Raw genomic sequence first — 68610 nt, forward strand, 5'->3', positions numbered from 1 at the left:
GCACGGCACAGCCAGCATGACACGGGCTGGCACAGCCAGCACGGCACAGCCCTGCATGGCACGGCCCATGTGCAATGGCCAGCACGGCACAGCCCTGCACGGCACAGCCGGGCATGGCCAGCACCGCATGGTCCTGCATGGCACAGCCAGCACGGCACAGTCCTGCACGGCATGGCCAGGGTGACATGGCCAGCACGGCACAGCCCTGCATGGCACGGCCCATGTGACATGGCCAGCACGGCACAGCCCTGCACGGCACAGCCGGGCATGGCCAGCACCGCATGGTCCTGCATGGCACAGCCAGCACGGCACAGTCCTGCACGGCATGGCCAGGGTGACATGGCCAGCACGGCACAGCCCTGCATGGCACCGTCCCGCTCCCCATGGCACAGCCGGGCACTGGGCCACCAGGGCCGGCCCTGGGCACCGGCCGCGAGGAGCGGGCGCAGGGACGGGGTGAGGAGCGGGCGCGGGGACAGGGGGGTCCCCAGGCCCTGTCGTGCGGTGCCCCTGCCCCCTCCACTCATGCACTTTTCCAGCCCCACGCGTGGGGGACCCCGGGCAGAGGGCGAGGGGCACCCGTCACCATGTCCCCCCTGTCCCGTGCGTCCCCGTGAGGCTGGTCGAACTGTGACGTGTTTTATATGAGTGAGAATAAAGGTTATTTTTTCAGAGCTGCCGGTTCGCGCTGTCCGGAGAGAAGCCGGGGACCCGTCCCCATCTCCATCGCTGTCCCCAGCCAGGAAGCCCCAATGGGGCCAGCGCCCGGACGCCTGGGCCCCCTGGCATCGCTCGCAGCCTCCGTTCCCCTTTGGGGCCCCCCATGCCTGTCCCGGCCAAGCCGGGGGCACGTGGCCGTGTCCCCGCTGTGTCCCTGCACAAAGGCCCCTCTGTGCGCGGAGCGGCACCACGTGCGGCTCGGCCCCGCGGCGGGCGGCAAATCCCTGCGGATTAGCGGGAGGCGGATTAAGGAGCACGGCCGGGGGGTACTAAAGCAGCGGGGCCGGGGGGCGCGTGGGGACGCGGTGGCCATGGCTCCCAGGACGGTGCTGATCACGGGCTGCTCCTCCGGCATCGGCCTCGCGCTGGCCGTGAAGCTGGCGCAGGACAAGAAGCGGCGCTTCAAGGGTGAGCGGGGCTGGGGCGAGGAGCAGCGGGGCAGCCCCGCACGTTGCAGCATGGGGCACTGCAGCCCGGCATGGTGCAGCCCAGCATGGTGCAGCCCTGTAAGTTGCAGCATGGGGCACTGCAGCCCTGCATGGTGCAGCCCTGCATGGTGCAGCCCTGTAAGTTGCAGCATGGAGCACTGCAGCCCTGCATGGTGCAGCCCGGCATGGTGCAGCCCTGCACGTTGCTGGAGGACTGCAGCCCAGCATGGTGCAGCCCTGCATGGTGCAGCCCAGCATGGTGCAGCCCTGTAAGTTGCAGCATGGGGCACTGCAGCCCTGCATGGTACAGCCCTGCATGGTGCAGCCCTGTAAGTTGCAGCATGGAGCACTGCAGCCCTGCATGGTGCAGCCCGGCACGGTGCACCCCTGCAAGTTGCAGCATGGAGCACTGCAGCCCTGCACGGTGCAGCAGGCCATGATGTGGTGCGGTGCAGCGTGTCACAGTGCAATACATCGTGGTGTCGTGCAGTGCCAGATGGTGCAGCACGGCAAGGTGCAGCAAGTCATGGTACAGCCTAGCACGGTGCAGCACAGCGTGGTGCAGTGCAGGATGGGGTGCAGTGCATGGTGCAGTGCAGGGTGCAGCCTGGCACAGCAGTGTGCAGTGCAGGGTGCAGTGCAGCCCAGCACGGTGCATCCTGGCAGTGTGGTTCGCTGCAGGATGCAGTGCATGGTGCATCCTGGCACAGCGGGGTGCAGCCCAGGGTGCAGCACAGCCCGGCACGGTGCATCCTGGCACAGCATGTTGCAGTGTAGGGTGCAGTGCACGGTGCATGGTGCATCCTGGCACAGCAGGGTACAGTGCAAGGCGCGGTGCAGTGCAGGCTGCATCCTGGCACAGCGTGGTTCACTGCAGGGTGCAGTGCAGGGTGCAGTACATGGTGCATTGTGCATCCTGGCACAGTGTGGTTCACTGCAGGGTGCAGTGCATGGTGCATCCTAGCACAGCAGGCTGCAGTGCAGGGTGCAGTGCAGCCCGGCATGGTGCATCCTGGCAGAGCAGGGTGCAGTGCAGGGCGCGGTGCAGTGCAGGGTACATTGTGGCACAGTGTGGTTCACTGCAGGATGCAGTGCATGGTGCATCCTGGCACAGCAGGGTGCAGCGCAGGGTGCAGTGCAGCCCGGTATGGTGCATCCTGGCACAGCAGGGCGGAGTGCAAGGCATGGTGCAGTGCAGGGTGCATCCTGGCACAGTGTGGTTCACTGCAGGGTGCGGTGCATGGTGCATGGTGCATCCTGGCACAGCGTGGTTCACTGCAGGGTGCGGTGCATGGTGCATCCTGGCACAGCAGGCTGCAGTGCAGGGTGCATCCTGGCACACCATGGTGCAGCGCAGCCCGGCACGCTGCAGCGCAGCTCGCCCCGGCGCTGAGCCGAGCCGCCCTCTCCGCAGTCGTCGCCACCATGCGGGATGTGGGCAAGCGCGGGGCGCTGGAGGCGGCGGCGGGGCCGGCGCTGGGCCGCACGCTGGACGTGAAGCAGCTGGACGTGGGCGACGAGGGCTCCATCCGCGCCTGCGTCGACAGCCTCCCCGGGCGCCGCGTGGACGTGCTGGGTGAGCGGCCGCGGCCCCGCGCGCGGCCCCGGCGCCACCACCGTCCGCGCCACGGCCCCGCGTCCCCCCGCAGTGAGCAACGCCGGCGTGGGCATGATCGGCCCCCTCGAGTGCCAGAGCCTGCCCGACATGCAGCGCCTCATGGACACCAACTTCTTCGGCCTCGTGTGCCTCGTCAAGGAGGTGCTGCCCGACATGAAGCGGCGCCGCAGCGGCCACATCGTGGTCATCAGCAGCGTCATGGGGCTGCAGGGTACGCGGGGACCCCCTGCCCGGGCACGGGGTGCCCCCGGGCGCCGCCGACCGCCCTCCTACGCAGGGATCGTCTTCAACGACATCTACGCGGCCTCCAAGTTCGCGGTGGAGGGTTTCTGCGAGAGCCTCGTGGTGCAGACCCTGCACTTCAACATCGCGTGAGTTGGGGACGGGGGGCCCACGGGGCCGGACGCCGGGGCCCACCGGTGCCCACCGCTCCCCGCAGGATCAGCCTGGTGGAGCCGGGGCCGGTGACGACGGAGTTCGAGGCCAAGGTGTACGAGGAGGCCGAGCGCGCCGACTACTCGCGCACGGACGCCGAGACGGCCGACATCTTCAGGCGCCTCTACCTGCGCAACTCGCGCGATGTCTTCGCCAGCCTGGGCCAGAGCGCCGAGGACGTGGCCGAGGTGCTGGGGGCAACGGGGGGTTAATGAGCACTAACGAGGAGCACGGGAGGGGCTGGGGGGGCAGGGGGATAGGGGAGAAGGGGACGGGGGAGAAGGGGACGGGGGAGAAGGGGACGGGGGAGAAGGATAAGTTCAGGGCTGGGGATGAAGGTGACAGGGATAAGGATGGGGAGGGATGGGGAAGGGGTTAGGGATGAGACTGGGGTTGGGGATGGGGGAAAGGGGGATGAGGGAAAAGGCGATGGGGGAAAAGGCGATGGGGGAAAAGGCGATGGGGGAAAAGGCGATGGGGGAAAAGGCGATGGGGGAAAAGGCGATGGGGGAAAAGGGGATGGGGGAAAAGGGGATGGGGGAAAAGGGGATGGGGGAAAAGGGGATGGCCAGGGTTGGGGATGAAGGTGACAGGGATGAGGATGGGGATGGGGTTAGGGATGAGGATGGGCATGAGACCAGGGAAGGGGATGGGGAGAAGGGGATGGGGAGAAGGGGATGGGGAGAAGGGGATGGGGAGAAGGGGATGGGGAGAAGGGGATGGGGAGAAGGGGATGGGGAGAAGGGGATGGGGAGAAGGCCGGGGTTGGGGATGAAGGTGACAGGGATGAGGATGGGGAAGGGGTTAGGGATGAGGATGGGGATGGGACGAGGGTAGGGGATGGAGAAGGGGTAGGGGACGGAGAAGGGGTAGGGGACGGAGAAGGGGTAGGGGACGGAGAAGGGATCAGGGCTGGGAACGTGGACCGGGCTGGAGAAGGGGACGGCAGGACGGGCCCGGGGCTGGGGGTCACGACGGGCCGGGCCGCGGTGCTGACGGCCCCGCGCGCAGCACACGCTGCGGGTGCTGGAGGCGCGCGAGCCGCCCTTCCGGCACCGCACCAACGCGGCCTACGCGCCGCTGGCCGCGCTCAAGCACGCCGACCCCAGCGGCGCCCTGGCCACCGCCGCCTTCTCCAAGCTGCTCTTCGAGCACCCGCGGCTGCTGCGCCTGGGCCTGCGCGCCCTGCGCCTGCTGCGCTGGAAGGCGGCCAAGGTGCGCGCGGGCGCCCGCCTGCTCGGCCTGCGCTAGAGCCTCCCGCCCGCCCGGACGCCGGGGCCCCTCGCGGGGCCGGGCCCCCCCCCCCATCCCGGTCACCGGGACGGGAGCCGCGCGGGTTTCGCTTCCTGCTCCCGGCCCGAAATAGCGGCGGCCGCGGCCGTAGTAAAATCGGGCGGGTATTTTTGAGCGGCGCCGGGCGCCAAAGCGGAGCCGCTTCCTCCGAGAGCGCAGCGGGCGTGACGGGGATGGGAAGGGCCGGCGGCCGCCCCCGAGCGCGTCCCTGGGGACGCCCGTGGGGCCCCACGTGCGCCCACGTGTCCCTGTCCTGCCTGTGGGTGCAGAGGGGGCAGAGGGTGAAGGGGGGGGCAAAGGGGTGCAGGGAGGGGGCGGGATGGGCGCAGGGTGCAAGAGGCAGGTGATGGGTGCAGGGCACAGGGATGCACGCAGGGTGCAGGACGCAGGGTGCAATGTTCGGGGATGGGTGCAGGGATGCAGAGATGCATGCAGGATGCAGGGTGTGGGATGGGGGCACGATGCAGAGGTCCGTGCAGGGTGCCGGATGTGTGCAGGATGCAGGGTGCAGAATGAAGAGATGGGTGCGGGATGCAGGGTGCGGGATGTAGAGATACGCGCTGGGATGCAGGGTGTGCGATGCAGGGATGGGTACGGGATGCAGGGATGGGTGCGGGATGCACGGTGCCGGATGCAGGGTGCAGGATGCAGGGATGGGTGCAGAATGCAGAGATGGGTGCAGAATGCGGGATACAGGGATGGGTGCGGGATGCAGGGCGCAGAGATGTGTGCGGGATGCAGGGTGTGGGATGCAGAGATGCGCGCGGGATGCAGGGTGCCGGATGCAAGATGTAGGGATGGATGCAGGATGCAGGGATGGGTGCGGGATGCAGGATGCGGGATGCAGGAATGGGTGCAGGGTGCAGGGATGCAAGATGTAGGGATGGGTGCAGGATGCACGGTGCCGGATGCATGGTGCTGGATGCAGGGATGGGTGCAGGATGCAGGGTGCAGGATGCAGGGTGCATCGTGTGCCCCGGGGGTCGGGGGTCCCGCTCCTGCCGTGACCGGGCGCGGGTGGCACCACTGGGTCCCCCCCCCTGATTCAGCCCCGGCCCCGCTCCCCAAAACCCTCCCAGGCTCCCGGGCCCCTTCCCAGGTGGCTACGAGGGACCGGGGGAGCCCCAGGAGGTGCCAGCGGCTCCGGCCCCCCCGCTGCACCCGTCGGTGACAGTGGGGACGTGGCGCCGGTGGCCATGGCAACGCGCGGCACCTGCGGGGTGACGCGTCCCCGTCCCCGTCCCCTCCCCGCTGCGGTTTGTGCCGCTTTGAGCGACTTTCTCCGCGCCGGGGGGGCCGGCCCGGGAAGGGGGCCCGAGGAAGCGTCACCCCCCCGGGCAGGAGGCGGCCACCTCGGCTTGGGGCTGCATTGGGGGGCACGGGGGGGCCTCACGCCCCACAGCAGCATCGCAGGACGGGGGGCAGCGTCCCCGGCCCCCGAGCAGTGTCCCCAGCCCCGGGGGTCAATGTCCCCAGAGCCGTGGGGCAGTGTCCCCAGAGGCAACAGCCCCAGCCTGGGGGCAACATCCCCAGCCCCAAGGGATCAATGTCCCCAGCACCGCGGGGCAGCGTCCCCAGCCCCGGGGATCAATGTCTCCAGCCCCAGGGGTCAATGTCCCCAGAGGTAACGACCCCAGCCCAGGGATCAATGTCCCCAGCCCTGGGGATCAACGTCCCCAGTGCCCCCCTGGCTCCTCACAGGCGCCGGGGACTTTTCCCCACTCCGGGGACTTTGGGCGCCCAGCTGCGCCGCCGGCCCCTATGCAAATGGGTGCCCGATATAACCCGCCGAGGGAGGGTGACACCAGGCGTGACACGAACCCGCTGTCCCCGTGGGGGCCGCCGCGGCACCGGGTCACGGCAGCGCCCAACTTACCGCGCTCCGGGCCGCGGATGCCACCGAGCAGCTCCCAAAGCCGGGGCGCGGGGACGGCGCTGAGCTCCCTTTATGAACAACAAGGGGATATTAATAATGAGCCATTAATAAGAAGCAGAACTTGCCCTTCACCTCCGTGGTTGCAGCCTGGGCCGTGCAACGAGACGCACAGGAGAGGATTTACTGAAACTCAGAGAATTTCAGTAAAAATTTCCAAGAAATGTCAGAGGAAATTGGAATTTCCTAAGCTTTTTAAGCACAGGATACTTGTTGCTTAATGCTAAGCCCATCTCCTGAGTGTCACCTGTGCTGCTCACTGCCTGGATCCAACTTGCCAATAAATAAAGTGGGACAAGATAGAGGTGGCTAGAGCGCATTTAGGAGAAAGATCCAATCAGGGATTTGTTCCATACCAAAAAAATCAACCAAACTGGAGCAGAACCACCGCGGCCGACCATCGGCAACGGGGCTATCGCCCTTGTCCGGCCCAGGCGCTCGGCAAAGCCCTCGGGCCGGGCACAGACCCGCTGGAAAAGCCCAGCTCTGCCCAGGGAAAGCGGAGCCTCCAGGGAATGGCAGCTCCGGCCCCCGCGGAGCCCGGCCCTCGCGCTCACCTTCTCCGGGAACGGCGGGAAGCGGGAGAGCAGGAGCCGGGCGATTCCAAGGATGCGGCCGGGCGCGCCGAGGAGCCTCCTGTGCAAACGACAAAGGCACCGTTTACCATCCACGGTCTTGCTCGTTCCTCTGCAAGCCCAGGGGGGTTTTCACCATTTAACACAACTCGGTGGCTCTTCCCACAAAAACGCATCCCGCTCTGGTGCAGGGGATTATTTAACCGTTCACACCGGGAAAGCGGGAAGCGGCTCCACGCGCTCCGGTCCAGGCTGCCACCCGGGGCCGTCCCCGGATGATCGGGTGACACTGCGGCCTCCCGACTCACTCGGAAGGACTTTGTGTCGTGTTGTGGCAATGGGTGTTTATTAGGGAGAACAACAAACAGCCACCCGGCAGGATCGGGCCTTAGCATGAGAAACTGGCCACTGGAAAGGATCTTACCACTATTTTACACATACACACACAGCAGGAACAGGTTTGCAAGGTAGTTTTTCCTTATTTGCACCCCAGAGACAAGCAGAATTTCGCACTTCTATGGTACTTTAGATAGCAAACCCCTTTTGCAAATGAATTTATCCTTCTTCAGATATATTCCTATCAGAAAAATAATGAAATCAGTCTCCTTTTTTCCACCCTAAAAATGATGGAGGGGAAGTGTCTGGCCTAGAGCAAAGGCGCGAGCCCAGATGTGGGGCAGAGCGGGGGTCCCGATGCCCTTGGTGCTTCATTGAGACCCCGGGGTGGCACCGGGGCCCCCAAGAGCAGGGAAAAGGCACGAGAGGAACCTCCATATCCCAACACGGAGCAGGGGGAAGGTCCGTCGGGATGCGTCTAACGCCACACCGTAAAAAAACTCACAAAGAATAAACATACACTCAGCAAAACGGTTATCAAATTCGTATCTTCAGCACAGTGACTAATAATACAGCGGCAGCACAATGATTAGAATAAAAGAACTATTTTTAAAACCAGCTTCAAAGTAATCGTAAATGCTCATTTTGCAGAACAGCACATTTCACAGCGAGGGGTATCCCCGGGTAAAACCAGAGCGAGCCGAGGGCTCCCACACACGGACGCGGAGCTGCTCACGGCGCCTCCCGCTCCGCACGGAGCCTTCGGATCCGTGGAGCCGCTTCCGAGCTGCAAACGGATGGGATGGGGCTCGGGACGCGGCCGGAGCGAGGAGGGGACACGAGGGACAGCACAGACCCGTTCTCCGACCCTGCACCCGCTGGGAAGAGGCGCTTCCCACCAAAAGGCAGGATTTTCCGCAGAGCGCCGGGCAATGAGCTCACCGGGCATTCCGTTTGCGCGCAATTTAGAAATCCCAGCCCCAAAATGAGCCGTTATTTCTTATTTTTGCTGCTACTAAAGGGTATGTGGGGAGTGATTTTTAAGAAAGTGAACAGAGAGGTAAGAAAAATGAAAGTGTGGTGGGACCACATGCTCCTCCGGCTCGGGGGAAACCCATTAAAATGAATTAACACTCCCTCCCCAAATACACGTTCTCTGTGTTTCAGTAATTAGCCATTTTAAGACCATAGGAAGCGAAACAGCGAGAAAACACTCTTCTTATGCACTCCGGACTACACATCTGCCCAGCCAGACAAAATGGCAGAAGAGAAGAAAACACCTCTGTGCTGAGTTAAAGCAAACGCTATAAAAACAAATACATGTTAAAAGTATATAAAAAAAATCCACACACCTTAAATTGCTCTTAACTTTCACAAAAATAAAGTTTGTATAAAATTTCTGTCTACTTCTGATATTTTTTTTTTTACAGTACCACTCAGCAGTGCAGCTGGGCACAGATGCTACAGAACAAGGAATTGCTTGTGAAAAAGCCCAAAAAACGAACCAAAAACCCAACAAAACCGTCCCTCCGACCTTGATCGCTTTAAAACTGGCATAGAAAAATATTGGAGGGGTTTCTTTAGGGTAGTTGGAATGAAGGAGCAGGGAATTTCTCCGGGAATGGTTGTTGTTGGTGAATGGCCGCGTTACTTGAGCGCGAGGCGGTGCTCGCCGCGGGCGATGTGCGAGGAGAACTCGTAGCGGTCGTGGCTGCGGTAGCCGCACACGTTGCACTCGAAGGGGTCGCGGAAGCCGTGGCAGCCCATGTGGATGGTGAACATGACGTAATCCAGGAAGAGCACGCGGCAGTGCTCGCAGCGGAAGGCGCCCACCGCCTCGCCGTCGCGGTTGAGCACCCGGAAGGCGTCGCGGGGACACGCGGCCGGCGGCTTCGTCCCCTCCAAGGGCCGCGGGAGGTCCTTGAGGCAGGGGAGGCCGTTGCGGGGCGGCGGGAAGGGGAGGCCGTGGCGCTCCTCGTGGTTGCTGTCCGTGTCCGTGGAGTCGTGGCCGCTGTTGTTGGGGGACGGGCCGCGCTCCGAGGACACCCGCGGGTGGCTCTTGTCCGCGTCCGGCGCGGCGCCGTTGGGCACCTCGGCGCGGGTCAGCGCCACGGGGTACAGGCCGCCCAGCACCGGGAGCAGCTCGGCGGCCGGCGCCGGCGGCGTCTGCACGAGCGGCCGCAGCGCCTCGGCGCCCAGGTAGCTGATGGCGTTGTTGATGGCCTGGTCCATCATGCGGCCCTGCAGCAGCTCGCTCTCCTTCTCGTACAGGAACGCGGAGCCGTAGCCCACGTCGAAACCGTGGCGCTTCTCACCTGCGAGAGAGCAAAGGGCTGCGGTTATCCCTGCGCATCAAGGATCCCAAATCCGCCACACAATTCTGCTGGGCTCAGCGGTTCCCTGCAGAAAAGACGACGTTTATATAATAGAAGTTAATTGTTTTATCCCTGCGTGTCAAGGAGGATCCCAGATCCGCCACACAATTCTGCTGGACTCAACGGTTCCCTGCAGAAAAGACAACATTTATATAATAGAAATAAATTGTTTTATCCCCGCATGCCAAGGAGGATTCCGGCTCTGCCACGCTCTTCTGCTGGGCTCAAAGGTTCCCTGTGGAAAAGACAACATTTATACAATAGAAGTCAATTGTTTTAAAGTCCAAGACTGCTGGAAGCAAAAAGCTAATTGATCAGGTTGTAACAAAACTTATAAGCCAAGCCATTGATATTTTTTAATTATTATTCTAGGATACAATGGAGAGAACATCAAGAAGACTTCCATATATTAATATCTCCCATCTTTTTTTCTAAAACACAAATGATCATTTGTGAAAGAAAAAAAAAAAGAGCCTGTAAAAGAGCTAATCGATTACTAACCAAAGGCCATTCCAAAGGCCATTCCAGACCTTTGGTTAGTCCAGGGCCCCCGGATTGCAGCTCACCCTTCCTGAACCGTCTCCTTGCTTTGTGGAGAATCTTCCTCCTAGTATTTCACCAATTAAAAGTAACAGAAACGGTGCAGATTCCCAGCCATGACATAATCAGCTTCCTCCGACCCGCGGCTGCTTTGCATTTGACACAGATTTTCAGATAATCAAACACGGGCAGCCACGTCCATATGTGCAGAACAACAGACTTGGGGTGACTTCATAGGAGGGTAATAGAAGAGGAACAAAATGTATTTCTCTGAATAATCTCGTTTAAACTGAGAGGGAGGAGAGCTAAGAAACTGCACGCCGGGAATTCCGCTCCCATCTCCTCAACAAGGGGCGGGATGCGGAAGGGCCGGGTAGGGAACACCCTGCCACTAGATTTCCACATGCCAGGTGCAGGATGGACAGAAAACGACCCCCCAAAAGGCATAAAGCCGCATTTTTGGAAATGTCCAGACATAAGTAACTGAATACTGTAGTTACACAAAACTTTAAATTGTTCACAGACTAAAAAAAAAAGTGGATTAGACCAAGCGTTTCACACGCAAGTGACTTGCAAACATCACATCCACTAATCTTTGAGTTACGGTAATTTGAGGAGATGTTTATCAGTCACCTGTCAACACCATGACTCAACGCACATGAAACTCATCGAGTTTCACTGCAAAGGCAGAAAACCCAGGAGCTCACGTTTCTTTTATAGCACACGCTCCAAAAGGTTAGCGAACCACAAGAGCGTAACTGCTTCCAGGCCTCGGCAAGGCCCGCGATCCGGCGGCGCACGGGAGGAAGCGCCGCGGCCGGGCGCGCTCGGGTGACTCATAACAGCAGCTCCAGCCAAAGTGCAAGCGCATTTGAAGCTTTAAACAAGGAAGAAAAAGCAAAAATCTCCAGGGTAAGTTTGGGATAACACTGTCCTCAGGAGGCACTAAGAGGAAACAGTGATTGCTGAGGCTCTCGCACTGCTTTTCTGCTCTTTTTTGGGCTTAAAATCCCAATTAAAGCTTATTTTGCCTCACTGAGGTGAGCGGTGATACGGAGTTAATGCAAACCCGTGTTTCCAGCCTCCTGGGATGTCTCCCCGCTGCATCCGCCGTTCCCAGAAGCGGCCTCGGCTCCGGGAAGGACAAGCACCGTCCTGCAAGGCAGACGGGGAGGAAATGGAAGGGTTAAACAGGGGGATCCCTCTGCTTTGGCTCAGCAGGAGCCCAGGGAAAACACAACTCCGAGCCTGGCCAAGCTGGAGCGGCCTCCGTCAAGGTAGGATGGACCTAAGCGTGACACTCGAACGCCAAGTTGTGCCACAATCGAGGGGACGGGGGGCACTTTTGATGCCCCCCGAGGCAAACACAGCCAAGTTCTCCATGGAAAACAGTTAAAAGTCCTATGGGTGTTTTCTATAACACAGGAAGCGGTGATTCAGAGAAAGGGAGAGGAGCCTGGGGACCTGGGGGACGAACAAGCTGGACTGTGCCCAAAGCACTCGAGGGTTTATCCCTGCCCGGCAGGACAGCGAGAGCGACAACCCAGAGCTCAGCAACGCTCTGCACTCCAGGAAGTGCCACAAAGTGATTGCAAAACACTCGATTGAGCACTTCATTTGCAGGGGCTGATGCTCATTTACCAAGCAGCCCCTGGCTTTGCTAAAACACCTTTTTTTTTTTTCTTTCTTCTCTCTGTTTTTTTGGTCTCGGTGCGATGCAGAGCCGTCCCCTCCGCAGTTCACGCCTGGGTGCCGGTGTCGGCCGCGCGCCGCTCGCTTACCCGAAGGCGGAGGCGGATTTCTGCAGGGCGCTCCCATGCCACGACCACCGTCCCGCTGCTCCAGGAAGCGGATTCCTAACCCTACCCTCAGGGAGAACCCTATGGAATCATTATTTAGGAGAGCAGCATCTGCACAGAGCAGCTACCGATGCAAGAAACAGCGGGCAAGAGTGCTCATGCACGTAGAAATCTCTGTAGAACCATGAAATAATAATGTTGTTTTCTTATCAGCAGACTCCCAGCAGGATGAGCCAAACCTGGCCTGGCAGACGCGTTCCCTATCCCTGTGTCCTGCCATCCCATTCCGGGAACTCCGTTTCCCAAGAAATCCCACAGCTCTCCTGGCAGATCTGCATTCCCACACATGCAGTTCAGAAAGAGTCAGACCCAGGTCGGACACGTCGCTGCTGCAAAGACGCTTCCCAGGGATAAAAGGGAAGGAGTGAGTCACTTTTTCACACATTACCTAACAAGAACACACCAATAACAGAGGTTTTAGAAAAACCGTAAGTTTCAGACATCAGTTATTTTATGCCTTTAAGTAAATGGCCACAGTTCCTCTAACTTTTCCCCAAAAACTTTTGCATGATGGTTTCAGTTCGCGCTGTCTGCAGACACTATTACTGAGCCCTATCACAGGGCTAAAACTGCATCTATTCCGCACAGCAAGGAGCATGTGGGTACAACCACCAAGCAACACACCAGTACTTACGTAGAGTTCAATGCACGTGCTAAATTAAGTAGTTTTGCCCTGCAGAAGTGTTTAATAAAGGCATAAGGACGGAATGGGGAGTCACTGCAAAACAAGACGCACGAAGCTGCTGTCGGCGCCAAAGGAAGCTAAAGATTTTCAAAAACACTTGCATTAGTCTTACATTTTGAATCACGGCATGACATGTACGGTCTAAGCCACCCTGTCAACAGTTTCAGTATTAGGTACCCCACGGCACCGAGATGGAGCGTACTGGTGTCACTTCTGTATAAAAGGGTGACATTTTAAAAACTATACTATAGCATCTAAATAAAAATGACCCATTTTCAGAGATTATGAACGTCTAGTATCACCCAAAGCCCCCAAATCAACGTTACCTTTAAAAAAGTCAGTCAAAAAGGCAGTCTTTCTTATGCATTTATGAATTTAGCAGCATACCTCGCCCTGGGTCTGAGCCTTAGCCCCAGGAGTTCGAGCAGGCTGCTGGGGACCCGCCTGTCCCCACGTGTCCCCTCCCCGCGCGTGGGAGCCACCGCAGAGGCGGCCGTGCCGAGCACGGGGTTTATATTCAATGTCCAGCACCACATTTATCCACCCAGAATATTGCACGTGAGACCTAATATCACAGAGCTGCTCAGGAAAAGTCTTTACTTAGACCAAGGGCAAAATTTCAGCTGCATTTTCCTTCCACAAAGGGCAGGATAATGAAACACAACCAGCCAACAGGATCAGGCAGCCGCTGAAATAAAGAAGCTGCCAATAAGCTTATGATTACATAAAAATTAAACTGATGAGCTCTTTTAATTAAAAGAAAGCCCCTTTATTTTCCTATTATGACGCACAGCAGATTTGGTTACATAAAACTACGGATTAATGCACCTATTTCAAATAGCTTCTTGGCAAAAAGAAAATAAGTTCAAAATTTTCTAGTTTTTATAGGAATATGTAAGCCTTAATCATATCAGCGGTCTTTTTTTTTTCTAGTAAATTAATAGATATAATTTTAAACATTCTGAAGTGAAATTACAAAAAAAAATATGTAAGTGAGTTATAGAAAGCAGTTAAATTTGCTAAATTAACAGGTGAGATCCAACACTGCTCAGCAACACTGAGTCAGCAGCGACTCACAACACTCCCAAATTCCGCTGTTCCCGGCCTCATTCCGCACGTGTCCTACGGGACCTGGGAAGGTGGTGACAGCCCAAGCCCTTCTGCTCTCGTCCTGCAAAGAACCTAGCGAACAATTCAACATAGAACTGCAGAAAGCCACTGCAAAACAGATCTACAGGCGGCTGTAAAAACAATTATTGCACCCAACTTACCTACAACAAGTCAGCAAAAACATCACAAAATTAAAATTACGTTAGTTACATTCTCTTGCACTCGACTGGATTATAAACTCAAAAAGGACATTTAAAATAAGCAGTGGCATTGTACTGTAGGTTACCACCGCTGCCGTATTGAACTGTTGCACAAGAAAAGGCTTTTTGTTCTTACCAATAAATTTCTGAGGCATTGAGCTTTTCCGCTTTGCCACGTTGCTCGCTAGCCTGTCTAGCACAAGGGCTCTTTCACTCCCCATCTCTGCCTTCATGTGCCTTGCCTCCACGTTTGCTAGTTTGGAAAATGTGAAAAGACAAAAAAAAAAAAAAAAAAAAAAAAAAAAGGAAAAAAAAAACACAAGTAGGTGAAAAGGAAAAAAATATAAAGAAAGAAAAAAGGAAGAAATGAATGGTTTAATCTCCGGAGTTTGCCACACTAACTGGGAGGAAGCAGTTTGGAGCTCTGATGTAAACTTGTTTTGTTGCTTTTTCTGTTGTTCTTGCTTTCTGCGCCTTGGGCACCCGTTGCGGTCAGTGGAGCCAGCGCAGGAGCTCACGCTGCTCTTGCAGTCCTGAGCTCACGCAGGGAGAGCACAGAGCAAAGCCAGCGCCTGCATTAGCAGGAGGAAGTGCAAAATAAACACGCTGGACGGGCTGCTGCAAAATGCAGATGGAGATACCAGCCGTGGTGCCTTGCTTTTTGATTTTGAGTAATGCTGCGTGACACCTGCAGCTGACACAGCTCCCCAAAACTGCAGTATGAGACACTCGCTCCCTTTGCTACCCTTAACATCAGTCATGCATAGATGTCTTAACTGAGTACTAAGAACACATACAAAAATACATCCATATTGCATTAAAATAAAGCCGTAACCTTTCGGGATTCACTAACTCTTTTCTTTTCAAATCCCATTATCTCTTCTTCGATCCTTTTCCAATTACTACAGGGGAAGCAAACGGAGACTGTTTTCCCTTGGTGCTCCTGCGAGCGTTCCCAAGCTTGCGGGAATACCTGGAATTTCTCCCTTGGGAATGGCTGGGGGACGCTGCGGAGGGGCTGCCACCTCATCCCGCAAGCTTGGGGGAATACCTGGAATTTCTCCCTTGGGAATGGCTGGGGGATGCTGCGGAGGGGCTGCCACCTCATCCCGCAAGCTTGGGGGAATACCTGGAATTTCTCCCTTGGGAATGGCTGGGGGACACTGCGGAGGGGCTGCCACCTCATCCCGCAAGCGCCGCCGCTTCCGAGCGGGGGCAGCGCGAGGGGGTCGGGATCCGGGAGCGCCGGGATGGAAACGGCCGGGAATTTCAGGGGGCTGCCCCAGGGTTTACACAAACATAGAGGTGTATGAGAAGCAGCAAGGGGAGGTCCCTTCCTGGAATAACACGTAAAAGGATGGATTTCTCGGGAAGAGAATCCTGGCTGCTCTGCTGACGTACCCACGTGCAGCAGCACCAAATCTACCCAAAACATAACAGAGAAGCAGCACGTAACAGAGGCAAGAGCAGGGGAAAATGTGACAGGCATGGGCATTGCTGCAGACCTAAGTGCACCTTTCTGAAGCATTAGACCTAAATTGAAGTTTGCTGAGCACAGCACGAGGGAAAAATGCAGCATCATCCTTCCAGAGCTTACGGTGCAGCATTTCCCTGCCATTTCTAAGTAAATTTCTCCTTGTTGTTCCTGTTGTCGATAGGAGTTTCAGTCGGTACAAACCATGACTCACCAAACCTCAGCCATAACTAGCTGTTAATGTTTGTACGGCCTTTTGAGAACGTGAGGTGCTTCATGAGGGCTCCACGCCACAAAAATCAGCTCTGGAGATGACTCAGGATGGATGGAGGGAGAACAGGGCTCAGCTCAGGACTGTGTTAAGCTGGTTTCATGGGGCTGCAACCCCAGCACATGCATAAGAACCAGCCAGGGAAAGCACGAACACTCAGGGCTTTGCAAACAGCAGGATCTTCCTTTTCTGCTATGATTTTGATTCCAGATTCCTCTCCCACATTTAAGAAATGTGCATATTTATCCAGAGAATTTCATCGGCTGCTGAAACGGAACTGCTTCCAGCCTGAGATGGCACCCAGGGACTACCTAGCAGTTTACCCACAGCGAGGCAAAATACCAAATCCAGTGGAAACTATAAGGGAAAGTTAGGCAAAACACTGGCTTTTGTCCAGAAACTCTTGTGACTAACTTAACTGCAATTTTAAACTATTTTGGTAATGTCATATCCCATACATCCTTGTGGAAATAGAAATACCATGATCCCTGCCATTTCTTTCCTTGCTTTTCTTATTTTTTTTTTCTAGTTCCTTTTCCCCCTCTCATTCCTCAACTTCAAGGGCTCTTGTGCTATTCAAACTTTGCTTTCCCTTCACATGCTCCACATTTTTTCCTTTATCTTCTGCCCAAACTCCAAGAGTGGAGCCTCTGTAAGGGGTCTTGGGCAGCCTCAGGAAGAGCCTGGAAGTGCCACGCAGCGTCTCAGTGCCCTACTTGTCTTGTCAAGGTTATTTATGTGCCACCAAGGGAACTTTATTACATTAGTGTCAAAAGGGCAGACAAGTGGCTTCCTGCAGAGGTAACAATAGTTACTGTCTCTTCAGCAATCTCTTCTGAGTGATGATTATTGACCTACATAGAGTGTTCTGGGACAGCTGTAAATATCAATCTCCTAGCTGGATGTCTGCCTGCCTCTTTATTTTAAAGCTAAAGGTCTTTTCTTTCACATTAAGATCTTCTACTCCTTGTCAAGGGCCATTTTTTCCTGAAGTCTTCTCTATTTATAGATCACAAAGGATCTTTGATGATGCTTCTAATAGCTCTAGGAAAACATAATCTACTTCCACCGAGACAGGGCTAGTTGAAAGGAAGCTAACTTTAAATGATCTCCACCTTTTAATTCTCAACCATTTATTAAACAATCTAAGAATAATGTTTAGTAATTAGGAAGCACTTTTTTATCACTCCAAATCCACTAAAGACAGACTGAAGTCCTAACTCCTCCTTCAATTACTTCTATCTGCTAGAAGATTTCACTATATATATGCCATTTAAGGAACTAGCTACCTAAATATATCATGCATTGACCATACAACAGCTCAGAAATCTTTGTGGATAGATTTTCTTCTGAAGATGTTCTATGGAGGTGATTTATCCCTTGGAAATGACTATGTGGGTTTTGTTCTGATCACTAGATGACAGATCCCCTCTTCATAAAACTATGTTCTCAACTAATGTCAGGCTGCAGAGACACAGAGAGCTCCTCTCCAGCCCCAACCATGAGCACACGACCATGTAGCCCCAACTCAGTAGTTTCCACAGTGTGGTTTGTGTCACACCGTAACCGTGAGGCGAGTTTTCAGCGCGGGCATCGGCAGCAAAACCCTCAAGTACAAAGCGGAGCTCAAATTAGAGGCATTGCTTCCTGTAGCATCTCTGTGTGGTCATTAAATAATGGAGAGTGGAACGCAGAGGTGGGTAATTGTGCAACAAGAACAATGTGGCCAGAGATTGTTATCGGGGATGCAGCAACGTCCCAGCAATACTTAGAGGTGCTTTGTAATTTTTTTTTTTTTTTGAGGTATTTCCATCCTGCTGCATTTGGCACATGCAGGTTTCATGCTGAACAACTAGTAACTGTGCTCCAGTGCTAGAACGAGCTGCTGGATGGGATGGAGAGCGGGCACGGAAAGATGCCTCCGTATGGGAAGGCTGCAAGGGCTTCAGAACAGAGGACTACGGTTCCAAATGACGTAGGTAAGTAGGGAAACAGTCAAAAAAACAAAAAATGTTCATTAAAGAGCAAAGTGCTACACTCAGAAGAAAAAAAACCAACCGAATGCACGGAATGAGCTCTTGAGATTCTTTCCAGCCTCACTTTTCTGCGATTCTGTGATGTAATATAGTGCTGATACCAGCGAAGTGAATGCCTCAGCAAGACCAGAGTTCCTGTTTTTAATAAAACTCACTACTCCACCAACAACACTGCAGTATTTTTCAAGCCTGAAGGTCTTAAAGGCGTAGGGAACAGCCACATTGTGCTGAACTGGAGATTTACATTTCCTTTGTGACCAATTTACTAGAGTAAGTACATTGCAGATTCCGGATAAGTGACATGTTGCTATTCTGAAATGAATATAAACTATGGGAATCATTTAAAGCAGAAATCTATATTGGTATCATGTTTTCTATTTTCACGTGGTGGGCATCTCAGAACGATTGCCATCATGGGAGCTTGTACTGTAACATCTACAGTTACAGCATGTACGGGTTCTCACGAAAATCAAAACTTGCTGATGCTCAGATAACCACTGACTTTTACTAATGCTCTATAAAACCATGACTCGGTGAAAAGCTGACGCTCCATGAAAAGCTAAAAGACTAAATTAAAACGTTTCTTTCCGGCATGAACATGTGTCTGTACCTCAACCCACTGTGCAGGGGTGAACAGCAGCCACGGAGTTGTCCTGTGCGCATGGCTCTTCCCATGAGTTTGGGGGCCTGTCCTGGGATGATGCTGGAGATTTTCTGCTTGATAATCAGATCACTCAATACAATTTTGTCACTATTAAAGGGCCTTACACTGCCATCTTTCTAAAATTAATTGCACAAAATTTCAGTCTGTCTTTTCGCTCGAGAAGAAATGCTACTTGGGATCCACCATCAGAAGGAGGAAGCTTGACACTTGCCAGTTTTTTAAGGCTATGCAGCAGGACAGGAACCTGACTTGTGAAGTTGTCATCTTAGCCCTGGTATGGATCAGTTTGCTAATCGCTGGGCTAGTCACAACCTTTCCACAACTCTGAGCAGGAAAAGTTACTTCCTGACTCATTAATGTGGGACTTCAGTTCAATTTGAAGTGTTCCAATTAAGAAGGCTCAAAGAAGAAGGTAGTTATTTTTTCATTGAAATGTTTTCAGAAATCCAGCATTGAGACTGTGCAAAGGAAAACACAGCATCAAGACTGTGTGTTTTGACCCATTTTACCTCCATCCTTTGGAAAAAGCAGCCCTACACCAAGCAGCCCTTTCCCTATGATCTTCAGGATAATATTCCATTTCCATACTGCTAAAACGTCTGCCAATTCCAACTGATTCTGACCAGCAGCTCTTATTCTAAAGAAAAGGAAGCACCAAGTGGACTGACAAAGGTGAACAACTGCTGATAACCATTATGTACATCAACTGACCTAATAAAAAAAACACCTCATAATAGCATATAGAAATTCCTATATTACAGCATAATATAGGAATAATTTAACCTATGGTGAGTGTCACCTGCAGAAATGCTGCATAGAAGGTAATTTAAACATTTTATTCAAAGTAACTGTGAAATAAAAAAGTGATTAAAATAAAAGCATTTTTAGCTAGCTGCTTGAGGGAGGCATTAAACCAGACCCCCTTTATAAGGCATTGAAGCCCCTTAGGTTACTGAAAATTACTGTAATAAAAACTGTTCTCAAGCTATAAATTAACAGCTTACCATATGCCCTTTTTTAAGCACTGTAATGTACAGAAAAAAGGCACTGTAACATGATAAACTTACCCGTCTCACACATGCCAGCATTCTGCAAGTAAGTACGGCACCGCTCCTTGTGCTCCTCTAATGAGCTTCTTTGTTTGTAGCTTCTTCCACAAAACTCACACTTGTACGGTTTCTCCACTGGAAATAAAACAAGAGAGCCCAATAAAATAACCACGAGAGGCCAATAAAGCGATGCCTTGCTGACATCCAGTGTAGAGTTACTGAGAGCACAACATTTGGCTCTTGGGGAATGCTTTAAATTTCTATAAACTTTACGAGCGTTGTAATTATCACAAACTTGGATTACATGAGGGTGAAATCCTCCAGGCACGGCGGGTTCCTGCCAGGCCCTCCTCATTCCCTAAACTCAGCGCTGCAGGAGAGGATTTGGGATTAGCTGCTGTTCCCAGGGGCTCGGGTTCCTAGAGCTCAACTCCAGTGCACTAGTTTTTCCTGGCATAACTTCCCTTGGGAAGCCTAAGTGCATCCTGCTGAGCAGAGGGGCAGCTCTAACTGCCTCACCGAGGTCTCCACGTGGAACTTTTCACGGATTTCACAAAACTGAACAACTTCAACCAACCCCAGACCTGTTCCCATTTCATTTCCAAAGCCATTTATTGTAGACTGAACACATTCCTAGTTACCTTAAGCTAAGACAAACCTGTTTGAAACTAAAGATATCAGCACAGCCTTGCATGAAAAGGCCTAAATGCTCCCTGAATTATCTAATTTCCCTCTTGTGCACAGACCTTCCCTAACACACACGGGAACATCATCATTCCCAAACACGGCTATGCTCCCTACTGCTAGCGCAATTATTCATTTATGATACACTTAAGGGGATTTTCTTTAAAGCTTTTAATAAAGCAGCTCCTAAAAGCCTCACTCACAGTAACCACCTGATGTGTTTGAAGATGTTTTTATCTCAGTGTTGATGGGGACAGTTAGCACTGGGGCTTGGTCAAATCAGAATCTCATTTATCCGTGTCAGATAATCTCCTTTTTAACTTTGATTCTTTGTGAGGTTAAACATTTTTCCTGTGAAGTGCAGTGCAGAGATAATATCTGTAATTTTGAACTAATGCTTTCTTTCTAAGGCTGTGTGTCAAACAGGACACACACAAATCAAAGAGCAAGCACAACCTGGCTGTTAAAGAACGGGACTAACCGTGATGAGCTGATTTACACCTGCCTTGTTGTTCAGGTCACCCCAGCTCCACACCTCTGCTTTTCCCATCCGTAAAACGGACGCAATGCCCTGGCAGCCTCGCAAAAGCAGCAGTTGTTAAACACCTTAAGATATTCAGATGAAAGGCACTACCCAGCACGGAGGTATTAACAGGCCATAGAGCAACCCGGCCCGCTGTCCTCGCCAAGGACAAGAGCAGAGCGTGGCCCGGGATGGCTCCTGGACACAACGGGCAGCACGAGGGATCCCTGTCGGCTCTTCGGAACGAGCCTGGCTCAGCCAGCCCTGTATTTTCCGCAACGAGTGTCCTAGTGACACAGATTTCAAACACGTGAAGTGTCTTTGAAGTCACTTACCAGAATGTGTCCTTAAGTGACCCGTTAGCGCATCCCTCCTTTGGCAGGCATAACTGCAAAGATGACATTTAAAAGGTTTTTCCCCTGTATGTAGTTTAATGTGGCGGAGGAGGTTACCCTTCTGAGTAAAGGAAGCTCCGCACTGATTACACTGGAATGGCCGTTCACCTTAAAATGACATACAAAAAAGGACATTTAATGGTTATGTGGGTATCACGTTATCCTCGTACCCTTTTCTTTTTGGAAGAGGAAAGAATGAGATGCTGGACCTATTTCTTTCTATAGAAACATACGCTGCCCTTCCGCTGACTTCAGTGGGAGGTACACGCAGCTCTGCCCTCAGAGCCTCTCGTAATATAGGTTAAACTATGGTAAACACCATGCAGATTTTCCATGGAAATAGTGTTCTGCGGGAGGCTGCTTCAGACCTGCTAGCAATTCAAAAAAATAAAGTCTCACCTTACTGAGCGGCTAACCTAAGACGCTCACGCATTTATTGCCAAATTACAGCACAAAGAAATACAATGCACAGACTGGAAATGGCAGCACAAAAAACAACCTAACTCTGGTTTTGTGACTGAAATATTAAAGCGACATAGTGCCTTTCATCCAAAAGTCTTAAAATGCCTCACAAACGTGCTACTACTTACATTCAGCCTTGGTGAGAGAAAAGGTGAGTGAAGCGAGGCACAGAAAAGTTAGTAACTTGCTTAAAGATTACAGGTGGAGTCAGGGAGAGAATGAAGAAATCTTGATTTTGGTATCCTCCTTTTAAGCAAATAGTCCATATTAAAAACCACCCTTTCAGTATTTAATTTTTGCAGGAACAACATAAGGATATTTACCAGTGTGGCTACGCTTGTGAACCATCAAGACATTGAGGCTAATGCAGGCTAATCCACAGATATCACAATTCATCTTTCCACTAGCTGGCCTGATGTTGTCATATGAACCAGAATGTCTCTCCAGTTTAATGCTTTCATACTCGTTATATTCTCTGGGATAGCTGTAAGGTATTTCAGATTCTTCTGTATTTTCCATAGGCTCTGAATGTAAAGCACTCTCCTCTCTTTCACTGTATTCACCTTTCACTTTAACCACATCATCTGCAGGTAAAACACAAAGCACAAAAGTGAAAACACTATTGAACTACCTGAGAAAGAAATCATAGCAAATTACACAATATTATATTTTTTAAAAAAACCTTACAAGTTTTACTTAAACTCACAGAGATAAAGAAATGCAGCTGGGAGATAAATCTGCATGGGTCATGTCTGCTTGATAATAGTCATAATGCATTAACCTTTAAAAACATTGAGCTGCCTGTTGATTAGGAGGAAATTATCCATCAATATTGCATATTATAAAAATATAACACAGTATATAGTCCTACAATTGCAATTGTAGGGCACCATCCTGCACACAAAAGAAAATCCTTAGTCTCTCAATTCACACCTAGCCTGTGCAAGTGAGCATCAGGGAATCTCCTGGGAAGTCACAACACAGAAAAATTAAAAGGATTCTCACGTGTTCGTGTGGAACCTGCTTGCAGACTGGATATAAAGATTTCCAATCCAGTTGAAGCCTTCCGCCGTATTGCATAGAAAAGAGAGCCCCTTTCACCTTGCTTGTCATCACCCATCCTAATCAATAACCTGGCTTTCAACTGGAACTTTTATCTAAAGATCTTAAATGTTTGAGGAGCATCCCATAATACTGACACCCACACGGTAAGATTGCTATTTACGTGGCTTAATTTACTTTCCACTATTAACTCCACCATTACCAGCACTTGTATTAAAACCAAGCATCAGGACGGGTATTTGCAGATTAAAGCTGATTTTTCTATGTAGACGGGAGCTGGGTTATGCCTGAAACTTGAGTTATGCCTCAAGCTACCAAGTGAAGAAAAGTACTAAGAGATGAAATACATAATTTCCTGTTTGAAAGTACTGTTCTTGTGGCCACCTGCTCTTCTCTCAAACCGAGGGTTAGACAGTTAAATATGGCATTTAATCACTTGTCCTTTCTCCAAAGTACAGAACCTGGACTACTGAATATGTATTAGCTCTGGTTCTGAGTAATGAACCACATCAAGTGCAGAGAACAAACAATGGGTGATAGTGAAAATAAGGTGGCAACATAAAAGCAGCGCTGAAAAATAAAAATCTGGCACCAACGCGTTCACGAAATCAAGATTTCCAGCTGCTGTTTGGGGATAAAACGACTCCTTTTTCCTCGGGGTTTGCACCAAGTCCAGCCAATCTGGCTTTCTTTGGGCTACACTGGGGTGCAAGAAGCAACTGGCTGATAGTTACTTCACCCAGTGGAAGAATCCACAGTAATGTGGAAAACTCCAAGAGATCCCTCTTAGCGATTACGCCAGATGTTGCTGTCCAGAGAACATTTTTCTCCATATTGTGTTTTTCCTCTCCATATTGTGTGATCTTTATTCCCCCTCATAGGCACTTTTTAGAGTCAACATTAGAGCTGGCTGCTCAGATGCCAGGAGGGCTTGCCCAGGCTTTGATGTTTGCTGGGAGAATCACACAAACACCTGGATTCACCTATAAATGTGCAATTTGTCTCTGCATCTGCTTCAGGACCAGCCTCGCTTCACATCCTGGCTCCTGCTTCCACTGAAACGGCTTCCTCAGCTCCGGGTCTCAGGGCATTAGGGTGATCCCGTCCCCAAAACTCTTTCTCAAGTTATTTTAAGCACCCATTTTCCGCATTTTAAGGATTTTTTTTGCCAGTTACTGAGAGCCAATTTCAACAGAACCCCTTTTCCAAAATATTTTGGAACCGCCTCCCTTTGAGAAAACAAAAAAAGCGCAATTTGTCATGTCCTGCCCAGCATGGCAGAAGGAAGCACACGCTGCAGCTGCACCTTGTTGCTACTTTCAGAAGCGATTTCAATTCCCACTTTCTATTTAACGTCTCACCTTCATCCGTGCACCATGAGCACAATTGCTGAAGGGTGAAGGCCTGGCTGCAACCTCCAGCGGGGAGGATTTCTGTGCCGTTTGCTGCTGTTTCTCACGGCAAGCTCATGGTTCACAGCTTTTTGCTCTAGCACGGGGTTATGGCACTCTTGGTGTGAACGTCACCTTGATTTCCACCTGGCAAGCACTTGCTGCCCGGGACAACCTGGGGACGGCATCCTACGGTGGAAAATCAACCTTTGCATTTTCCAGGGCGCGTCGAGACCGCCGGCGCGTTGCTGTTTTCTTGCAGCAGAAGGGAAGGATGCACCTGAGCTCTGATCAAGGCTTCTCCTCCGTGGCCGCCCCCCGCACGCGGCTCCAGCTGCCGCTCGGATCCCACCAAGCTCTGAGGGCTTTGCAGTTTGCACGTAGGCGTTTAAAGAACCTCAACGGAAAAATTCAACTTCTGATGACGGCAAACAACAGCCAGAAGCCATTAAGGAAGAGGCTTTTGCACTGAGTAAACAGTAGAGAAGGGCTGGAATTCCTCTAGCCCGGCGCACTGGTTATAGCCCCAAGCCTGGGGATCCTACCAGGCCTTTCTGCTGGGTGAGAGGGTGACACAGAAGCAAGTTCTGGTGCAAAGGAGCCCAAGGCAAAGAGGACTCAGTATCATCAGCCTATAATTAACAAACTGCAAAGGTCTCAAGCAGCCCAATGCCATTTTCAGCCCCAGACTTTTGCTTTGAATCCTGGCACTCCTTGTCTCTGTCACTTGAAAAGCACATTAATATATTAATGTGGGATCAGGGTGAGATCAGTGAGCGTCCAGGCTTAACCAAGGGGAAGGTGATGGTCACATCAGCTTGGAAAGGGAAATTTAAGTGAAGAGCACCATTATCCCTAACACTAGCAAGGCTCTCTGGGTTGGAAAGAGAAGTGTTATCATCTCTCCTGCACTTAGAAAACCAAAGCTAAGAGAAAAAATCATTAACGTGCTCAACACAGGTAACTATTTTTCTTGAAGCAGTTAGGGAAGGTAATTCACACTGCAGGCAAATATAGATTTTACACAACAAAGCACGAGTTTGATGCATTAAGGCTGATGCACAAGGTTTCATTTCCTGGGGAGATGATTACGAGATGAAAGGCATACTCCAGAGTAATATTTTTGTTTCACCTGAAACACTGCAAAAACAATGAGTTCTGGAAAAGATCCAAAAACAAAGCTGTGGTGGCAGCTTCAGCCTGAGTCACCGCACTAACAGGGCATGTATATGTACTGTAAAATACAGGAATAAAGACTCCATAACAGCAAACGATATCTCAGCGATTCTTTACGAGGAAATCTCAGGACACCCTTCCCCAGTTACTATACTTAATCCAAGACGTTGACATCAAATATAAGGAAAAGAGTTCATGTTTTGTGCTGCTGTTAAGCAAAGGTTGCTGGAAGCATTGTGAAAAGCGCAAGGAATAAAAGCCAGAAGCCATTAAAGACAACGGCACAAAAGGGTGATGTTGTCAAGTGTTTTACAAGGAGCGGGGTCATAATCGTGAAATCCTCAGCGCACGCAAAAAGTCAACTGGATAACAAAGAAACTTAATCATCTTAATGTGGCGTTTTAATGATGCTGCTGATTTGCTATGCCAATTCAGAGATAATGAGCCCCTAATGCTACAGATGTTCAGCCAGACTAAAGGAAAAAAAAAAGGGAAAAAAAGAAAAGCTTTTCTTGTATGCCATTTCCTAAGTATCCAATTAAACAAATTGTGAAAGCAGATAAATAGTTTACCAGGTTTTGACAGCTGTTAATAGGATTCAGATGCTCAGATCCTGAAGAGCAAGAAGGGAGGCTCCTATCTGTGTGTGCTGAAGAATCCGTGCGACTACCTGGTCTGACAGGTATGAAGTGATGAATCATCTGCAAAAACTACCCCCAGAAATAGCAGTACGAGTGAAAAACCAGGAGAGTACACTGCTAGTCTTGGCCCCCTCATGGAACGTGCAATTTCTTCACCAAAGTCAGCTTAAAAAAGAACAGCCATAAACTGCAAAGGTAAAAGTCACTATTTTTTCAGAGGCAAAGCAGTTCTCTTTATCATTCTGATATCACTGCAGACATCAACTCTAGGGAACAGAAAGGGATTCACGACGACTCCTAATCAAGCCTTGCTGTTTTACCACTGATTCCAGTGACAAGATCAGTTTATGACAATGGCAGAGATGTTTTTATGAGATCATGTTTGCTAAGGAAGGAAGAAGCAGCCTCCAAATATCAGCTCTGACTTATTTTATGCTTATCTTTGTCCCTTCCAGTATTTTCAGCTTCTTAGTACTGTTGGTGCATATCCATGTTCTACAGAAGCAAACGTCTATTTTGTTTAGGCACTGTATAAAACGTGGTTGAAGGGTAATTCCTAAATGAGCCAGTGCCGTGCACACCTGGGGAAAATTTCACTTCTAAAAATAGGAGAGAAACTCATAATTCCCCTTTGTGGAGCGCACGCTCCGTGATAATTAGTCTCCTTGTTTTTATGGTTACTTGAAACAAAAATAGAAACGAGCCACACTGAAATGCCGCACTGAGAAGAACAAGAAAATCAGGCATCATTTTCTGAGCATTTGGATGTGCATCTTCTACTTCATCAACACCAGTGTCTTTCTATCATTAAAACAGAATATTATTTATGCTGTTATACAATTAATTACCAAAAAAAAAAAAAAAAAATCACACATCAGGTGCTCCAAAGTGATGTGAGTTAGGAAACTTGAATTTAAACTGCTTCGTAAAGCATTTTATTCGAAGTTATACTGGTTTTGCTTTTCCCATAGAGATCTGTCTTCCTATACAGATCTGCAGTTTCATTATCTGAGGAGCTGCTGTTTTCCATCTATGCTGTTTGCTCTTCAATAACGATCAAGCATTTGCAGGGTTTTCTCTCAAAACGTTAAGCTGATACCTAACAGGAACCCTGCTCAAGGCCGTTACGGAACCGCATCCTTCCGTAGCGCCCGGGGCACCGGGCCGGACCGGGCAGCCGAGGGCCCAGCTCCTCCTTGTGCCCTCGCAGGTGAATTTTGCTCCTGTTATGGCACCTGCCAACATTATCCTTTCAAACCTTGGCATCCGAACCCTAATATCCCCCTGTTAAAAAAACCCCAAGATGAAACCGCGCGAGTTCCCTCTGTTAGAAAGCACTTTTAAAATTGCAATTCCTGAAGTCCAGACAGCGCGATGCAAACACAACCGGTAAATCAGGCTTCAATCAGGCAGTTAATCGGAGAACATCTGGACCTAACAGTCAGACTGAAAAAGGCCACATGTTAAAGTCTGATAATCGCCTTCATTAGCTGCATCAAGGGAGCTATTACTAATTTGACCGCTCAGGCATCATCATCTCTGGTCAACTGCTCCTTCAAACGAGCTCCGTGTCGGAGAAGTCGGAATTGCAGCTCTATTTAGCCCTCCTGAACTTGTTTTCCAAAAGCCTCTGTTACGGGGGGGATACGCTCCTGTCATGCCTTTCATCCCAGAAAACAAACACAGAGTGAAGAGAGTTTTGAACAACATGAAAAAACGGGGAAATCTCTTCATCACAAATATCAGGGGAATTTTAACCCCCATAAGCTGGTGCCGGGAACTTGGGAGCTTTTTAAGATGTCGCTTAAAAATGAAAATACCATAATCTCCATTAAATGTATCCATTTTGCTTAACTAAGGAAAATATTCTAGAATTGAATATTCTAGATTTAGAGACCTATTTATTATTTTTAGTCTGCTCTCCTATAGAGGCTCATCTGCTCCCTCTGTTCCTTTCACACCATGGGGAGCAGACACCGGGTCCGCTCCTATGAGCGGTAAATCCAGCTCCAAGCAGCTCCCATGGAGTAGCCCTGGGAATAGATGGGCATGAGGATGGGAGCAATGGGACGGCAGCGGGATGGGAAGGGATGCTGAGGACATGGAAAAGCTTGCTGAAGGACCAGAATAAAACACAGGTCATCTCCATTTCTCCTTTCCGTTAGTCTATGTTTTGAAATATAGACTATTTCCTCCAGTGAGCTGGCTCTGACATCCTAGGGCCATTACTCACCTCTGTTCATTTACTGCTGTTTGCTGCATGGGAGAAAAATTAAAAAATGAACCCGGTTACCCTGCTCTAGATTTGAATTCCATGCCAAAGGAAAAAGTATTTCTCCCTCCTTTTATTTTGAGGAATTATTCTATAGGAAAGTGAGGTTCAGGCTGCAGAACAAGGGAAAAAGTGCTTTAGAAAGTTATGAAAAGTTGGTAATCTATTGAATATCATGTCCCCACTCCCCTTTTGAGCTTTGTCTTGTTTTGATAGCTGACACCACAGGGAGATGTCTCATCCTGTTCTGCTTTCCTGCTACCCACGATGGGTTAAGCAGAATAAGGAAATAATTGCACTGTTCTAAGTACTTCCAGGCAGTCAGAACACCCGAGTCTCCGTATCGCTCAGCCCTAGGTGCTTTGGGTGCAGGATAACCCAACCTGGTGTCAATGATTTACAAGCTGCAGTGACACTAAGTCCCCCTGATGTCACTGAACGGGCCTGGCGGCATTCCTGCCGTTGACAGCGCGCGGAGCTGGAGCAAACTCCGGAGGATCTTGTGTTGGAAATGGTGAAACACAACGTGCAGTCCATGGGAGCCACCAACATGCAGCCCCACGGAGCCCAACACGCTCCCTGCCTGCTTTTGACACTCACAGAAATCCCCTGTTAAGTGAACTTCTGCAGCAAAGTGTGCTGATGTTGTGAGATAACCCCTGACTCCCATGAGCGGCAGGGCTCGATCTGGGCTTGGGAGATGTAATATTCTGATAAAAAACGGCACTTCCTTTTCAAGCAGATAAGTGCGTGTGTTAACAGCACCGCTGGAACCTCAGTGTGTGCGAGGCGAGGGTTTGTCAGCCTCTCCTGCCTCCCTCCAGCCTTTTAACCGCCCCCTTTCACACACCTAAATGCAGCAGCAATTAGCATCCATAAACCACAAATGTGGCTTCTATTTCTTTTTATTTCACAACCATGAAAGCTAGCTAACATTCATAACACTGAAGAAGTTGTGCCTCAACAGATGAGGGAATGAAGACAAAATTAAACACTTGCACTCGACTGTGGCTCCCGTGGAAGAGAACGCATTTTTTAAAGTCAATTTTGAAATGAAGGATCTGACTGCAGCCACTCAAGGGTGCGCATAAAGAAGCGAGAGAAACTGAACTCTTTTCCTGGGCATCTGTCTCGCTGTTTGTCTCTTTTGTGAGTAGATACAGGAAGCACCACGGGAGCAGGGTGTCTTGGTGGCTGTGCACACACCATGTGCACTGCAGCATGCAGCCCTGCTCCCCTGGGGCAAAAAGGGGGCTGCTTTTGTTATTCTCCCTCAAGCTTTTAATTAACAAATCGCTATAGTCTTCTGTTTGCCCTACACTTAGCAAGCAGCACAGCTGAAGCCCTTTTAGAAGGGGCATGGGATATGGCAGGTTGAATTGCACTTGTTGAAGGGAATCTCACTCTGTTGGCTATGGCAGAATGAGGAGGACACGAGCCAGGGTGTCAGCAGGTGCACGGGGAAATACAAATGTGGAAATCAGCATTAATAGCCACACTTTTCAAGGGTGGGCAGAGGACAATCCCAATAGCCCCCACTGATACCAATATTCCCACCCTGCGATTCTAGAGAATGCTTTTACATGGATTACTTTGCTTTTTAGGGTAGGCAAAGTGGAATTTATCTACCCAAATTAAGATTCTACAACGCAGACATCTATGCTGAGCAACTCTCCACTGACAATAAAGGAATCCTCATAAACTGCAGCTACTTTGGAGCTGCAAGGCAGCTCATCCCAAGCAGGCACCTGGATCAGTGCACACTGCTCCTCTCCACTGACTGCCAAGGAAGGATTGACACTAGTTCAGTTTTAGGTGTCCTACAGCACCAGCATCTAAGTGAGATGAACTTAGCCCTTAGCATGGGCTACTGCACTAGTTTCATTAGCTGCAGCTTTTCTTTTTTGTGCTTTGTTAAATAGACAGGCTTATTTTTAACACAGAGGTTCAAAATTTGAATCTTTTGTTTTAAACCCAAATTAAATCATTGCACTTAGGTTGTGGGAACAAGCAAGGCTAGCTGGGTGAGCAAAACAGAGACAATCCCTTGGTGATTTGCTTGATTTATGTGATATGCAAACCCTGCCTCAGAGAGCTACTAACCAAAGCCACAGACATCATTTGCCTTGACACCAGCCTAGCTCCATGGACGTACTCGAGAGGCAACACAAAACTGGCAGAACCATGCGTGTCTTTTCCTCGGTATATACACCACATCCTCTAACAGGCAGCATTTTTCACTGTTTGTGGTTGAGAGCTGGCATTAATGAACACCCTCGGCTCACTGGCAGGAATGTTTATTAATGCTGTGATTTCAGTTTATGAGCTTCTGCATCAAGGAAGAAATTCAAGGCCTCTCGCTCTGCATATTTACACCTACCTATGTGGACTCTGGACTCCGAGGCCCTGTAAGGCTGCTGAGAGGGCAGGATCTGCTTCTTTTATCTCTAGACTTTAATCAAGTCTCTATTCCTTTCACAGGTAGGCAGGCAAAAGGGAGCCAAGATCCAGAATAAACTTTTTGATCATTAACTTAGCATAATCAGACATGTGAGAGAGGACATGTAACGATTAATTTTCATCATTCAATCCCCACTTTACCTGCTGCTTCTTCATTAGACTCATGGCATTCCTTCATCTCCTCCACATTATCCAGACTTTCAATTTCTTGGGATTTTCTCAAATGACTGTCTTTCAAAACCTCCTGTCCTTCTGAAAAAGGGGAATTGTTGAAAACAGTAATTAACAATTTATGCTCCAATAACATTTCCAGGCAATTACCTAAAAGTATCTACAAGCTCCCAATATTGGTCACAATGCTCATAACAATCTTTCTAGAAATGCATTTGACTGCGATTTGGCTGAAGAGATTTGTTTAGTTCTCCAAAACATGTATAAAAACACATTATTTAAAGATGCATATATTATTAAAAAAGACGATGTTTTATTCAACTTAAACTTTCAAAATGTAAAGGAACATTTAATTTCTTTTGGTTTTATGAATGCTTTGATAGCAAAATAAACTTTTTCCCCCCCCTCAAGTTGATTATACTGAATCTGAAAAAGAAAAGCACCTATTTGGTGTTCACTAGCTAAAAAGTAAAACACGTAGTCAGCTCAAATGAAGCCCAGAACTCGGGAGGCACCGTACCTGCAGCCATGGGCTGTTCCTGGGGATTACTTAGGTCCATACCTGCTTGTGAATCTGCAAGAGACAGGAGGAGTCTGAAGTGTTTAGCATTTAAAACCACTCATGATACAACAGCGCTGAGCGCTCAGCCCATCACCGAAGCCATCATAAACTGCAGATATTTCCACCTCCCCTCCGCTGCCTCAACTTAATATGGTTGAATCCAAGAGAGCAGCAGATCTGGCCTGTCCAGATAAGTCTTTTCTTGACCCCTTGTTGGCAGGAGGCTCCACTGAACACAGGGTTAGTTTTAACAGTGTCACAGCTACCTGCTTCCTCCTTCCCCCCCTTTTTATTTACCATACCAGAAAATCTGTTATCCTCTTTTTATATAAATAATAGCCCCGAGGGTCGAGCTCATTCCCAACAGTTACATAACAGAAACACACGCACGGTGGCCATGAGGTGTCAACCACCAGTGACATTATCTATAATTATCTATCGTTGCCACCACTTCATATGGAACATTTCTGTGGTCTTGCAACACCAAAATATTAAGCTCTATTAACTAAAGCAAAAAATCCCAGTATCAGAGGAGGCCACCCGAGGAATTCTGCATGAATAGAGCTTGGACTGATCCTAAAATAAAAAACAAGTTCAGAAAAGAAAAAAAGCAACAGATCCGTCCATCCAAGGTTTAAGTGGCGGGTTTCATAGTCTCCAAAACGCGAGTGCTCATCTTCTCTTTTTTAATAACAGGGCTAAGAGTTACATTATGTATGTGATTCCCATTACTCTTAACTAGCTATTAGCAAGGAGCAGCAAGAAAAAATGCATTTAAGGATGAGCATATTAATGATTCAAGCCACACAGCAATGGTCTAAACTCTTCAGGGTGCAAATGCAGAGGGGCTGTTAAGTGATCGCTAGCACTTAGGAAGAGTATCCTAAAATTAAACCCGAGTTCCCATCCTTTCCTGCACATGCAGCATGAAGGCAGTTTGCATTATGCCTTTTACTGGAACCCAGCATGTCACATTAACTTGTGTCATAAACGGAGCGGTGGAGTTAAATAACAAAAACGTTCAAATATTTATTAAGTCTGTATTGAAACATGGATATGGTTTTTAATTTGTCTTTGTTTCATTTTATGTACTGGGAAAAATGAGGTACAAAGCAGCACACGGACCAATTATATTACAAATACTGATGGGAAACAGTCACTATATGATAAATGAACAAAATTCTCATTAGTTTTGATTTTATTTTTCACCAATAAATAGATATTAAATTTGCACAAAGCTTGTGATTATGCAAACGATTAATCTTTGGGCAAGAGAATCCCACACATTGTGAAATACCTGGGCTCCATTTTAAAGTTTTGTGCAGAGCCCCATTTGGCTCATAAAACACTGTGAAGGGGCGCGAGCTCCAGGATTGCACGAAGGAGACATCCCAATGTTCCTAATTCCATCACAATTCCGTGTTTCCAAGGGTTGCCAGGCCTTAAAAACAAGAGCTAAAGTCCCATGGATGCTGCTTTACAGAAATAAAAGCAAATTGATAATGTATTTATATGTTGTCTGGGAGCCCCCGCATCCAGCGCAGGGCTCTCCCTCGCGAGGGTCATTCCCCTGCAGCTGCATGCATTGCTGCAGCTCCATTGCTGCAGCTCCTGTGCAACCTGCAGCAGCACCAGCTGCTGCATTTTAGCACTCCAAGCAGCACCACTGCAACCCAGTAAACCGGTTTGTCACCTCTTTGAACCACAAGTGCTATAGAACTGCCTGCGCCCTGCTATGTCCCAAGCCTTGAGCCCCTTCTCAGACCCAGATCCACCCAACGCGGAGCTGCTCTACACTCATTTATAGAGGTTTTGTTGAGCAGCACCAATTCCAACCCATGATGGGCTCCTGGGCAGCACAAACCCTCAGAAAAACACAAGAATAATGTCATTTCCAATGAACAAATATCCCAGTCTTCATATCACTTTTGAACGCATAATATCCACTCATCTGTACTGTTCTTTATGGTATCAGCCTTCTTCCAAAGCAGCTTCTCACAACCTCAGGGGTCTCAGTATTTAACTTCAGATCTCTCGTGTTAGGTCATTTTAATACATAATTGTAGTAATGTTTTATTTTGGCATTTGGTCAGTTAACACAAATAACAAAGCTGTGTAACTGCATTTTTACCAAAAAAAGGCATTTTTCAAATAAGTTACACTACTACCGGAGTAGTATAAACTGTTTTCTACTTTTGTCACTCTACCTCCTTCTGAAGTGCAAGGTGTCTTTTGAAAAAACACCTGAAAATTCTAAGCACAGTGATATTCAGATGTTTTCAGCCAATATATTGCTCAGAAATAAACACTCTGTGCTTTTAGTAATAGCGCCTGTAACACCCCTATGTGCCACATATCCTCTTAAATGATATAGCTTTAAACGCAAGCGCAGACACATTTGGGGTGCAAACACAACAGTCTGTAATTACAGGTGGAATATGATGTTCAAAGTAAAAATAGAGGAGTATTTTCCAGCAATTCCATGTATTCAAGATTATATGGAGTGGAAACGGCAGCATGTGGTCAGATCGCTGCCCAGATCAGCCAGTCGTGCAAACACAGGACCAGGAAAACTTGCCCATTCCTGCTTACTGGATCCAGTTCTCCAACACCTACTCCTGCAAGGACCGTTATCCCATCCAAAACTGGAGATGCCTCACGCTGAACGCGGAAAAATCAAGGAGAAAATCCCGCTCCTCTTCCTCAATGGCAAATTTCCCTTTTACTGTGATTTGATCCAACATGAGGGACATACAACAGCTACTGTATCCAGAGCTGATACAGTGCGACGCCTTTTGCACTAAATTCATCTCCAAACACCAACTTTTCTCCACCACAGACGCTCCGTAAGCCCCACATGCAACACTACAACCCGAAGGGTAATTTCAACATTAACTTCTAAGTGCACAAGAAATAGGAAGCCAAAGGAATGATTAAAAAAAAATGGTTAGAACGGCAGAAACACATTCCTTTTTCCCAAAAACTAAAGTTTCTGACACACCTAAAGAGCTCTCATCACCTGCAAAAGTTGTACAACGGTCCCAACATATTCGACTAAGGAAATTTAACTGCATTTTAAGTGCCAAACTGCTGCCCGACCCATCATTTCAGGACATTCTTTACAGCTCTCAAGCTGTGATACCCTCTGGTTCAATTCAGAGTATTTAAATAATTACTTTTACACAAACAAGCATTTTTAAAAACCTTTAGCAAAGAGATGACTTTAAAACAGACAATTCAATCCACCTTAAAGTAAAACAAGCATTTAAGTGAGACAAGGCACAAACCTACTATGGCTGTTAAAGTTATCTACAATAGTAGAAATACCCATAAATCCATATAAATAATACCCGAGTGCCGCTCTGCAAAGCTTTTTACCAGGTTTGTTAAAAGTTACAGTAATTTCGCCCCTGCAAAAGCTGCTTTTCCTGCAGCCCGGGATTAACTCGCAGGGGGCTGTGGAAGCCGCCCGCAGTTTCCACCAGCCAAAGGACCCTTTAAAATCCCCCCTTTAATTCGGGAAAAGCCGCGAGGCGCAGCAGGTAACGCGGGCTCCGGCGCAGCTGCCCCGCGCGCTGCGATGCTGCTGAAATTAAACAAAAAAAAAATAAAAAATGGGGCGATAAACGGAGCCGCTCCGTTTGCTGCCGAATTGCGGGGGGTTTCGGGGCGCGGGGGGTTTCTCACCTTCCATGGCCGGGCTGCGGCTCCGCGGGCCCGGCCGCGCGCGGGGACTGAGCGCGGGCGCCGCCGGCCTCGCCTCTCACCGCGGCATCCGGCCCCGCGCGGCGGGCGGAGAGCGGCGCCGGGCGGCGACACCGGGGACCGGCCCGGGGCGGGGGAGCGGCCGGGAGCGCGGGCAGGGGCCGGGACATCCCTGGGGATGGGGAGCAGCTTTGGGACATGGGATGCGCACGGGGCCAGACACTGCGGTCACCGGCATCACGATCATCGGTAATGGGGTCCCCAGCATCGTGGTCCCTGCTGTCATGGTCCCCAGTGCCAGGGTCCCTGGCATCATGGGCCCCCATGCTTGGGTCCCCACTGTCACCATCCCCAACTTTGCAGGTCCCTGGTATCACAGTCCCTGGTGTGGGGGTCCCCAAATTGCAGGTCCCTGGTGCCAGGGTTCCTGGCCTCAGGGTTCCCAGTATGGAGATCACCAATGTCACGGTCCCCAACATTGCAGGTCCCTGGTGTCACAGCCCCCAGTGCCAGGGTCCCTGGCATCATGGGCCCCCGTGCTTGGGTCCCCACTGTCACCATCCCCAACTTTGCAGGTCCCTGGTGTCACAGTCCCTGGTGTGGGGGGTCCCCAAATTGCAGGTCCCTGGTGCCAGGGTTCCTGGCCTCAGGGTCCCCAGTGTGGAGATCACCACTGTCACGGTCCCCAACATTGCAGGTCCCTGGTGTCATGGTCCCCAGTGCTTGGGTCCCCACTGTCATGGTCCCCAACATTGCAGGTCCCTGGTGTCACAGCCCCCAGTGCCAGAGTTCCTGGTGTGGGGGTCCCCACATTGCAGGTCCCTGGTGCCAGGGTTCCTGGCCTCAGGGTCCCCAGTGTGGAGATCACCACTGTCACGGTCCCCAACATTGGCACTGGGGCCCGTGACACCAGAGACCTGCAGAGTCAGGGACCGTGACAGCAGGGACCCAAGCACTGGGGCCCATGATGCCAGGGACCTGCAGAGTCCCCGGTGTCACAGTCCCCAACTGTGCAGGTCCCTGGCCTCAGGGTCCCCAGTGTGGAGATCACGAATGTCACCGTCCCCAACATTGCAGGTCCCTGGTGCCAGGGTTCCTGGCCTCAGGGTCCCCCGTGTGGGTGTTCCCCTTGTCAAGGTCCCCAAATTGCAGGTCCCTGGTGCCAGGGTCCCCAGCAGGCCCTACCTGCAGCCAGAATCCCCCAGTGGCATCAGGGCAGCAGCAGGCAGGAGGCGAGCGCGGGGCTGAGCCTTGTCTTGGTGCAGAACACTGAAAGGGAGAGAGAGAAAGTGCTAGAAACTCTGCTCTTTGGGAAAAAAAAATCCCAACAAGACCCATCAGAAGTGGCTTGGCGAGCTGGCCTTGTAAAGGAGCCCTAACAGGCCCCCAAATAGGCACAACCGTGGCCAGGTGACACTTCCCAACTGGGAAATCCCGGCCAAGGGTGACACTTCCATAGGAGCTGCCGTAGGGAAGGAGGGACACACTGTTGAGTGGCCACAGAGCTGCAGCACCCTGGGGTCCCGGAGGTCCCCGTGCCACCGAGCGCGGCTCCTTCGGGGACGGCACCGCAGGTCTCGTCCCAGCGCGGCTCCGCGGCCGAGGGGCTCCGAGGATCCCACGGCTCCCCGGCTGCTCATGCAGCTCTCACATGAGTGTCCTCCCTGTCCCATGGGAGGCCACGGGACATCCCTTCGGGAAGGGGCGGCCGGCAGCGCGCACGGATCCGCCAAGCGCCGCGGGGGCCCGGGCAAAACCAGCGCTTGGCATTTGGGGAGATTTTCATCTTCAAAGCCTAATAAACGCTAATACGCAAAATACCGCGTGAAAGCCACATCTGACGACGTGGGTCAGGTCACCCAAAGGACAATAGCTATAGTCATACGAGGAGTCCCACAGGGTGACACAACCATTCTGTGTTGGCAGGTTTCTGAGTTTTGTTTTTCTCTGCTATGGCGAGCGCAGGAGTCGAAGGCTTTATGTGAACGGGCGCAGCCGGAGGGTGCTCCGATGCCCACACACATGAAAACTGAGTTTTTTTCTGCTTTTCCCTTTGCGTGCAGTTTGCCCTGGTTCTGTTCGCAGTCTCGCAGCAGTTACCCGAGAGCTGCTTTCCTGGCGTTATTCTTTCATAAGTGACACTGCTTGGACAGTACATTAAAGTTAGATGACTGAGATAACACTAGGCTTTAATCTTCAAATAGCTTTGTTATTCAAAGAAAAATCAATTTACAAAATTGTTTATTACATTCAAGATGAATTTCATTCAAAAAAGCTTCTGTAGCTTCTTAAATGAAGATTTTTGCACATCTAATGTAAAAGTCTGAAGAGAAGCTCCATCTACCCTAGGAAGTTTGAGGTGTATCAGACCAACGTCGTCTTTAATTTTTATGGTAGTTAAGAACTTTTTTCTTAAACCAAAGCCCAGAGATATTTACAAAGAAAAGGTTAAAGATTCTGGTTGGCCTAGATACCAAATCACCGCAAATCAGCGGAGAACATCAGTACAGAACAGTCAGTACCAGGCACGCTTTGACATCAACATGTATTTGTACCTGCAGCTTCAGACCCGGAGGAGCCAAACACAGAGGAGAGAAAAGTCAAAACCAAAGCACTGCACATGAAAGTCTCACTCCTGGTTTTCATTATGACTTTAGTCAGATGTTCTTCTGGATCCTTGGAGTTATTTCTGCATCTGTTTATTGGTTTTATAGTTATTAATATATTGAGTGTAGGGGTTTGGGTTTCTTGTGGTTCTTTTTTGACTGGCAACTCATTTACAGTTTTTAAACTGAGAAATTAATGTTTTGGGGTAAGAAGGCTGAGGGAGATTTAATGCATATTGTTCCTTAAAGGCAGACAGTTCCACGGAGAGGGTCCTATAGACATCAGTAGCACTTATACAGCTGCAGAATCTAGATGTTAATAAAATGGGAAATTGAATATCAATGTTACCCAATCATTTGGAAGATAAAATGGAATAGTGTGAGTGCCCTTTACCATGGCTGTGGTGTGCAATAACTAGACAACGTGGAGACACGATTCTCATTCTTACCTTTGGTGCCATCTCAAAGAATACTCCTTCGATTGGTGCTTTTTCCCATCACGTCTAAAAAGATTCTGTGAATGCAATATTAAAAAAAAAAAAAAAGCCAGGATAAACAAGCCCATTTCTCTGCTAGTCTGGACAACCCCATATTCCCGTTCCTGAACTTGTCATGTTCCTATTTAAGGGAAAAACGTTTCTGGCTCTCATGGAACCTACTGGAAGCTCTGGAACCTACTGCCTTGATGATTAGAAACATTCTGTTTTCCAGACCACGATTACTGTCATATTAGCGATTTGACTAACAACACAGATCCGGAGCCTAAGTACATCCAAAACTGCAGACCAAGCTTCATCGCAAAGGCACCACTTCACATAATTAACAAGTTGGATATTGAAAGGACAGTTAAATTACAGTGGGGTATAAACATCCTTTGGAACAGAGGATGTTCAGACTGAGATATGACTAGTTTATGGCAGACACGTTAAGAACTGAATCATTTTGCCTACATGGTAGAAGCGTAAAATGTTAACTTTGAGTAAAACTGAAAACGCTCAACACGGGGGAGCGCTGGACCTTCTTGAGGTGGTCCTCATTGTGAACCATTCAGCACGGCGGAGCCATTAAAAATGAGAACTCTGACAGATTTCTTACACCTTCACCAGCCAGTTGAAACACAGTATCTCGGTCTAATGAAGAAAAGTGTGGGATATTGCCCCCCTGCAAAGAGAGAAGTGAGATAGTGAGGCAGCACACACATTGAGCAAGGCAAGGGCTCACGGAAGACACAGAATGAGAGGGTAACTAGTTTAAAACACTGCCAGACTTGAGAAAAAATGGTGTTTTCCTTCAATAATTTAGTGTCTTTGAGACTTTAAGTATTTTTTTTTTTGTGTATCTTAAGGAAACTCTGTAACTTAAATTCCTAACATCATTTCATAAGTTTTACATGGAACCACTGAATTATGACTTTTAGTGCTATTTATAAAATTACTTCCACGCTGCCTGAGTCCGTATTTGCTAATGCAAATATTATTAAATCATTTTTGGGCCCTGGCATGGTGCAAGGCCATGTACATGGTCTTGTACATGGTATGTACACACACACCAAGGGGACTTGGATGTGCTGAGGATCAGACGTGGATCATTTCCACCCTGGTCAAACATCAGCACCTTGAACCCAACATTCGTGGATGTTTTCTACATGCACCAATTCTAAAAGCACCATATTTCTACTTTCAGGAGCTTAAGTTTTGCAAGCAGGTCTTCCAAAACACACAACTGGCTTAGAAACCACAAAGTACTTGAAGAACCGTGGCATTCTGCTCTGTTTTTGAGCCAACAGGATATGCCCAGGTCTTATTTTCAGTCTTATTTTTTCCTCACAACGAGCAGCAGGAATGTTTTTTCTTGTTGTTTTTCACGCTAAAAAGCGAGTCTCCCGTAACAACCTGCTCCAGAAAGCGGCACGCCGGGCTGCAGAGCTCGCCGTTACCCTGCCAAGCTTTGCAGCGTGGAAGACCCCAGCGGGACGTCACCGCGGTTGCAGCGCGGCAGGTTGCGTGCGCGGGGGAGACGCAGGCCGCAGGCGCTACCTGCGCGCTCCCCGCCTGCGCTTTCCAGCCGCGTGGGCTAGGAAAGGAAACGGCGCTCGCACACAAAAACAGCCTGCGCTGCGGCACCCTGGAAGAGCAGCGTGGAAGTTTTTCCTATCGCAGGGGGTTGCACGGGAGGAGGGCGGCGGGCGCCCACGGACACCTTTTCCTAACACCTGCGGAGGGGGGGGGCGAGGCGTAAAAATAAAGAATTTTAAAGCAAAGGGAGCGGGCGTGGGTGGAAAAGCAGCGCGGGGACCCCCGGGCTCCTCGCGGCGCGGGCTGCGCGCAGCCCTGTCAGGAAAGGGCGGGAAGAGCCGTTAGCGGCGGCGCGGAGGCGGGAAGGGCGGTTGGCGTCGCGCGGCCGTTGCTGGGGGAGGGAGGGAGGGCGGGCGGCTGCCGGCCCCGCCGCTCGCCATGGCCGGGCCGCGGCGCCTCCCCGCGTGGGGCCTCCCCGCGTGGGGCCTCCTCGGGGTGGCCGCGGTGGTGGCGGCGGCGGCCGCGCCTGCCCGGGCTGAAGGTAACGCGGGATGGGGGGGGAAACGCCTTTTTGGGGGAATAAACCCCGTTTCGGGGGGAATAAACCCCGCTGGCAGCGCTGCATGGCACCCCAGGAAGGTGACGGTCACAGGGGGCTCTCTCCCAGCGACAGGAGCCCCTGTATTAACTTGCACAACTCTTGAGGTTCTCCCGACACATCCTCAAGCCTTCACCAGCAGCCCAAATCTGCCTTTAACTCCTCCGAGGCTTAAAAAAATAAAAATAAAAGCATCTCGCACCCACTCTGCTTCTCAGCCCCCTCAGGAGCCCTGCAGAGACCCTCTCTTCCCACTTAGCTTTTGCAACTTGTTACTTTATTTTTGAAAGGGCTCTGCTCGTTTGAGATCTGCTCTGTCCAACACAGGGCTCCGACCCTGGCACTGAAAGAGCTAAAATAAATCAAGAAGCATGGGACCCCCTTTCTAAGAGAAGGGGAAGGCAGGAGGAGGCTCGTGCTCCATTGAGCTGCTTGCGTTTCTCTCTGTGTTTTTGTAATTCCTTTTCTCTGCAGTGAGAGCTGTAACTGAGAAAGAATATTCTGCTGACATACTTCAAAAGAATCATATTTATGGCAACATCAGACAAGAAGGTAAAATTGTATTTTTTTAAAGATACTAAACTTTTAAAAAGAATTTTGAGAGTAAAGTAAGTACAGTGATAATGCATGTAAACAATGCTGCATGTGGAAGTGATGCAAGACCTGTTATACCAGGCCCTTATTAGCCATAATTATGTACAAGAATGTACACAATCCTCTAGAGAAAGCTCATCTCTGATGAAGCAGGAAAACATGCAGTTTTCTTACTTTATTCCATTTTTTTCCTACCAGTTGGTGTCACACCACAGCTGAATTAATATACCATTTTTGCTCCACAACAAACTATCACATTTCATCTGCCTGTTAAATTTATATGAATACATTTAGGTGAGCAAATTGAGCTTCTGATGCAATGTTAAGTACCTCCTACTAGAAATATTGTATCCTAAATTGTTAACCTCTCCTTCAAGAATAATAAATTGAAGAGTAGCAAGGGACAATTTATGCCTAATGGCAATTCCTAATGCAACCTCACTGAGCTAAATATGCTGCTGAGGACTCCAGAATATGATTGCAACTGCATAGAGCAGTTGAGGTCATGGCTTTAGAAATACATCTCTCCTGTGGAGCTTCTTCAAGCACTTGGAGCATTTGCTGCCCAGGGAGCAGCTCAGCTGCAGGCTCCAAGTCTGGTGTTTGCTCTCGAGACCCAGGACTAAAGGTCCTTGTGCCACCAGCACCAGCCACCACAGGGACACTTCCATGAGCACAGACATGGACCAGACACCCACGTAATCCTGACTTCATTTTCCACCTTGGGGCTTTAAAAAGTATAAACTTTAGTGCATCTTTGAAGGTATTTTGTTAATTTAATTCCAGATAAATGTGTCAGGTCTTTTACCTTACTCTCTTGTATTTCAGTTAGTGTCTACGTGAAAGTATTTACAAATAGCCCGTTCCTAGTGTGTATGGATTTAGGCCTTTCTCAAGAAGAAATAATAGATCCCGACTATTTGTGGATCGGTCCAGATGGAAAAAATTTAAAAGGTTAGTTATTTTGTCCTGACTACAACTAGTTTTCACCCTTCCTACCTTAGCCATTTTTTCCAATCACCCATATGAGGTTTTTACTGAAATCTCACATACATAGAAACAGCCCTAGCCATGTGGAGGGAGGGGGTGGGAATCAGGAAAATGTGCTGAGACAGAAAGCAGAAACCGTTTCTCAACCATTTACAAGGGAAAATGAGTCAACCACAAATGGCCAAAGAGATTTCTGTGTGAGATCATGTATTTTCCTTTGTTTCTGGTGATGCCATCCTGCATCAGCCCAGCCAGCGGGTCCCAAGAGTCACAGGGTCCCTTGTCAGTTTTTCCCCCCAAGCTCTGACATTTAGACTGTTTCCTTTCTCCCCCTAAATTCTCAAATGCTCAGTATAAAAACAAACTGTTATAAGTCCTCAAATTCATTAATTAAATGATGTTTCAGTCCAATATGAATCAGTATGCTGTTATGTACAAGAGAATGATCTCATCTTTGTATGCTCTAAAGTAGAGCATCAGAAACCAAATATTTCCAGCAATTAAGTATTTCCCATTTCTGTTCTAGGGCAAACGTATATGAATTTTACAGAAACAGGAAAGCTGATGGTGCTGGGTTTTAAGGAGTCCATGTCTGGAGCCTACACTTGCACTCTTTCTCACAAGATCGTTGAAGCCGAGACGCAGGACGAGACGGAGGTGTCCGAAGCGTACAAATTCATGGTATATGGTAAGATCACCAGTTTGGTCATGAACTAACACACACAGCTTTTGTGTTTATTTCAAGCCTTGGTAACAGAATTAGTTATCACTATCCCAGGGAAAAGTATTTTGTCAAATTAACACCTACAAAGAACTCAGGGTAACCTGAAGAATGAGATCATTCTCTACAAGAACAAGGTGAACTACAAGAATTCCCGTGATACTCAAGAGCAGCAGAGGAATCCCAGGTCTCTTTCCAGAGGAGGCACCAGACAGACACGCTCTGTGTTGGACTCGTTCCCATTAGTAACGGTGGTTCATGAATATCACTTCCCTACCCACCAAAAACATTTCAAAAAATGATTAGAAAGAAAACCTTTCCTTTTGTTTTAGCCATTTTAAAATGTTCACTCTCAAGCTACAAGTGCATAGATTTTTTTCTCATAATACTAAAATGTACTGGAATTACTGTAACTAAGCTTACAGACTCTGAAATGGTCTTGCTAGTTCATTTATTTTACTACTTGTCATTTTCTTGTCTCATTACTTGGGAGCAGAGCCTCAGGACCTAAGCATGTAGGAGTATTTCAAACAGAATGCCTCTTTCCAGGCAGGTCAGCTAAAGGATAACAGCTTGTACTGTTATGCTTAATGAGCAAACTCACTTGCTTAATTCTAAATAAAGGCTTAAATATAAGATGTGAAGTGCATTGATACGATACCGTGTGAGATAATGTGTGTGTTTATGTTGCTGTGCTCATTCACAAATCTTTTCAAGCATACAGGGAACCTGACTATACATACAAGATATCTCTTCGCTTCACTACAAAGGAATGCAAACTTGGAGCTAACAAGCAGTTCTTTGAGGAACTGAAGAGAATCCTGGATAATATTCTCTCTGATCTGGCGTGTCATGTCATAGACCCATCATATAAATGCCATTCTGTCAAGATGCCAAAACAGAACCTCCTGCATGAGCTGTTTATTACTTTTCAAGGTAACAGACATAAGTTTGGGAGGGATCCCTTCATTTTTAAAAGCAACTAAGGAATAGTATAAGCATCTGAAATTATATTAGTGAAATATACCTTCCAAAGTCGTTTCCCTTTTTTGGTCTCCCTGTATTTTTTCTTAGTAGCCCACAGATGGAGCTAAAATGCAGTTTATACATTGAGTTTGTAATAGTTGCTAAGGTTAAGAAATACAACATGTTACTTTAAGGTGTAGAGTTTGAAGGAATTGTTGAAAGGAGGTAATTGATGGCATCTGTCATGATTCTTCACCAATGCAATCACAAAAGGAAAAAGGTCAGTCATTTTTCATTATTTGATTTTTAATGAGTCTGACCTCTGTGGTTTTGCTTGATTCTAAGAAATTGCACAGAGATTAAAAGCAAGAGCTTCACAGCTCCCTTATGGCAATAGCAGGGAGGCTGTTCTGCTGCTCAAAACAGGTTAAGTCAACCCTGATGGCTGCCCTAATTTAAAGCGACTGTGTCACTGAGGAAAGGAAACTGCTCTGAGTGTTTTGACCACATTTTCTCCTGTCTATATTCTCATCGCATGCTAAGAGATTGCCAGTGTTTTCCAAGGTTAACCAGAAGATGCAAATGACAGATACATCCCTTGTAATGTATTTTTCAAAACACGTACACTAACGTATTCTTTTCTCCCCCCAGTAAACCCTTTTGCACCAGGATGGGAAGAAGTTTGCAACCACCTTCCTTACGACTGCGAAGATGAAACAAACAGGAGAGTTCAAGAGGTTGTGGCAGCTCCTTTGTCTTCTCTGCACATTAAACATGAATTTCTACGTTAGCAGCTACAGTTTTGACTCATAATAATCCAGTCTGCCCAAAATTTTCTGGAATGAATAGCATTGTAAATTATGGTTTGTGGATTTCTAGTAATTCAACCGAAGATGGAAAAATGTTTTTAAAAGTCAAGTTGATGCAAAAATTTGTTGAAGAGAAAAAGACTTAATCTTTCTTTTATGTTTACTTCATATAGTAGTAAGATTTTGGTAATATTACTGTGTTAGCATATTGTGTTCCAAATTCTATAAACTAAATATTTGCATTGTGATTTAGTAGATGGAATAACAGTACAAAATAAACCTGCTGTAGTTGATTTTCAAATCTCTAGCTTCTTAATGTGTATGTGCCATCACACTGCAATAGCAGGTCTGATTCCAGGCCCCCTGAAGCCAAGGAAAGACTCCAGTTAAGGTGACAGGTCAAAAATATAAAGTACTTGCTGATAATCCAGAACAAACACAATCTAAGAATATCTTTTTATTCTTCTTCTAATGTTTCTAAATTTCAGGCAAGAAACCGTATTGAAGAGTTTGTTAATAAACAGACATATACTTTGAAGCATGACTTTCAAACCCTGCCTACAATACGCTACGTGGACCACAGCTTTGAAGTTACTCGCATTGACAGCTGCCGACCAGGTTTTGGGAAAAACGATGTCACCCACAACGACTGCGCTAGTTGCTGTGGTAAATATTAGATCCATTCATTTACATCTTGGATATTAGCCCTGATCACAGCTCCCCCTAAGGAATAGTTTGTATACAGACCTTTCAAACATAAATGTATTTCCATTCATCTTTTGGAAAGGCATCAAATTGCAGAAACATTTGTTAGTGCATTAGGAAACGTAACTGTGCTTCAAAATAGAGTAAATGAAAGCAGTGAAATGCCTTTTCTAGGTAATTTGTCAGCATATAGGGTAAATAAAAATACTTATCTTAATGATACTGCCCTGAGAAGTGTTCTGTTATTTTAAAAGATGTGCTTAACAGGACCTAGTTCTGGATTTAGAGCTAGTGAGGGAAAGGCATCCTCAGTAGAGGTCTAGAACAGCTGTAGCTGCATAGCCTTGTCCAATGGTCATGGTTCCTGTCCAAGGTAACGGGAAACTGACAAAAATACTGTAAATGTGCTTGTTTGCAGTGGTTTGTGACCCCGGAACATACAGTCCTAACAATGAAGTGACCTGCCGAACTTGTGTAAGAACTCAAATCAAACAGTACGGAGCAAAATCTTGCTAATGAACTTAGAAAAATAAAATTGGAAACTGAAGAGGAGTTGTGAAAGCCTTGTCTTCATGTCCCTTTTCTTTCTAGTTACCATTCTGGAAACCTGCACTTAATGTTGAACAACAGCCAGAGCCCATCGTTCAAAATCCTACAGTTTCTGTAATCAGGAACCACTTAGATTGTAAAAACATGCAAAGAGTGTTCAAATTCAATACAAGGAAAAGGATATAAAGAAAATTATGAAGTTTGCCATGTGGTTTTTAGCAAAAAGCCTGGTTCTCAGTGGTGACACCAAACAAGCCCCAGCTGTGCACTCTAGCTTGCACATTAAGGAGTTATAAACAGCTCAGAGGAAGACGGGAGATAGTTGTAGCGAACTGCGTACCATAATGACATAAATTATATATTAATATATCTGCTAGAAGCTATTCTTGCCAGTTGGAAGTATTTTATCTTCATGATTTAAGAATAAAATATTAGTTGCACTTCCCTTTGGTTTTGCCTATTTTTGACAAAAAAAAACTCCTGTCTGAAACGTTGCAGCCTGCGCTGTGCAAAGCTGGACGATCCCCTGGACGACCCGCCGGGAGCCCTGGCCAGAGCCTCCGGCAGTGGGAGCTCCGCGAGGACCGCCCGGGAACGGCGCCAAGGCGAAGCAGTAGAGCCCAAATGGGCTCCAGGAGGCAGGTTCGGTACCGAACCCCGGCAGCGACGGACACGGCCTCTGCGGCGCCGCTCGGCTGCTGCTTCCAGCGGGAGGGAAGGGCAGAGCCGGCCGAGCTACCCCATCCGCTGCCGCCCACGGCTCCGGGGCTCTGTCTCCACGAGCAGGTTCTTACGTGAGTTTTAAGCTCCCAACAATCTGCTCCATCAGCCACAAAACAAGCTGCAGACGCACCGAGACGCCACAGAACTTCTCTGTGGAGCAGAATGTCGGATTTTAAATCTTTGCAAGCTGTTCTCTTGCCTTAGCCACGTGAGGAGGGACGTGGGGCAGCCGTTGTCCTCTCCCATGTCCCCAGCGTGGGCACACAGGGCACCAAGACCTGCACCCACTGTCCCCCCAGAGCCACCCCAGCTTTACACAAGGAACAGCCAATGCACCATCAAGTCAAGCCAGAAGAGGATCAGTTCTGTGAAATAACTGCACTTCCCATGGCATCTAGCTCTTGCTCGGTGGACAGGCATCCGCAAACCAACCCGATTCTACCCAGTTTAACTTATCTAAGTTGACAGGAACACAGCAGGAGACGGCACGGGCACAGACCACGCTCCAAGCTTTCCATATTCATTACTTATTAAATACTGATGAATAAAATGCACTGTAACAAGAGCATTTAAACTGCCTGTAGGCTGATTATCTTAGCTGCCAACTGGCCATTCTGAGCAGCGATCAGGCTTGTACAGATCAAACAGAAGGGCACCCTGCAACTGCTCCATGCATTTCCTGGCCTATTTCACGGGAGAAGAGCTCGCAGAAGAACGCCACATGCACACATTCCACGGGGAGGAAGAAAGAACAGCGAGTAGATATGAAATGGAATGGCTAACGAGTCACAAATGGAGATTTATCCACTTCTCCTGCCTCTCTTTCAACTCCCAAGAAAGAAAAGGTTGCAGGTGCATTTAGTGCTCCAAGTGTTTGCAAGGAGTCTTAAGAAAAAGAGGTTAAATGCTTCGATGCACAAAGAACCAGACATGAAATGGGTCTGCGCTGACCTTCCCTGCACACAAAGGCTCTGTATCCAGCCCGAGCTTCTACTCACAAGTGCTCCCAAACACCAAAGCTGAAGCCCCAGGCCCATTCCTGGGACACCTCCTGTCCCCAGAGCCCTCCCAGCAGCACAGACTCCTCCAGCCACGTCCGCGCAGCGCCGCGGCCAGCTGGACACCGCAGCCCATTGTTTGAACGGCAGAGCTGCATTTTCCCAGCCTGGGACACACCGGAATAGAAACACTCCACGGACACATGTTCAAGTACTCACTGCGGAGCCGCCGTGTCCAGGAAGCAGCGGCCCCACGTGGGATCCATCCCGCTGCGGCCGAGCCGGAGAGCTCATGCTTCCCCAGGACAGCAGAGCTCCCCACAACATACTAGAAAACCCAGCCCTTTCCAGCAGGTGTTAAGTAACGGGGCTCTGCGAGGAGGAGGAGGGAGATTGGTGCCTCCTGGGCAACTCATCACACCTGCCCTCGAGCCTGTTCCCAGGAGGGGCTGAGACCTGGGGCTGCAGCTGGGGCTACACGTGGGGCAGGCCAGGCTGCTCCCACCTGGCACTTCCAAAGGACCCAAAGTTGGGTCCCCACAGACCCAACAAAGAAGCTTTTTGTAGGCCAGGAGTCACCGGTGCCACTGGGGCTCCTTTTCCCAGGATCCCGGAGTGGGGTCGGGACCCGCCGGGAGGCAGCGCTGGGACGGGCTGTGTTGGGGCCGCCGCTCCCGGGCTCCGCGCGGAGACGGGAGCGTTTCCTCCGCCAGGCCACGAGCCACAGGGCGCTGCGGCACGGCCGCCCGGCAGCGCCGTCCTCGGTGGGCCCGAGCATTCATATAAAACTAGGCATATTCTGCTGGACTGAAACTGGAATATATATAAATGTAAAGAGGCAGTGCTGCTTTCTGGCCTCTAAATCCCGGCCTGGACACGGGATTCAGCCCAGCCGCAGCCCAGATGGACACAGACGTCCCCACGAGCAGCTCTTCCCCCAGCCCGGGAACCTCTGCAGCCCCCAACCTCCCATCGCTCTTAATAAGAGGCAAAATCCCTTCTTTAAACCCCAAACCGTGGGAGAAACGACACCGGCAGCCGCATCGGCTGCACAAGGAGCAGGGAGGTGACACCGGGCAGGCGGCGCGGGGGCACCGGCCCCTTCGCTGGCCCCGACGCTGCGTCTCCGTGCGCGGAATTCCAGGGGCCGCGTTTTGCGGACGACTCCGCTCCTCGTAGGATTAACGAGTCCTTTGCAGGCAGCGAATGAGCGTGATTCATTATTGGCAGCAACGCTGCTGCAAATGGATTTTTTCCCTTTTTTTTTTTTTTTTTGTGGTGAAAATAAATAAATAAGCCCGCAAAACCGAAGGACTGTTGATGAAGTGTAGCCCAGCGTTAATCACAGGGTAATTGCTGCCATCAGTCCTGATTATTTATAAATATATTTATAATTGTGGAAATTAAACAATTAGACATCCTTCCTTCCCCCTTCTAAATCGAATCATGTAAGAGGCCAGGACGGGCTCTGGGGCCGCGGCGCCCGGTCCGTGGCCGGCGGGCAGGGCCCTCCTTCGCCGTCCCTCGAAGCGCCCTCCGCGCTGGGCACGGCCCCGCGAGGTGACACCGGCAGGGCCGCGGGGTGGCACCGGGGCGGCCGCGGGCCCCGCGCGCCCCCAGGCCGCCCCAGCTGCTCGCGGGGCCGGGAGCGAGCGCGGCGGCCGCCATCTGCTCCGGAGCCGGCGCGCGCGGCCGGGCGGCAGACGGGGCCCTCGTGGCGCGCGCCGGAGCTGTCGCACCGCGTTAGGCCCCGCGTTGCGCCCGCCGTGCCGGGCGGCGCGGTGCCCTCCCCATCCCGCTGCTCCCGGCCCCTTCCCGAGCAGCGGCGGGAGGCGCCGTGGCCGGCGACCTGAGCGGCGTCGCGCCAGCAGTGCTCGGGTTACCGGTGGCGGCGGCGGCAGCGGATCCCGTTTCCAGCAGCGTCAGCCCCAGAGCAGAGCCAGGGACCAGGCGCGTCGGCCACCCCGGGTGCTGCGTCCCCGCGCGCCAGCACCACGCGGAGCCCAAGTAAAAGGCGCCTTTATTGTGGTATAAAGAACATAAAAGGTCCCTCGGAGGCAGCGCGAGGGCCGGGGCCGGTGGGTTGCGCGGCGCGGAGCCCCGGGGCCGCGGCCGCAGGGCAGGCACTTGAGGAGGGGCGCGAGGCCACGCGGCACCGCTGGGGACCGCGGAGGGGCCCGGTGGCACCGGGGCCGCTTTGGTTGGTGCTCTGGGGTTAAGGCAGTTGGGCCTTGGCTGCCGGCAGCCCGGGCTGGGGGAGGACGAGGGCGCCGGCGGCGCCCGCCCCGGCACAGTGAGTGGTTGGCACCCCCGGCGCCCCCGGCTCCGGGGGCTCCTTCCCGCCGCGCTTCCCTGCCCCGTCCCGCGTGTCGCCGCTTTCCTGCCCGCTCCCTCCATCCGCCGCCATCCCGCAGCGCTCCTGCCCGCTGAGCCCGGAGCCGCAGGGTCGCGGCCAGGGCGGCCCCAAACACCCCTCTCCTGAGTGCCCCGAGGGACTTCTGCAACAGAAAGAAAACGGGTTAAAATGACGTGGGAGCGCGCGGGCCGGGGCTCGCGGGAGCGCGGCCGCCTCTCCCAGCCCGGTGCGCTCCCATGCTGCTCCCGGATCCAGACCCGTGCGCTTCGATGCAGCTCCCGGATCCGGGCCCTTGCGCTCCAATGCTGCTCCCAGATCCAAGCCCACGTGCTCCGCTGCACCTCCCAGATCCAGGCCCGCGCGCTCCGATGCAGCTCCTGGATCCGGGCTCACATGCTCCGATGCAGCTCCCGGACCCAGGCCTGTGGGCTCTGATGCAGCTCCCGGATCCAGGCCCGTGTGCTCCGATGCAGCTCCTGGATCTGAGCCCACATGCTCCAATGCAGCTCCCAGATCCAGGCCTGCGCGCTCCGATGCAGCTCCCGGATCCGGGCCCGCGCGCTCCCGCCGGCTCCGCGCGGTGCCCGCGCCGGCAGCGGCCGTGCACCCCGCGCCGGCGCTCACACCACCGTGCTGATGGTGGACGACTCCTCCGAGCGCCGCTGCTTGCTGGGCAGCGACTTGAGGTACTCGAGGTGGCGCCGCGCGTCCTCCTGGTTCTGCCGCACGTAGTAGACCAGGTAGGAGATCACCATGGCGAACCAGCCGAACATGGTGACCAGCATGGCGATGTCCGTGGTCCTCTTGTAGGCGTTGCAGAAGTCCGTGTGCGCGATGACCTGCAGGAAGGCCTTGCCCACGTGCTCCTCGTGCGCGGCCGCGTCGCACACGATGCCGCCCGCCGAGCCGGCGGCCAGGGCCACGGCGCGGATCAGCTCCTGCAAGCGGCAGTCGCAGAGCCAGGGGTTGTCGGAGAGGTTGACCTTGGCCTTCAGGTGGCCGACGGCCTCCTTGCTGAGCGACACGAGCCGGTTGGAAGACAAGTCCAGGGAGCGCAGCTGGTCGGCCAGGCCGCGGAAAGCGCCGCTCTCGACGCCCGCGATGCTGTTGTGCGACAGGTCGAGCTCCAGCAGGAGCGGCAGGTCCCGGAAGGCGTCGCGGGGCAGGAAGGGGATGCGGTTGGAGTCCAGGTAGAGCTTGTGGGTGTCGTTGGGGATGTCCTTAGGGACCTCGGTGAGGCGCGCGTGGCTGCAGCGGAACGTCTTGAGGCCGCCCTCCTCGGCGGGGTAGCAGCCGGGCGGGAAGGCGGCGGCCGCGCGCACGCAGGAGGCCGCGAGCAGCAGCAGCCACGCGGCGCCGCGCGCCGGGAGCAGCCGCTCGCCCATGGCGCCGCGTCCGCATGCTCGGCGCCGCCGCACCCTGCGACGGCAAAGGAGAGCGTGAGCGCGCGGGAGCAGCCGGGCCCCGACGGGCGCCCCGCGCGCCAAGGTCACCGCGAGGCCGCTCCGGAGCCGGCAGAGCCCATGGGAGCGCGACGGGAACCTGCTGCGAGCGGCTTCCCAGGGTGGCTCCGTCCGCCAGCTCCGTGCACGCCGGCTCTTCCCGCCCCGCGGACGCCGGGCTCTGCCGGCCCGGGAAGGCCCTGCCACAGCCCCGCGACGCCCGGCCGCTGCCTCCGTCCAGCCCTTTATTCCGGAGGGGAAAAACGTCACCGGGAAAGAAACAAAAACAGGGAGAGGAAATTCACTCCGTCCGTGCACAAGTTCCCAGGGTGGTGGTGGTGGCAGATAAGGGCCGCGGCGCAGATCTTGTCCCCCGCCTTTCCCAGCCGCCGCGGCCGCCACGGCGAGGGGACCATCCCTGCCCCGCGGCGCTGGGACGCGGAGCCTTTCCCGGGCATCGCAGCCGGGAGCATGAAGGGGACCCCGAGGGCACGAGGGACTCGAGGCAGGCCTGGGACCGTCCCCCTCCCGCAGGTGCAGCCCCTGCTCCCCGCTCGCTGCCGCACCTCGCCAAGGTCACGGCGGCCGCGTCGCGGGGGGACCCGGCCACGTGTCCCTGCAGCCCGGGGTCCCGCTCGGGCCCCGCTGCGGCGGCACCGGCTCCGTGTGGCCGCGAGGGGGACGGTGTCCCGGACACGGCACCGCGGTGGGGACGGGGGGACACGCGGACACCCCGCCCGGGCTGCGGCTCTGGAGACCCCCCCGCCGGGCACTCGCGGAGGCGCCGGCTCCGAGCGGCGCCAGCCCGGCCGGGAGCCGCCCGCAGCGGAGCCGCCGCCGCCCCGGGGATGCCCGGGCTTCCCCCCGGCGCGTGGGGCGAGGGAAGCCCCGGTGCTTCCCGGCGCTGCGGGCCCCCCCCCGCCTCCCTCCCGCCGGGGAGGGGGGTGTCCCGGAGCCCCGGGGCGGAACGGGGGGCTCCCGGTGCGGACTCACCTGCCGTTGCCGGCGCAGCGGCCCCGCGCCCCGGGCCGGAGCGGCCGCGCCCCGCGCAGCGCGGCGGGCCCGGAGGCGGCGGCGGGGCCGGTGGGCGGGCTCGGCCGGTCGGCCGGGCCTCCCCGGGGCTCCCCGCCCCCGCCCGGCCCGGCCCGCCCCGCCGGGGGGGCTGCAGCCCCGCGCCCCCCAACCGGCTCCGCCCCGCGGCCCCCGGACCGGGCGGGGGAGCCCCGGGAGCCCCCGCCGTGTCCCGCTCCCTCCTCCCCTCCCCGGCCCGGGGGGGCGCGGCTGCCCCCGCCTCGCCCGGCACCGCGATCGGTTACACGGGGAAACCGGAGCCGCGGCGGGGGGGGGGGCACCCACAACCCACCCCACCACCACCCCGCGCCGCGGCAGCGGGGACGCGGGCGGCCCCGGGCCCGGCGGGGACAGCGGTGGCCACGGAGGGACGCGGGGCTCGGCCGGGAGCCCCGTGGCGGCGGCGGGGGGGATGTCCCCGGGACTCCCCCGTCCCGCCCCGGGACACCGGCAGCCCTGGCTCAGCACCATGGAGAGCGGCCGCCGTTCCCGGTGCCCTCCTTGCCCGGCCCGGTGCCGCTCCGGGGGGTAGCGCCCGGCCCGGCCGGCTCCGCTGGGAGACGGAGCATCCGCGGCGGCTGCAGCCGCTCCTGGGGCTGCCGGGGCTGGGCACTGCGGCCTCCCGCAGGGCCTGGGGGTTCCCAGCGGGATGCGCCGCGTTTGCCGGGAGACACCGGAGCGGAGCCGGGCGGGCCCCGCCGGCAGAGCCGCCGCAGGAGCCTCGGGCTACAAGAGCAGCAGGGCCGCCCAGAAACGGAGCCCGGTGGCGACCGGCGGCGACACCCGGGACGGCTCCGGGAGCCGGGGAGGCCGCCGGGCTCCAGGGCTGCCCGCGGGGGCGGCCGCGCCGCGGGGACCAACGTTCACGGTGCCGCGAAGCGGCTGCCGCTCCGGGCGTCGCCGCGCGGGGGGATCCGCTCGCGCAGGCGGCGGCGCCGATAAAAATAGCGGCGGTGCGCGCGTGCCCGTGCGGCGGAGCGGGGCCGCCTCCCGCGGGAGCCCTGCCCGCGGCATCCCCGGCCGCGGCATCCCGGTGCCAACCCGGGGCATCCCTGCCCGCGGGCATCCCCGCGGGATCCCTGCCCACGGGTATCCCCGCCACCGGCGCCGATCCCGGGGCATCCCTGCCCACGGGCATCCCCGCCACCGACGCCATTCCCGCGGGATCTCCGCCGACGCGGGGGGCGCCTCCACGACACCCCGGCCTTGCCGAGGAGGCCGCGGGTTCGGCCCACGCCGGGGCCGGTATCCCCAGCGCGTTGGGCCCCGCGTGGGGAGCGGGGCGAGGGGGGGCCGAGGGGCCCCGCGCGATCCCGGCCCCGTCTTTGTTCCCGGCGAACAAAGACGGGGCCGGAGGGTCTCCCCGGGCGCGAGCGGAGGAATCCGCGGCCCCGGGCGCTGCTCTCGTGTGTCCCGGGGGGACGCGGCCCCCTCCGGCAGCCCCGGCTCACGAGTCCCCAAGGGGACCGGCCAGAGGGGGTCACAAGAGGGGCCACCAGCCTGGTGGCCCCAAACGCGCAGCAAAGGGTCCCCTGGGAGCCTGCAAGACCCCCGGTCCCGGCGGGGCTTCCCGGGAGCCTCCCGGTCTGATCGCCGCTGCCGCAGGGGCTCCCGGGGACGCCCGGTCCCCGCGGTGGCGCCGCCGGCCGGGGCTCTCGGGACTACAACTCCCGGCATGCCGCGCGGCGGCGGGGCGGGCCGGGCCGCGGGGGCAGCCGGGAGCGCAGCCGGGCCGGCGGGGAGCGCCCGGACCCCGGCCCGCCGCGACGGGCGGAGCGCAGCGCAACCGACACGAACGGAGCGGAACCGAGCCGAGCCGAGCCGAGCGCGGCGGGCCCCGCGCCGCGGCGGTGAGTGCGGCCTCCCCGCGGCGGAGGGTCGGGGCCGGCCGCGCGGGCCGGGGCGGCCGCTGCCCTCGGGCGGCCTCCTGCGGGCGGAGGTCGCGGCTCGTCGCGGCCTGCGCAGGGACCCGGGCCCGAGGAGCCCGCGTCCCGCCGCCGCTTCCCTTCCCGGCGGGAAGGCCGGGAGCGAGGCAGAGCCACCGGCTCCAGCGCCGGGGACCGCTCGTGTCCCCGCGGGACCCCCAGTTCCGCGGCCCTGCCGCGATTCTGACCCGGGGGCTCCCGCGGAGGCCGCCCGAGCTCCACGAGGAGGTGACCGGCAGCCCCCAAGCTGAGGCTGCCCACGCCGGTGGGCGTCTCCAAACGGGATTGGGATGCACGGGAACAATGCCTTCATCCAACACATCCCATCACCCCGCAGCTTCCTTGAAGCACAGCAGCATTCCCTAAAACCCCGGCCTCCCCTTGCGAAGAAGGGCTTGAAATATTTATTTGGGAAAGGGCGAGTGCCGCTGCTGCCCTCCGAGAGGGATCCCGGCTGGGAGAGAGGCCCCAGGAGCATCCCTGGCCCTGGCTGCCTCCGCTGGGAAGCTCCTGCGTCCGGAGAGCTGCGGGCGCTGCCGGTTCGGTCCACACCGGTGGGCCCCACGGTGGGTGCCCAGGAAGGGCGATGCCACGGGCAGGGGGTCCAGGGCTGCGTGGCCGGGGGACACGAGCGCGTGGCAGCCGCGTGTCCCCAGCAGCGAGAGCGGAGGAGGCTGCGCCGCAGGGGTCAGGGACCCGCAGGAGGCTGCGCGGTCACCAGGCTGGGACACAGGAGGTGTCCTGGAGGTGGCCAAGTCCCCAAACAAGAGTCCTTTCCCCCAGAGCAGCAGGGAGCCGTGCAGCACTCCAAGCCACACAGGGAGGAAGGATTCGGCTCCTCTCCGCGGCCTCGTGCTCGGATCCGAGCACAGTTAGGACTTTTCCCCTCTTTGGACCGACACTGTCCCACGTCAGCGCAGTCCTGACCTTCACACTCGCTCTGGCGAAACGTTGAAGCTTTTCTGTCCCGAAGAGCGGCTGCAGGACCGGGAAAACTGAGCTCGGCGGCCATCTGGAGCTGGAGTTTCTCCCGCTCTTGCGTTTTGCCTTGTTTTTCCTGCAGGTGAACAAATCCCCGGTGTAAAATTAGGCAGCGAACGCCAGGAGCTCTGGGATGGGGGTAGGGACACGAGCTCTGGGCTTTTGCAATAGAGTGCAGGGCCCCGCGCGCACGACGAAGCGGGAGCAAAGAGCTCGGGCAAGGGCTGCAAGTATCAACGTGGAAACGGAGAAGGTTCACAGGGAAATAGTTTTAAGGAGGGGGAGGACAGAATTAGAGGCAAAATGATCCTCGTGTGACCTCATTCCTGGCATCCCCCAAAGCTTCTTGCAAAAACTAATTAGCATCTTGTACTGTACGTACCAGAGTTTCACCCGTCTGATCCTTCTCTGTACGAAGGAAACTGAGGCCTGGGAGAAGAATTCCACTTTCCTACTAAGCACCCAAGCTGCAGGTTTGCTGACTTCTGCAGCCTTTGGGTAACGGCATCATTTTGGAAAAAGAAGAGGAGCCTGAAGGGATCTTAGGAGATCACCCAGTCAACCCCCAAAACCAAGGGGAAAATTCTGTATTTTTTTGCATTGTTTATGAAACTTGATTTACAATTTCAGACACCCACTAAGGCAGATGGACCCTTCTGGGGTAGCCCACTTCACTCTCACACCATCCTTGTGCTTTATAAAGGGGCTCTGAGTCTCCGTCGTGCAGTTACCTCCAGCACGACCAGCCCCTTTCCCTTTGCAGCTATCTTTTCAGGATTTGAAACCCAGTTGGTGCCTCTCCAGAGCGCTCTCTAGACTAAACAAGCCCGTTTCCTTCGAGCTGGCCTTGCAGGTCATGTTTTTCCTACACCTCTTTTCCCTCGCGCTGCTCTCCCCTGGACTCCCTCCAGCTGCTCCTGGAGCTGGGCTGTATTCTAGCCGAGGCGCTAACAGGATTGAGGAGAATTATTTCATACGTCTGGCAAACAGCACTCCTGTTTATACATTCCACACTGGCGCTTGCCTGTTTTTTTCCCCCACAACATGACATTTTCCCCTGCTGTTTTGCTTCACAGCAACCCCTCGATTTTCTTTTGCAAACCTCCAGGAATTGCACCAGGGGAAAGCTGGGGCTGAGCTTCCCAGGTGGGAGAACTCTCCGTCTCCAGCTCCTGCTTTCAGACCAGGTCTCAAACTTTCCTGCAATCTCCCTTGATATCCTTTGACGCAGGAGACGAGTAGAAAGAAGCCCAGCAGTGTGCAGACCGGCAGCCTGTGCGCTGGGGGTGAAACAAAAGCCTTTTCCAGGGGGAAACTACCTGGTTCCTGAGCACCTGCTGCGCTGCCCTCGCGGCCCTGCCTCTCATGAGCCGCCTGCAGTGCCGAAAATCGGCCGCACGCGCACCCGGAGCGGCCTGGAAGCTCCAGCGGGAAGCTGGGAGCAGCAGGAGCAGCGTGTGCTCCGCGTCCCAGCCCTGGGAGGGACAGGAAAGAGCAGCAGCTTGTGAAACCCACCGGAGCCAACACTCGGCAAGGAAACGTGGAGCAGCTGCAGGGCCACGCGGAGCGTCGTGTCGGATCTGGCCGGGCCGCGTCTCCAGAGACCACGGACGGTGAGAACCGTGGAACGGCAGCTCCCTCGTCCAGCTGCGGGAACCACGGCAGCAAATGCAAGGCTGGACATCGGCGGGGTGCCCTCGCCTCCCCGGCCCTCTGTGCCAGAAACAGAACAGTGTATTAGCTACCAGCGCTGCTCTTCCTTGGAACATGGACAAAGAGGATTTTATGCAAGGCTTTCCCCATCCCAGAGTATTCTGCTTTACCGTTATTTCCCCATTCTGCTATTTCTTGTAATTCCTGAGGATGGCTAAGCCGGACACACTCGTGTTCCCAGTGATGCTGAAGCGTGACCGATCCCTGCCGCTAGTCACCGAGGCAGCCACGTGAAGCCCCGCTGTGCCATCCCAGGGCCCTGTCCAAAGGCTGCCGTTGCTGTCCGAAAGGACAGCGCTGACTCGCTCCCTCTTCCTGGGATTGTTCGGAAAAACATCTCAGCGCGTTTCTCCTACGCAGCATCTGCTCCTTCCAGCTGGGACGGGAGCCGTCTCCTTTGCAGCTCTTGCTACAGTCTTCCTTGTTCTCTCCAACTTATTTTCTGTTGCTGAAAATCTCCCTCCTTCCCCATGCAAAACTTTTTGCTAAAGTTTTCAATTGGAAGGCAGAACACGTAAGCTAGATGGCGAGAGCAACAAGGCCCTAGAGCTATGCAGAACCCTTATAAATCAGTGAAAGCACTTGAGAGATCTGTCATTATAGAGCTGTCGTGCCTTTGTTCTACAAGGACTGGTGAGTTTTAAGGTATGCTGAACCCATAAACAGCCATAAACCATAAAGTAGCTTCATATGTAAGTGCTTCTGTCATTAACACTGTCACCATGACCTGGAAAGTGTTTGTCTGAGTCTTGTCCAGCAATCATGGGATTGAACCTTGACACCTTGGTTCCAAGAAGACATTGCAGCACATCACACAGCTCCTCTCACAGACAGGCGTCCCACACATTATTCCCAAATTTCAGCTGTTCTGGATTTAGCTTCCTCTCAGAAATGTCAGCTCTACAAATGGAAAAAAACGAGTTGCCAAGAAGTGAGCTGACTTGTGATTTTTATAACAACCACAATAGAACTCAGGTTTGCTTGACAGCAACAGCTCCACCCGAGCTGCTCTTAACTGAGTAATAAAATTACCCGAAATCCGAGTACTAACCTGGCTCTCCTTTAGTTTCAGGGGTTCCGACTGACATAAAAGCCAACATGAATGTGGGAACAGCGCACAGCGAGGTGAACCCCAACACCCGTGTCATGAACAGCCGGGGCATCTGGTTGTCCTACGTCCTTGGAATTGGCCTGCTGCACGTCGTGCTGCTGAGCATCCCCTTCTTCAGCGTTCCTGTGGTCTGGACTCTTACTAACATCATTCACAACATGGTAAGGGCTGGATTTCCCGGGACACATGGAGTGTGTGTGTGTGTGGGGGGGTCACAGCACCGGCTGCTCTAGTAAGACCCCATTAAAATGGTTCCTTTATCTGCATTTCCAGAGCCACAGGGTGACTTACTCAACCTCCACCCTCAGGCTGGGACTCTTCAGGAGTCAGAAATACCCCCTCTTCATGGGGATCCTCTTGCTTATGTTATCTGTGGCTGTAACCGGAGCTGCTGGAGGCTGAATTCAGCACAAATGCTGCCTGCTCCCTTCCCCTTCTCTCCTCTGTGCCCTGTCCTGGGACCAGCAAGGAGTTTGAGACACCACCAATAACTATTTAAAAGACAAGCCCAACTTAGCAGACACTCGCTGCTTGTCTGTAACTCTTGCTCTGCTTCAAGAAGTTACCTGGTAATCAGAGCAGGGAGAGGCCCTCGCCGCTCGCAGGTTTCCCAGCGCCCTTGGGAAGCATTTCGCACCGCTGCCGCACGGTGCAAGTCTGTACCGGCACCCCGATCCCAGAGATCCCAACGCTGAAACGTTGCAGCCACCTTCTTTGCTTACGCTGCCGCATCCGAGCAGCCCCAGCCAGCGGTTTAGCTCTTAGAGCTTCGTTAGCTCTTAGAGCCTCGTTAGCTCCTGCGGCTTCGCCGGCCGCAGCGGCGCCGAGGCCCCGGCGGCCCCGCGCGCTGCAGCCGCTGTCGTTTGCCGCAGAGCATGTACATCTTCCTGCACACGGTGAAGGGCACACCGTTCGAGACGCCCGACCAGGGGAAGGCCCGGCTGCTCACGCACTGGGAGCAGATGGACTACGGGGTGCAGTTCACGGCGTCGCGCAAGTTCCTCACCATCATGCCCATCGTGCTGTGAGTAGCGCCGCCGCCCTGGGGACACCGAACGCTCCCCCTTCCTCCAAGTCACTGCTTTCCGGCTCCCTTCCCCGCTTCGGCTTGCAGAGCAATTTATCTATGGATGTATTTAGCAGCAGGCTGTAGAAACACACATCAGCACTGCCCTTGCCTGCTCTCGGGCTAAATGTTTTAAGAACAGTCCCCAGGTTCCTTGGGGTGCCCTGCAGCTGGAGTTAATGCTTCTAAAGTACTCTGGATAGATCCATATAGACTGTGCTGCTCTAAGGTCCAGCATCCCGGGCATTGCTGCGCTAGCAGGGAACTTGTTTTTATAGACTATGGTAATATTTAAGAGCCTGCTGTGGAATAGGATCCCATGATAATAGCCACAGAACAGGAACAGAACATAATTATGTGCCTTGTCCAAAAAGAGGTCAGATACAGGGTTAAGCAAACAGGGAACCGTGAGGAAGACTGAAACCGCGGGTGCTGTAATTCAACTTACTCTTTTTGTCCCCTCCTTTCCAGGTATTTTCTAACCAGCTTTTACACAAAGTATGACCGGATACACTTCATAATCAACACCATCTCCCTTATGAGTGTCCTGATCCCCAAACTGCCCCAGTTGCATGGAGTCCGGATCTTTGGGATCAACAAGTACTGAACTGCTGGGATGGAGCAAATTGAAGAGGAGCAGGGGAGAGGGGGGGGAAATTCCTTCTCCTTAGTCCTTCTCCTCATCCTCATGCACACTGGGATATAGTTTCACGGCAGCCGTTTAAATGCAGTATCCAATAGACGTATACCGCATGCTGGATCCTCATGCCCAATAAATCTAAACAAGCTCCAGAGTAGAGTTTAGTGCAGAGCAGGATACGTGACACTGGATTTCTTTTATTCCAGTGTCATTAAGTAGATGCAGATACACTGAGACTTCAAGGTACAAAGAGGACGAATTCTGGGGAGGTTTTCATCTGTCCCAGACACAGAATGAAAAGTACAGGGATGAGGGAAAAAGCTTCTAGTGCTGGTACTATTGCTGTGGTAAATGCACTTTAAAATATATTTCCCTTTCTGAAGCTAGGTGCTTTAAATGATACATGGGAAAATTCAAAGGGATACAGCCAGACTTTCCCAAAACTTGATTGTTTTAGGATATGGATTTCATATTGGGGCAGGGAGTGGGGAAGAAGAGAATGACAGATTTTTATTTCTAAATCCTTTGTCCCACTGAAAAAGGATTTTACTGAGAAGAATACAGGAAAGAATGACCTAAAATTTGACAGAGCTTTCGGTTTTCTATGGTACCATTTGTGTAGTTCGGGGGAGAAAGTCCCTATCAGTTCCTAAATCATGCTAGTTATTTTCAGCTTGCAGCAGAATTTCAGTAACGTTGCTCCCCACCCCAAACCACCCATTTCAAAGCGCACTCCACGCACTCAGGCAGCGCTCAAAGAGCATCTGGATTAAGGGGCAGGGTGCAAGTTATTTTAATGATTGACTAGAAGTGTCACCGAGCTCCCTGTTACAGGGAGATCGAAGGAGAATGCAGCAAACTGAAGACTGAGAGGGAGAGGCCAGCTGAGAGGCTGACGGCTGCTGGATACAGGCAGTTAATGGCTGTGACCGGAATTTTTCTCCTCCAGCCAGCAACTCGATCTCCCGGGTGTGGGTGCGTGTCACTGACACAGCCCGTTCTCCGGTTAGACTTAATTCAGCATCTCACTTCACACGAGGAAAAGTCAGGATATCTGACTCGGCCTGGAAGCCTGTCCCTTACCTTGATGCACAGTGTCTGTCCCTAGTCCCACAGCAGCTTTCCCTGGCCCTCGAGTGGCCTCCGACAGGGTGAGGAGCTCTAGGACAGCTGCACTAAGCAGCAGCCGCCAGCTCCCGAGCGGAGCACCGCGAGGATGCAGTGGGTCCCTGAAGATAACTGATGATTTAGGATAGAAACAGTATTGAGCTTTCTTCGCCCCATAAAATTGTCCACCTAAATAAAATGAGTTTGCAGGTTTAGCTCTCCTGGTTGAGAGATCTTTCTACTGTTCCTAAAGGGTTTTATTTTAGGTTGTGTGCTGGTTGAAATGTGTTTTTCCTCATGCTTCCCCTAAAAGCCTGTAGTTTTGTTGTCTTAGTACTTGTACATTTCATAATTTTGACAACAATCTAAACATTTTAAATATGGTATTTTGTTCCCTGCATTAGCCAAGTATAGCCTCAGAAGTCAGTGGGCAAGAGAGTAAATGCTGATGAGTTCTCTTTGATGGTCTCAATATGGACAGAGATAGAAGAACTTCAAGTTTGCATATAAAGCCTAATACTACTCCATGCCTAATTTTGGGCAAGCTGTTCTACTTCTCTGCCTCAGATTTACTATCAGACCGCTGCTGAGAAAAGGAAAAACAAAACATTCAATATTTCTCAGAGGGCTGTTGTAATGCCTAGAGACATATTATCTAGTATGTTTGAAATGGAAATAGTCTAAGTCAAAAGGAAGCTCTTGAAGAGAGACAAAAAAAGAGTCTGGCTTGATGTTTAAGTGCTATTCTCCAGTGAGGGAGTTTGACAGATGTCTAATTTATTTGGTTTGTTTCTCTCTTTTTTTTTTTCCCCTCTCCTTTTTTTTTAAAAAAACCTTTTAACCACCATGACAGAGATTGCTGCTTTAGTTAAGGTACTATATACCCTAAAGCTAATATACTCTTTAAGCTACTAGACAATGACTTTTGAAATAAAATATTGTTTTCAAAGTAGAGCTAGTTCTTCAATCAGCTGAGTACCTTTGATACTGTTGATTTCTTAGTCATTTTAATGTCTTGAATGCCTGTAGAAGGTCTGCTACCTTCATGTTTGTAGAGCCTGTTCTTAACAGGATGGCTAGGCCAAAATCCGTGGTGTAGACTGCACGGTGCTCGGCAAATCCGAATGTCTGACAGCACGTGGAATGTGCACGCTATTGGCAAATCTCCTCCAGGGAAAAGAGCACAATTTAGTTATTTAGCTAGAATGTGAGGGGCAAAAACCATTCACTTACCTGCAAAGACAGTTGACTTACCAAGGATGCTTCTGCTTAAAAAAATCATCCCAACAGACATGTATTGACTATTTCTGTAAGTCCATGCACATAAAATCAGGGCTATTTTGATGTTTTTAGCAGAAAAATAAACTGAAGTTCAGGGTCAGGTGTTCGTAAATAACTACGGCACCGTGGCTTCATTGAAGGCCTTGGTGTTAGAGCAGCTGAGGATCTGAACATATTTTTACTATTAACTGAAACTAGGGACATTTGATTCCATCTTGTTGAGCTGAAGATTAACTGCTAAACAATATAGAACAGAATGGAATTACGAGTTTCTCAAAAGAGCAGTTTTTAAAGCCTAAAATCTCTTGTTAGACAAAGCCTTAATTTTAATAGCAAACTTTTCTGATTTACTTTGTTCATACTGAAATGAATTAAAATAGCCATTACACACATGTATTTGGGGTTATATGGCAAGTTACATTCTTCACAACATAGGCACAACATTTTGGCCAGGGAATATCTGGAAGTTAACTTGGACTCATGCAGTTAATCCAATCAAATGAAATATAAAGGAAAACAGGAAAAATATGGGGAAATGAAGTAAAAACTGAAAAGAACATTTCATGTTAATTATACAGTATGTTAAGCATCTGGATAAGATTTGTAGTTACTTGAGCAATTATTGATTTAAGATGCCATCTACAGGGCAAATGTGAAAATTATTAAAAGAAAATAGAAAACCTACTTGAAAAAGACTTTCCATTAGTTCTTTTAGACCAGAAGATTTTCTCCAAGTACCTGCAATGAAGGAGAGATGATTGTTACTGATTTTAAATGGGATTTCAGTCACAACACACAGGATATTTCCCTTTAAGCCTTGTACTGGCTGCCTGCATAGTGACCAGAGTAAACTGCAGATGGAGAATTACAGGTAGACTCCACTGAGGGACTGAGAACAAAGAATGGACAAGTATGTACCTAAAAATGCCGTTCATTTTGTTTTACTGTGGATGGAGAAGGGAAAAAGGTTTTGAGAAGCACCATTAGATGCATTCACAGGTGCTGGCAAAAGCCATCCCTTTGCCTGATCTTGTTATGGGCAAAAACTGCTCTAAGCCATTGTCAAGACCATGTACTTGCACAGTACGGAAATCACTGTACCAGGAAAAGCCACAAAACAATCAATACTACCAGCTTGATGTTTCCAAATTAGAGATTCTGTCTTGCAATTAATTTAATATACCTAACAGGATGTCATGGAGCCCAATCCTTTGCAGGAGAAAGCCTTTAAAAAAGGAATACCCTGAGATCCAGGGCTACTTAACTCCAGAGTACTTTTATTTTTATTACCTTTTTAATAAAAGGATGGTACTGGCCCTTAAAAAAGGGACAGCAGCTGGGTTACCATTGTTAACACATTAATCCTTCCTGTTGTGACTTACATTGCTTTATCATTGCCCGTAATATACATTTTAAGCATGTGAGTGGTGTGTATACGCATCTTCCCTGGATCAATTTAAGCAAGCTAAATTAGTTTTTTATGGAACATTCTCACATTGTACATAGTTTTAGGGTTTTTTTCCAGTAGCCCTTCTTTTTGCTGTGTATACAAAAAAATCTCATCTAGAGAACTTTCTAAAATAAAGTGTGAATATTTTTATTACTCCTTTGTACAGTATTCTAAGAGAAACTAATAAAGTAAGTATTCATGTAAAAACTTGCGTTTGCTTCCCTGAATTTTGCATGGCCAGGATTTGCTGTTAAACAAGCTTAAAGAGTGCAGTGCAGCAGAAGGCTTGCAGCTTCCTGGAGTGGAGCACGGCGGGTGCAGGTGTGCATCCCTGCTCAGCTGGACACACGGACGAGTGGGAAAGACACATGCCAAGTGCTTTGGCCTCAGGGCTCTTCCCCTCGCATGCCTGGCATTCAGGTTTTTAAAAACAAACTGTAGAAATGATATAAAGTCTTACAGAAAATCCCAAGAAATGGTTTATGACAGCTTTCGTAACTGTAACACACAGTCCAGAGATTTCAATGCAATGATTAACACATGGCAGCTAGTTCCTGAAAGTGCTCCCAGTAAAGTAATAACATTGTCCTCTTGTCTACAACACACCTAGTTGTTCCTCTCTGACAGCTTTAGTGAAATCTCCAAAACCAGAACATGTTATTTCAATAGATAAGAAGTGCAGTACAACTCAAAACCAGACTAGGAATGGCATTAATCTTAAAATATAAGAGGAATTAATCCATGGCACTATTTAAGATTATCCACGCCCACTGTAACAATTCATGACAGAAAACCACACTGATGACAGAACTTTTGGGAGCAAGAATTATGTGCTATATTAGGGCAATCCTATTGCTATTTCCGGACACCTCAAGCATTTCTCCACCCCTCTGCTTTAAAGAGGCAACGCTACACACAGCGCCCGTGACTGCATGAACCTCTGCACTGAGGAAGAGGCAAGAAGAGAAGCTGCTTCGCACCGTAAAGAGGCAAGTGGATTTTTAAGAGCTTTCCATACAGGAGAGGAGTAGAGCAAACTTAAGAGCAGTTTTAGTTTTATGGGTTTTTTTTAAGTCTGGTAAGAGAATGAGTTCTCTGCAAACTACTAAAATGATTCCACATGAAACAGAAGAGAGTAGGACTATTTCTTCACTCCTGCCCTCATTTTATACAATATTCTATCCTCTGATGTGTCAGTCTTCACAAATTTGAAAGAATCGAACTGCTTTTTCAGACTGCTGAGGGACCTTAAGTAAGGAGGAGGAACAATTCCCTCCGCCGTGTGATGGAATCACTAACATGAACTATAACCCACAATCTGCTTCTCTTCCTTTCTCTAGCAAAATCTGATGAAGTAGGGTACAGATGGGGGGGAAAAACCCTGTACGCTTTTCTCCTTAATGACTACAGTAGCTTTTTTCAATTCATAAATCCAGAATATTCTTCATTGTGCCTTACAAATATTGCTAGAAAGGCAAGAAATGAAACTGAAAGTACCAACAAGCTGAAACAGGACAGAGTCTGACAGCGCCTGCCTTTCTGCCTAACATCCACCTTTCTCGGGGGAGACGAAGGCAGAGAGCTGGATCATAATGGAGCAGCCGTGCCGGAACGTGTGTGTTTAGGGGGAGGAGGAGCCTGCAGCTACAGTACCCAAAATGTACCCAAATGTACCCAAAATGCCGAGGAACATTTCAGCATACAGCAAGCTGTCCTATCGCTTTCCTGGAAATCATTACTCTCCTCTCAACACTTTCACTTTCTCGCTGTCAGATTTCAACAAAATCATTTTTTCTAATGCTTTAGCACTGTCATTTCCCAATAAATCACTCTTATCTGTCAGGCCTCAAGATATAAGGGAGTAAAATGCAGAAGTAGCACTTATAAAGAAACTAAGAATCATCCTTCTCAAACTGCTCGCTCATTGTGGCAGGAAATTGCACAAACTTTTTTTCCCCTCCTCACCAATTTTAAATGGGGTCAACACATTAGTTATCCCTGGTTCGCCAAGAACTTCCCTGTAAATAATCTTGTATAAATATGCCCTAGTACAAATGTGGACTTTCTGGGTGTTTAAAAAAAAAAAACTGCTCAATAAATTAGAAGTGCCAGATATTTCTTCTGAAGCCTCCTATTTGTATTTCAAGTAATTTGGCTTAATTTGTCTTTACCTTTCCCAAGGCAAAAGTACACTATCTTTCGGTTCAAAGTTTTTGATCAAGCTTCAGCAGTATGTTCAAAAAAGTTACCCAATCCATAGCAAAGCAGATGGATCCAAAGGGAGAACTGATTCCAGTTTCTAGTATCTCGGACCAAGAACATTTCAGACTGTTCTGCCTAGTTAGAAGAAAAGGAAAAACCATTTTTAACCGAAATCCTGGCTACAGGAGAACAGAGTATAACCTCTATGATGTGCTGCTACCTGGAGAAGACAAAACAAGTGCAGGTAATGCCCAGATTTATCACTCTTAAATTCACCATTTTTGGCTGATAAGCCAAACATCATCCTGTTTGTTTCCGTAAGCCAAAGATCATTCTGTTTTCACTCAGGGGCTGCCATGACCCATCTTTCCTGTGTGCATGAGTTCTGAGTCTGTGTAATTATGTTTAATCAAGCACATCAAATTATTTCAGAGCCCCTCATCCCTGCTAAGGATGTTCAAGATTCAAGCCAAGTTACACTCACACACCACGTCGACGGCAAAATTCAAGGGAAACTTCAAATTCCTGTTAACTCTGCAAACACAGAAGTATCTCTATCTACCTGCTGGTCCAAAGACAGGTCCATCAAGCTGGAAAAGAAACACATTCCAGTAGCAAAACTTGAGTCACTGAAAGCAGAAAGGTAAGGAAGGTGTGAAGAGAGAACACATGCTTTGGTCACCCCCTTTTGCCTTATGCCAGATCACACAAATTGTTTTCAGCCTCCAAAATTGAGAGTGAAGCCCCTGCATTTGCACTAGCTATGCGTACTTCTGGAGGAAAGAGGTGGTAAAAACAAAGAAATCCTAACACAAACCTATGTAAGGAGCTTTTAAGTAGAAACACCTCAACGCCAGTCGAGCCATCTCTTCTCATATTTTATCCCTGGAAATGAACAGGCAAACTGGGACATGGCACCTATGTGGCCTGCCAGAACACAGCCTCCTCTGCCACATCCTTCCTGCAGGTCCCTAAAAGATGCAGAAGGGAAGTGCACAGGGGACAGCAGAAATTGTAGCTCACCTTTTTTCCCCCCCACAAAAAGCCTCTTAACCACATTGTCACATTTATGTATACTCACACAGCAAGAGAAAGGACACAAGCATAAGGCCTCTGTGTCTACACAGGCTGCAGGTATTTTTGGTATAACTCCCAGATAAAACCAACAGACATTCAGCATTAATATTGCATCTTTTTCCCTTCTTTAGAAAAATGAATATGAAACATTCCTTCATTCAACAGTTAAAGAAAAAGCAACAGAATTTGTTTGTGGTTTCTGAATCGATACAAGTCTTAGAGGAAACCAAATGTGAGGAAACCAGCAAGATAGAAGGGAACTTAATGGTCCAGCTTTACGCCAAGTTCATCACAGAGGTTTGATTTGTGTTTATCTTCAGCAGCCAGACGTCTGAGAATATCTGTGTGCCTTTTTGGGTCTAGTGACACTTTTTGTTGTTGTTGATCAGGGCACCGGAGGCTTCAGACAAGGCATAACTATATCCAAAGGCTGCACCATGGCGTTCAGGACAACACAGCTATTAATTGGAGACGGATCATGGGGTAAGTGACTTCCAACCCTTCCACTGCAGGCAGCAAAAACATTTCCTAAAACCTCTTTCAGCCTAACGTCCCCACGCCGCAGCTCGTTTGAAAGAAAATGAGCATTTTTACATAAAGTGAGCTAAAGAGCTACTTAGGAGGGAGGTGAAGCGGTGTTTTTTTTGGAAAGAAACAAACTTATAAGGAAATCTCTATTATAAACTCTGTAAATTCCAAAGGCAGTTCCTGTTGAAACACTGTGCAAAGGATAAAGGTCCTTTTCTTATAGAGGAAGTGCAGAAAGCGGATGCAGTGGAGAACAGTTGAAACAATATCACGGTCTGACTTACAGTGAGCGCAGGAAATTTCATAACTGGGGTGCTAATATCTTCAGACTTAGAGGGAAAAAAAGGAAAAAACTTATCCAACTTTAAGTATTTTCTCAGTTAACAATTCCCTTTTTATTCTCTTGTAGATATTTGCCATTTCCCGGAGGATGATGAACAAACATTCATGTCTGATGGCAAGCAGTGTATCTTAATACTATTATTTGCATTACTTTTAAGCCATTCAGCTAAGCAGAAATTTCTCAGGATAAACCCACACCATCTAGAGCAATGTGTTTACCGGGGCTATTGCCCATCACCTGAGCCACCACAACTGTCCATAAGGAAGTATATTCAAGTTACCTATTACTTTTTTTCAAAAATACTAGTCTAAATGTTTCAAATTGCAATTTTAGGGATGCCAGTGGACCTACTGTAGTCTTCCCCTAATTTAAAAGTGACATATTAAAACTCTTTTCTGTTTTCCAGGCTTTTTACCGAGACAGTTAGGAGCGCTACAAAAGGAAGTTAGCGCAAAATACCGATTTTTCTCCAAGTTATCTGTGGATCTGCACAACATATTTTTAAAATCCTTCAAAGCTGTGATGAGAAACAGGAACCTCTTTCAAGAGCTGGCCCAGAAAGTAAGCAGAGTTCTTCCCATTACCACATTTAGAGCTACAAAGCCCTTTGCTATCATACACCTGCCCCCAGGAGTCATCTCCTATGCCATGACTAGCAATCCAAACCATTCCTCAGCACATTCCTCTGGTCACTACGCAAAGGGAGGCAGAAGGTGCCCAGGACAGAGTGGTCTGGGGAAATACATCCTCAGTTCAGCTTAGCAGCCTCTCTTCTCAGGCTTTACAGACTTTTTTTCCCCAAGAAGTTAGAAGATTTCCTTATCTGAAGGTATCAACAAATCATTTAAGTGTCTGAATATTCTGAATTTAATGTGTGAATGTCGTACTTCACTAAAACCTCAACTAGAGCCTCATAAATAGCTCAGGGATGGGAAGCG

The 68610-nt window shown here is 50.9% G+C and overlaps 6 protein-coding genes across 6 annotated transcripts in view; 4 read left to right on the forward strand and 2 right to left on the reverse strand.

Annotated features, from left to right (window-relative positions):
* Nucleotides 1-1003: 1003 nt before the first annotated feature.
* Nucleotides 1004-4452, forward strand: LOC148595758 (retinol dehydrogenase 8-like). Its single transcript, XM_088519650.1, has 6 exons — nt 1004-1128; nt 2563-2724; nt 2798-2977; nt 3044-3137; nt 3206-3389; nt 4213-4452. Exons 1-6 carry the CDS (start codon nt 1032-1034, stop codon nt 4450-4452), a joined length of 957 nt encoding a protein of 318 aa, XP_088375776.1. The 5' UTR covers nt 1004-1031.
* Nucleotides 4453-8985: 4533 nt separating this feature from the next.
* On the reverse strand, nt 8986-35178 carry IKZF3 (IKAROS family zinc finger 3). Its single transcript, XM_088519651.1, has 8 exons — nt 35088-35178; nt 31359-31412; nt 30809-30919; nt 21989-22249; nt 21144-21311; nt 19620-19736; nt 14244-14360; nt 8986-9653 (listed from the first exon to the last, which is right to left on the reverse strand). Exons 1-8 carry the CDS (start codon nt 35092-35094, stop codon nt 8986-8988), a joined length of 1503 nt encoding a protein of 500 aa, XP_088375777.1. The 5' UTR covers nt 35095-35178.
* A 4986-nt stretch (nt 35179-40164) lies between these two features.
* Nucleotides 40165-45661, forward strand: ZPBP2 (zona pellucida binding protein 2). The gene is made up of 8 exons (XM_088519643.1): nt 40165-40267; nt 40799-40876; nt 41747-41872; nt 42435-42596; nt 43347-43565; nt 44247-44332; nt 44893-45070; nt 45528-45661. Exons 1-8 carry the CDS (start codon nt 40165-40167, stop codon nt 45623-45625), a joined length of 1050 nt encoding a protein of 349 aa, XP_088375769.1. The 3' UTR covers nt 45626-45661.
* A 4690-nt stretch (nt 45662-50351) lies between these two features.
* Nucleotides 50352-51140, reverse strand: LRRC3C (leucine rich repeat containing 3C). Its single transcript, XM_010214554.2, has one exon. The coding sequence runs from the start codon at nt 51118-51120 to the stop codon at nt 50356-50358; it is 765 nt and encodes a 254-aa protein (XP_010212856.2). The 5' UTR covers nt 51121-51140; the 3' UTR covers nt 50352-50355.
* A 6783-nt stretch (nt 51141-57923) lies between these two features.
* ORMDL3 (ORMDL sphingolipid biosynthesis regulator 3) lies at nt 57924-59963 on the forward strand. Its single transcript, XM_010214552.2, has 3 exons — nt 57924-58139; nt 58851-59002; nt 59516-59963. Exons 1-3 carry the CDS (start codon nt 57966-57968, stop codon nt 59649-59651), a joined length of 462 nt encoding a protein of 153 aa, XP_010212854.1. The 5' UTR covers nt 57924-57965; the 3' UTR covers nt 59652-59963.
* A 5691-nt stretch (nt 59964-65654) lies between these two features.
* Nucleotides 65655-68610, forward strand: part of GSDMA (gasdermin A) — a 4568-nt gene continuing 1612 nt past the window's right edge. The window contains exons 1-6 of the mRNA XM_088519644.1: nt 65655-65968; nt 66157-66367; nt 66933-67098; nt 67191-67284; nt 67739-67977; nt 68069-68233. Coding sequence (XP_088375770.1) covers nt 65755-65968; nt 66157-66367; nt 66933-67098; nt 67191-67284; nt 67739-67977; nt 68069-68233 — 1089 coding nt within the window. The 5' untranslated portion in view covers nt 65655-65754. The remainder of the gene's footprint in view (nt 65969-66156; nt 66368-66932; nt 67099-67190; nt 67285-67738; nt 67978-68068; nt 68234-68610) is intronic.

This window comes from Tinamus guttatus, unplaced genomic scaffold, assembly GCF_059628265.1.
Source record: "Tinamus guttatus ecotype Peru unplaced genomic scaffold, ASM5962826v1 Tinamus_guttatus_pri_ptg000066l, whole genome shotgun sequence".
NCBI classification, from domain to species: domain Eukaryota; kingdom Metazoa; phylum Chordata; class Aves; order Tinamiformes; family Tinamidae; genus Tinamus; species Tinamus guttatus.

Coding starts and splice junctions, on each gene's coding strand:
- LOC148595758 (XM_088519650.1), top strand. CDS start 1,032: ATGGCTCCCAGGACGGTGCTGATCACGGGCTGCTCCTCCGGCATCGGC. Junction 1,129..2,562: donor CAAGAAGCGGCGCTTCAAGG/GTGAGCGGGGCT, acceptor CCCTCTCCGCAG/TCGTCGCCACCATGCGGGAT. Junction 3,390..4,212: donor GCGCCGAGGACGTGGCCGAG/GTGCTGGGGGCA, acceptor CCCCGCGCGCAG/CACACGCTGCGGGTGCTGGA.
- IKZF3 (XM_088519651.1), bottom strand. Junction 30,920..31,358: donor GGAACAGCCCATGGCTGCAG/GTACGGTGCCTC, acceptor CCCCTTTTTCAG/AAGGACAGGAGGTTTTGAAA. Junction 14,361..19,619: donor TGCTGGCATGTGTGAGACGG/GTAAGTTTATCA, acceptor TTTCCAAACTAG/CAAACGTGGAGGCAAGGCAC.
- ZPBP2 (XM_088519643.1), top strand. CDS start 40,165: ATGGCCGGGCCGCGGCGCCTCCCCGCGTGGGGCCTCCCCGCGTGGGGC. Junction 41,873..42,434: donor AGATGGAAAAAATTTAAAAG/GTTAGTTATTTT, acceptor TTTCTGTTCTAG/GGCAAACGTATATGAATTTT. Junction 45,071..45,527: donor CGACTGCGCTAGTTGCTGTG/GTAAATATTAGA, acceptor GCTTGTTTGCAG/TGGTTTGTGACCCCGGAACA.
- LRRC3C (XM_010214554.2), bottom strand. CDS start 51,120: ATGGGCGAGCGGCTGCTCCCGGCGCGCGGCGCCGCGTGGCTGCTGCTG.
- ORMDL3 (XM_010214552.2), top strand. CDS start 57,966: ATGAATGTGGGAACAGCGCACAGCGAGGTGAACCCCAACACCCGTGTC. Junction 58,140..58,850: donor CTAACATCATTCACAACATG/GTAAGGGCTGGA, acceptor CGTTTGCCGCAG/AGCATGTACATCTTCCTGCA. Junction 59,003..59,515: donor ACCATCATGCCCATCGTGCT/GTGAGTAGCGCC, acceptor CCTCCTTTCCAG/GTATTTTCTAACCAGCTTTT.